The following is a 72,089-nucleotide window of genomic DNA, read 5'->3' as shown; positions in this document are numbered from 1 at the left end:
GAAAACAAAATGTACATACTGTTGGCACCATATCAACACATCAGTAAAAAACATAAAACAAATATATAATTAAAGAATTTTAATCAAAGTAAAGATATATGAAAAGTTCTTAAAATGTATTCTCCTCTGGTATAGTTTTAGCATTTAATTAATGTCTGCATAGACTGAATCAGGGGGTGCTGTGCTACAATATTGCTGCATTTGACTTAAAATTTCTTGTGCTTATTTGATCAAATTGAGCCATTGAATTATATCTGATAATATTTTGTGTAGTTGTGTGCTGTTTCCCAGCTGAGAAATAAGCAAATACAATTATTTATAATAAATAAATATAAATTCTAATACCAGATATGTTTATTCATCATAAAGTTGCTTTTTCATTCTCTATTTCAACTTAGTAGTATAATAATAATATAATTAATAAATATATATATATATATAGGTCTACTTCAAAACATCTAAAACCCATAACATCTAATTTTATAACAGAGACCAGATTATCTAAAACCCATAACATCAAAAGTGTGCATCAGAAAACTGAACACTACAAATCACATTAAAATAACATCCCCTGCACATATAACAGCAAACTACCAAACACACTTTTTATGTTTCTCTGCCCCCCCACGTAAATTAAATATACCAACTTTGAGATTGCACTACAGTGGGAAAACGTTAATTTCCTAACCCCACTGTGTCACAATCACCATAAAGAATGTACACATAAAGTCTATATCACTTTACCTTATGACCTAAAAAACACATACAGAATGGGCAAAATAAACACTATATAAAGAGTATTAATTCCTACACTATATAAATAATCACTATAGAAATGAAAACCACAACATCTCATAGTGATACCACAAGATTAACAGATTAAACTATAACATTTACATATGTGCTGATACACTATTACATATTATACATTTTAGATGTTATGAAATTAGATGTTATGGATTTTAGATGTTTTGAAAGGAGCCCGTGTATGTATATATATATATATATATATATATATATATATATATATATATATATATATATATAATAGCAGTGTATTGTGACATGTATTGTTTATGCTTAGTATAATAGCAATACAAAAGGTTGAACTGGAAAAGAATCTGGACTGTTTGACTTAGTCTGTTTATTATATTTATCATATTGGTTATTCAAATATTATTAGAATTTTAAGGTGGACTCTTAAGAACTTTATAGATTTGGAGATTATATATTTTTAAATGTTCATTAGCACTAATATTAATCTATTAAATCATTAACTGTATTAATGGTGTTTAATACTGAGTGTGCTTTTATTACTCATTTCTTTAATGTTAATATATTAAAATCAGAAAGTAATAACATCTCAATTAGTACATTAGTTGTGACATGGAATGTTAGAGAGCGGTTTGAATGATTTTTATCATCAAACCAGATTTTTTTTGTTCCATGATAGAGGGTTTGAATGACTTTAAAACTGAGTTTTTGTTTTTAATTTTATTCAGTTTGTCCATGACAACATTTTCTATTATTTGGTCTTCAATTTTTAAACTAAATCATCATATACTAACTTTAAAGATGATGTTCATATATGTCAGTTTATAAATGTCGCTCATTAAATATTAATAGACTTAATAGTCCATTAAAGAGGAGTAGGTTAAATAAATATTTGAGTTTACATAAAAGCCCACATAATTTTCTTACAAGAAACACATTTATTAAAGGAAGATGTAGCTAGATTGTTTTTGAATGATTATTCAATTCTGGTGGGCTCTCATTTTAAATAAAAAAGGGGCATTCTGATTCCTTGGAGAAACTCACTACCTTTACTTAAAGTAGTAAATTATTTTTCTGATCTAAGTGGTATGTTGAGTATAGTAGTGATAGAAATAAATAACACTGTACTTTTGTAAATACATATTTGAAAAGAATTGGAGCTAAAGCTGCTAAGAAACTTTTAGATAAGATATCTTTATATGCAAAAGGCAAATTGATACTTGCTAGAGATTTTGATTGCATTCTGTCTAGTAAAGTTACTAGTAATGGTAAAAAAAATCACAAATTGTCCTTAGTTGCTAAAAATCTAAAAAAATGTCACTGATCTAAATATGCATGATATATATGATTTAAAATTAGCAAAATCTTTTAACTTTACACATTACTAATATAGATTTGGCATTTAAACTAACATTGACAAAGTTTTCACTTCAAATTGCCTATATACCAAGATTGAAGAAGTGTTGATAATGTCATGTGCATTATCTGATCACAATGCTATTATTTTTACTATGACTTTGAAACCTAGTAATTTGATCCATTGTCAGAGAATTCTGGCTTATATAATAAAAATGAAAGATTTTTAAAGAGCGATTTTGATGGAAATAAATCAATGTATTGAGTTTCATAGTAATGGTGAAGTAATGCAGGTTATTTGATGGGATGCATTAAAAGTATATATGTATAGAAGAATCAAAACTGGTATCTATGTAAAAGAAGAAAGTGGGATAATGAATTAAAGAATTTGCATTCGAATATAGATAAATTAAAATTAAATTTAAAACCTGATAAAGATGTTAATAATGAATTAAAAATATTAAATCAAAAATATCTTGAAATACTTCATCATAAAACTTCAACACGTTTGGAAAAAATAAAATTGCAGTTATATACAGTAAGTCCAAAAAGTCTACATAAATTAGCTATTGGATCTAAGAAAAAAATTAAATTCAAATTATATTAAAGAAAAAAAATCTAAGAAGTGGAAATAAAACTAAGAAAGTAACTGATCTAAAATATATTTTAGAGTGTTTTAGAGATTATTATGAGAAACTTAATAAAAAACTTTGGATAATATAACTGATAGCTTTTTGAAAAATAATATGCAATACAAATTAACTAATGAACAAACAATTAGAATTGATAAATAATTTTTTTAAAAAAAAAAACAAACATCAAATAAGTAAGTTTAAAGTAAACAAAGCTTCAGGTCTAGATTGTATAATCCCAGAATTATATAAATTAATCCTGGACAATATAGTACATATTTTACTTAGTGTTTGAACAAGTAAAATCTGGTCTATGTATCCCACCATCTTTGCATTATTCTCATGTATCTCCCACCCTAAAACAAGATAAAGATTCTAAATTTTGCTCCTTGTATAGGCCCATATCATTACTAAATATAGACTATAAAATGTTTATATTTATCCTTGCAAAAAGATTAAATTCCATTATACCAAGATTAATTAATGATGACCAGACTGGTTATATCTTAGATAGAAAGGATCAAGATAATATAATTATACTTAATACCTTAATTGATTTAGCTAATAAAAATAAAACAAGAATTATCAATTTTAAGTTTAGATTTAGACAAGGCTTTTGATTCAATCACTTGGCCATACTTGTTTAAAATACTTAAAGAATATAATTTTTCTATAGAATTTATAAATCTAATAATGAGCCTTTATAGTAACTCATTTTCTTATGTTAAAACTGGCCCATTTCTTTCTAGCTCCTTCAAAACTTTAAAGGGGACTAAATTGGGATGTCCTTTGTCTCATTTATTATTTGCTCTGGCTATAGAACCACTTGCTAATTACGTTAGGTCTAATATAGAAATTAAGGGATTCATAATAGATAGCAATTATAGTTGTAAAATGCAACTGTTTGCAGATGATGTATTAATAACTAGTGGAAACATTGAATCCTCACTAGAACATATACTTATCTCTATAGATTATTTTGAAAAATTCTAAAACTAAAACTTTGCATATAAATAAAAAATGACTAAATATTTAACAAGCTTTAAAACTTTTTAAGTAGAATATTTCACAAATTGACTCCCTAGGGGTAATTAAGTCTTCTGTAAAAAAATCTATTCTAACAAACTATAACAATTTAATTAATACAATTGCTAAGTTAATTGAAATGGAATAAATCATTTTTCACAATGGAGGATATGCTTACTTTGATTAAAAAAATGGTCATTCTTCCAAAAATGTTATTTGTTACACAATCCTTGATAACTCTTCCTTCTAAAAAAACTTTTAAAAAATCAAACTCTGTTATTAAATTCCTATGGTTCCCTCAAAAAAACAAGAATATCTTTTGAATGGCAAGAAGGGGCATAGGTTTCCCAAATATTGAATTATATACCAAATCCACTGTTCTAAATATAATCTCATTATTGTTAAGCTCTTCATATATATCTAATTGGAAATCTATTCATGAAAGATTATTTACTAGTAATAGTAATGTTATGGATTTTTATACACAATTTGGAATAAATCGATTTTATTGGAGTCTAAAAGATGTACGTTTGAATGATAGGAAAAATCCCAGTTCTTATCCATTTACAGATCATATTATTCACACCTTTAAAACTGTTATGAATTCTAACTATTTGATTAAAGATTTATTATTTTTTATGTCCTATATCTAATACTAATGGTTGTTTAAAAAAATTTAATACAAGTAAAATGCTAGAGCTTAAAGATTCAGATTTAATTTTCTGGCACCAATTACTAAATGGAAAGAAAATATATACATCAAAACATTTACTTGCTAAATATTGCTTAGAGAAAACTAATTGGTTAACTATACAAAGTTTATAGGAGGTTACTAGGCTATCGGCCCCAGGGCCCTTACAAGCCTAGCCAAGTTCAACCCATGTTACCAAGGGTGTCTGGTTCAAGCAGACACTAAAATCAGCACCTACTGCCCCTGTCCAAGAGGGACACAGGTGGAACCCCCAGGGTGAGTTTCCAGTTACCCATCCAATCATCCAAATAGCACTTAAATAGGGCCAACAAGGGGCTTTGTTTAAGATGAATAGGAAGCTTGTTCAAAAGGTGGGGCAACCTCTGTGAGACAGATCTGTCTCTCCAACAAGTTCTGTTGATGTCACATACCAGGCTAAGGTCCTTTAAGTGAGTGACCTGTGTGCCATTTGACTTGCAAATGTGTAGCATTTCCATCAAAGCATGGTCAGAGATTGCTATATATGCAAGACACAGGTTGCTTCTGAGCAGTCTGCATGACACAAAGTAAAGTGACAATGATTTCAGTCTGCCTGCATAAGACAGATCTTAAGACCCTGACTTTACTTTGTAAGGAATCTTTGTGGTCTCTTGATTTGGAGCAGGTGTTTGGAAAAAAATGTACCAAAGAGAGTGTTGTACTCTGTTATTGGCCTGATAAGGGAAGAGTACAGGGGGGTTATAACCTCTTTTTTTCTAGAGGCAATGCCCTTATGAGATGAGTAATATAAAAATGCCCTTCTTACCACTGTGGAGACATGGTGATCGAAGTTACGGTTGCTTTCAACCTGTGTGCCCAGATCTCTCACCACTGACTGTGTGCTTAGGGTATTGATATTGATGTTGTAGTTTGCAGGAACATTACCCTTGCCGAAGGGGATGATAATGCATTTTTTTGCATTAAGTTTAAGAGTATGACTTTGACACCAGACATTAGTCTGCATACGACCTTTTTGCAGGATGTTGACATCACTAGGAAGTTGTAAAAAAGGGTCGATGATATGTGATCAAAGAGTTTATTCTTTTAACACATAATAATTGACACATATACAGTGAACGCTGTAATCCACGAACATCCATGTCTGCAAATTTTCCTCGGGGAAAAAATTCAGTTGGCCATTATCAGGAATTTCCCTTTTCTTCAATGTAGAGCAATCTCGGAGTTGGTATATTTAGTTAGGGGGGTGCGGGGGCAAAGCCCCCTACTTGATTAGTGTTTTAAAGTATGTTTTTTTATTTTACGGCCTCATGAATTTTTTCCCAAGGAAAAAATTCACGGATGTGGCCATTCGCAGTTTACAGCGTTCACTGTATATGTGTTGATTATTATGTGTTCGAAAAATTGACTCTTCGATCAGATAATATAGACCAGTAAAAAATATGTATTGAATACAATTAAAATCACTACAGATTTTCAAGCAAAATATATCCCTAAGATCTTAGAGTTTTCTTTAAAATTAACAATACTCTAAATAATGATAAATCTTATTTATCTATACTATATTGGATATTAAGTGTGGAGTTTACTTCCTTAGACTCATGCTTTTGGAATTACTCTTCTAAAATCAGTAGGTCTGAGTTTTTACTGATATAGATAAAAGTTTAATTTTGAAGTCTAGAGGGAAATCTACATATTCTCTTTATTGAAGAATTTACGCTTGGAAATTTCTTCACAGAGATTTTTTAACTCATAAAATTGAATTAATTTATAAAAGTGGGCAAACAAATTGCTGGAGATGTAACAAAGATACTAATGCTGATTGGCTGCTTATGATACTGAAATGTGAAATGGTTACACAATTCTGGAATGAATTTAGAAATTTTACACAAGTAGCACTGAGGACAGATAAAGGTAATATAACAAATTCATTGATATTATTTAATGCTCCAATTCCAGAATACATCCCAAGGATTCAGATACCAGTTCTTTGGTCCATTCTATCAATCACAAGAAAAATAGTTACTAAGAATTGGAAGTGTAAAACTAACACATCTCTCAATGAGTTTATATGTTTTATGAAAAATGTAAAAAGAACTGTTAACCATAAAAATGAAAACAACAAATATCACACATCAGTATAGATATTGGTTGAAATTAAGTGACTTACTAGATAAATATTAATGGTTTGTTCTACTTTATTGCATTTTGTTTTGGATTTTTGTAAGTAGCTATGACTATGTTAATTTTGTTATTTAGCTTTACGTTTGTTTAAAAAAATAAGTGACCTCTGCCTGGATGTGAAACTTGTGACAAACTGGATTGGGTAGAACAAAACTAAAACAAATGACACTATACACCTTCTAATTTGATGTTATTAGCTTCTCCCTACAATTAAAAAAATCAGTCATTAACTTCCTTCAGCATTGATTTTGCTATTTATAATTATTTTTTGATTCCTAGCCCCACTATACCAGTAATTCAAGGTCTACGAAGGTACATAAAAGTTTAATAGACCCCCATGAAACCCCATAGTGGCTGGCAGAAATTGGTGCACCAAATCCATTTCTATCTTTTTAGAAAAAACATTAAGGATTCTTATTAATCAAACCAGTCATATATTAAAGGATACTGAACAGTTTGTCAAAGATCTGTATACATTTAGTTGCGATAGATCACAAGCTAATAGTACACAATTGCTGTTAGTAACACTGGATGTAACATCTTTATTCACTGTTATACTGAATGATTATGGCATCAATAGCGTTACTGAACTGATGGTTGAAAGTGGTAAATATGATAGTAATTTTGTAGATTCTATTTGCTTGTTATTAAGACTGGTATTAGAAAATAATGTTTTTACTTTTAAAGATAAATTTTATTGGCAATGTCATGGTGTTGCCATGGGAACATCCTGCGCCAACAGCTATGCTAATGCTGTAATGTTAGGATGGGAGAAAGCTGTACTAGAAAGAAATGAATTTAAAGACAACATAAAATTCTTCCGCAGATTTGTGGATGACCTTTTTTTGGTTTGGGGTGGGGCACAGTAGATGAACTCAAAACCTTTGTGGAGTATATTAATGCTACCACTGTTTTTTTGAAGTTCACTGTGAATTATTCTTATAGGGAAATTAATTTTTTTAGATGTCATTGTGTTACAAGACTTAAATGGTTGTTTGAATGTTAAGCTGTTCAGGAAGGAATGTCATGTTAACAATCTACTTAGAAGAGATAGTATGCACCCCCAGTTTATCTTTAAGGATGTAGCACAAAATCAATTTTTTAGGGCATCTAGATTAAATGCTACAGTAGAAGATTTCACTACACAGCTTAATAGAACACAAGATGAGCTAAAGGAAAGAGGTTATGAACCATATTTGATTAACCAAGGTTTACAGACTGTCACTAAATTGAGACAAAGTAAAGCTAGGCCCTATTTTTCTAAAGAAATGGCAGGCAATAAGAGAATGGAACATGCTCAGAGTTTACAACCTTTGAGAATTTGTTTTAGTTACTCTAGGAATATAAAGTATTATACTGACATTATTAATAAAAACTGGAGTATTTTAACCTTTGATACACAGATCAATAAGTATATAGGGGGATGTCCGCAGTTTACTTTTAAGAATCAAAAGTCATTACGAAGACAGTTATGTTACCCTAAGGAACAGGCTACAGTAAGCATTACTAAAGGCACTAGACCTTGTGGTAAATGTAATTTTTGTAATTCTATCGATACTTGTTTACATTTTCGACATCCTGATACTGGTGAGACATATGCCTTTAATGTTAATGCCAGATGTGATTCCCGACATATAGTCTATCTTGCCACATGTCAGATATGCAGAAAGTTCTATGTAGGCAAAACTGATATATTATTTAGAGATAGAATAAGGGAACACTTATACCATATAAGAAAAGGTAGTTCATTTAATGCCCTTGCCAGACATATTAAAGATACCAGTATGCAACATAAATTTTCTTTTAAGGCTATAGGCAGGATTTTTGAAAGCATAAGAGGTGGAGATATTACTGAAGGCTTAGAAGCAAGATGGATAATTAGATTAAGGGCAACAGAAGGGCATGGTTTAAATGAATATATTCCATTAAGACCTACTTCAAAAAATAAACCCTTACGTAGATGAAACAAAAATTGTTTTTGTTAAACCTTTGCTAATGTATCCTATTGTTTTTATATGTGTTTTTTTACTTATGTCCTTTGTACATATTATACTATTTTAATCAAATACACCTTTAACTTTTTATGGAAGATCACATGGTAACTAGTATAAATAGAGATGTTAATACCTTATGTCAGTACACCTGAAGAAACCTAATTGGTGAAAGCTCTTGTGCTTTTTGGTCAATAAACGTCTTTGAAGCCTGGAGCCTTGCCTCTGTTTTACTTCTGCTGCTATTACATGTGCATACAATGTTTTGTTAAAAGAATAAAAAATAATCTCCCATCTGCTGTTTGCACCAGTCTGCTGCCTGTTTTACAAATAGATAAATAAATGAATAAAAGTCCTCTGCCATTCACACTGCAGACCTCAATGCTCCTGTGGTTGTGACGCTTGCCTGAGCATCTCTCTTGTGCTTTATATATGTCTCGAGTAGACATGCTGACATCCAGGATAATGGGGACAAATCTTGAGCTGACTGCTGACACTGCAAGGGCTGACATACAGGCATCTGGGAACAAATCTAGGGCTGATGCTGCAAGGACTGATGTCTTGTTTGCTAGGAACAAATTTAGGGCTAATACCACTAGGAACTCCGGAAGGGAGCAGAGCATTTTTTTTAAATTAAGACTGGGCAGAGACCCCAGGCAGCTGCCTAGAATGCCTAATGCTAGATCTGGCTTTGATTACCTTTTGTCATTCCTATCACAACAAAACTACTTCAGGCAGGGTCAAGGCACATTCTACTAGGGCCTTGGCTTCATCTACATCTTTTATGAAAGGTTTGACAGAAGTATTCTGTAAGCAGCAGCTTGGCCCTCTGTACATACTTTTACAAAGCACTACAAGCTAGATTCCTTCTCCAAGTCTAGGCTGTGCTTTGCTAGGACCATTCTCCAGGGGTTCCTGCACTCTTCTTCCTTCACCCAGTTCTTCTAAGTTATTGTTATCTAACCATATAGCTTAGGTTACTGCAACAGTGATCAATATGAAGAACATAGTACAGCTATGTAAATAAACTCAAAAGTCAATGTTTGAATGTTCACTGTTTCAGTAATAGTGCCCTCCATGTATGCCCCTTGTTTTTTATACCAGAGCGTGGACATTTATTTTTTGTTCATAGGTGTATACCAGGCTGATGACCACTAGGGCCCTTATTAGCCTAGCCATGCAACCCACGTGACCCATAAATTAGATCTATATAGGGGATGATTACTGACTGACTCTGTCCATCAGAGACATAGGCACCAGACCAGGGATGAATTTCTGATTACCCAGTCATTTGTCCAAGTTGCACTTAAATAAGGTTAGGGAGGAACTCTGATTCACATAAATGGGGACCCTCTTCCAGAGAATGAGAATTCTCTGAGAAACATATTTATCTCTCCAACATGTTCTATTTGTGTCAGTAGCAAAATTTAGGTCTTTTGATCTAGTGGTTCTGATGTTTGTTTTGTGGATGTGCAAAAGGTTCATCAAAACAGGGTCCAGGGATGCCTTGTATGCCAGACAAAAACTGAGGCAACCAGAGTAGGACATTCCGTTTACTACCTGCATTCTTTTTATAAGGAAAGTTTGTGGATGTTCCAGTTGCTGCATGTTTCTGGTCAGGTACATACCAAAGGGAACATTATACTTTATGATAGATCTCACTAGGGCTGAGTACAGAGGTATGATGACCTATATCCATTACTTTACTTATAAGTTTAGCAACAAGAAGGAATTTCTTACTACCTTGGGCACATGTGGTTGAACGCTAGGTTACTATCTACATGAGTTCCCAGATCCTTGACTAGTGAATCAGTTTTTATGGGTGTTTTATTGATGATGTAATTACCTGGGATGACTAACTTCCCAAAAGGTACTGTAATGCATTTCTTGGAACTGAGCTTTAAGCCATGGCTTTGGCACCAAGCCTTTCTCATGTTAGATCTTCCTGAAGGATGTTCTCATCTTGGGGGGATTCATTGACTGCTCTCAGTTTGCAATCATCTGCAAACTTGGTCAGCCAGAGGACTTTGGCATTTGCTTTGACCTCAAAGACGTAGATACCAAAGGGGTGGGGGTCCAGCACAGAGCCCTGGGGAACTCTTCTGGTAACAGGTCTCTTTGTGGAGGTGGCCTCACTTATCCTAACATCTTGGGTCCTACCCATGAGCCAGCTAGCTATCCAACATGTTATAAAGGAGTTTATGCCTAGTTCCATAAGTTTTTTTGATAATTCCCATGTTGGGTATTGTATCAAATGTTTTAGCCAGCTGTAAGTAGGCAGTATGCACCTCTTTCTCCTCATCCATTGCCTTAATGACCTTTTCGAAGAAGTCCACCAGGTTCACTAAGCATGACCTTCCTTTGACAAAGCCAAAGTAGTATGACTGTAGTGTCTGGAGGTCACCTATGTCCTTCCCTGTAATTTCAATGATAATTTTTATCCATGGATTTACAGATAAGACTTGTCACACTAATTGGTGTCTAGTTTCAAGGATCTGTTGAAGGCCCTCGTTTATGAATAATTCCCAATAGCAAGACAAACGCCAAGAATTATGTAGCTGTGGAACCACCAATAAGTGCCTCGCCACTCGTAGTGTAAAAACGGGTTTATTGTGGTAAAAAATGAACTAGATGCAGTTAAAAACAACAAATGTAAAAATCAGTCAAGTGCTTTCACCCAATGGAATTGGGCTTTATCAGAACTGAACTCCATATCCAAATACTGGCTTAAATGCCTTCTTTGGCGCCAAAAATTCAAAATCATTTAAAGAAACAGTTCTGCATTTATATTAACAGTGCTGTGCTGTTATAACTACTGATCTATAAATAACATAAACTGTACCTGTGCATTAATATACAATTCTCTATACTGTGTCTTTCGGCTTTTCCCAGTTAGGGGTCGCCACAGCGGAACTCCGGTCCGCCAATGATTGGCAGTAGATTTTTACATACTGGCTTGCCGGGCCTAAAGCACAACCTTAACGAAGGAAGGCCCATTCACGCATGTCGCTACACAGAAGACACTCTAACTGAGAATCGAACGGGCAACGTCTAACTGTGAGGCGACAATGCTATAGCAGCACCACGACCACCGTAGTGTAATATACAATTCTCTATAATTAATATAATCCATACAAATATTTAAATACATCAACTTCCCATAATTGTACTATGTACTTCTCTGATGTCATCTCATAAAAACCTCCATATGACAACCTTAATGTCAAAAAAAGTATATACATACTACCTATCATTTCCCTAAATATTAAAATTAATGATATTATTAATTTAAAAATATAAGTTGTGTAGAATAGAATAGAATACTTGATCAGTTAAAGATATCGTAGACATTTTTAAATTAAGTTAATTTTTTACCACAATAAACCCATTTTTACACTACGAGTGGCAAGGCACTTATTGGTGGTTCCACAGCTCCTTTATGAAGGGGAATCATTGTCGCAGTCCTCCATTCTTGTGGCACAAAGCCTGTTTTAAGACTATTGTTAAAAGTGACACCACGGGTCCTGATAAGTCATATTTTACACTGTTCATGAGGGATCTCAGGATGTTATTGAGGCCCACCAAGGCTGTGGTCTTGGCTTTAGTGAGCACAGCCGGTACATGCTCCACAGATATTAGTTGTAGGGTATTTCTTGGACATGGTTGGAGGTGGGGGGTAAAGTTGGAACAGAATTTCTCTGCTAACAGGTTCACTATATCACTAGGCTGAGTGAATATGGAACCATTATAACCATCAGCTCAGCACATTGCTGTGTGCTGCCATTGAAGTTTCTGATATAGCTCAAGAAGGTCTTATGGTTATCTTTCACCTGGAAGACTATCTTAACCTCAAAGTTGGCTTTGTTTGACCTAATTAGCCCTTTTAGTTGCCTATTTAGTTTAATGAGGGAGTTTTTATCCTTATGGGAATTACCCTTTGCAATTTTTGTCATATTTTGTTTCATTTTGTTATATATCCTGTTTAATTTGGGATGTCACCATAGTGGTTTGTTTCTGATGCTAGTTTTGAGCTTACTTCTGGTAGATACAGCAGCTGATATGCAGCCATTGACATGGTTGTATGGAGTTTTTGTGAACAATTCAGTGTAGGTTGCTGTGTTTTCAGGGTTTGGAAGGTGAACTGAATTTTGACAAACCATCAGTTAATAAAAGGTAATTTGCATTAGAATAATTCCTAATGGTTACTGGCTTTACAGAGCTGATTTCGAAGGAGGCAGCTTCATGGTCGAGCCTTACCGGAGAGGATGAGACATGGGGGGGGGGGAGTGTGCAGTGTTCTTCCATATTTATGAATGCGAGGTCCACTATGTTGGAGATGCTAGTTGTTTTTTTCACTTTGATCAACAGCGTTTGTACTTACACAGTCCAGGAATTTCTGTACCTGTTGATTTGCGACCATGTAGGATTCCCATTCTGTAAAGGGGTAATTAAAAGACTCCCTTAAGAAGGGTGTTAGGATGGATAGTAAGTGTCTCCAGTAGGTCCAAGTATGCATTGTGAGCTTCTTGGGAGATGGAGGGTGACCTATAGCTGGCTAGGATGTAGTAGCTGATTTTGTCTGTGGTGGTCTGCACTTGGAAGAACTCCAGCATATCACCCCCACTGACCAACCTAGAGGTATGCTTGTTACTGATGTATATTGAGACACCTCCACCTTTAGCCCTTGTCTGTGCAGCTACTGATCTAAAAGTGGGGAAAGCACTGAAACCTTGCACTTCCAGGGTACTCCCTGGCATTTAAACCATGTCTCAGTAACTGCATAGATGTCCATATTCTCAATTGTTGTTAGAGCTTGGAAGAAGTGTAGTTTTTTATTTATGCTCCTAAAACTGAGCAGTAACACCTTGAGATTCAGTTGAGCTGATTTTTCTATGTCGGTAGGTTTGTCAATTTAGAATTGCCTAAAAATGCACTATGGAGGTAGATAAAGTTTTAGACAGTATATGAAAGCCTAGAAGTGACAGGTACAATCCACCCTTGACAAACCAATGTGGTCTTTTAACCATGCTCTGCCAAGCTGTCATATATTGGATGCCCTTCAAATAACAACAGAAAGACAGACAATTGTTAAAATCAATATTTTTTTTTGCTCATATTGTGGCATTATAGGTTCATAGATAAATACTAGGATAATGCTCTTTAGGGCCATTTTAAGCCTAGCAAATAACTAAAGTTCAGAATCAAACTCTTGTTCATGTGTCTATGAGTTGCAAACCTTAACCATTACGCTAAACCCACCCCTAAATGCTCAATGATGGTAACATACTGCTCAATGCTAAGCTCACACCAGCCTAAGAAATATAGTCTGAGACCTCTATAATGCCTTTCTTCATATAGTCCAGGGAGGTATGTCTTGGGTCATTTACACCTTAATGGACTATGATGGAATCTGGTAGCTGTGGTGTAATTACTTCAGTGTGTGTGATTTGGTGCATGCTGGCTCCAGGTAAGCACTAACAGTTATTTTCTCCTTATTCAGCCTGGTTAGGGGAGCATCAGTCTGTCTTAATATGGAGTACGCTATGATGAGAGTCCTGGATAGTGAATTTACTTACCTTAGAGACTTAGTGTTTGGGGCTCCATTGAGAGTGACTGTACGTGTGATGTTAGGTGTTCTTTTTTCTGAGTGCCTTTGGACTTACTAAGGCATAGCTTTGACAACAGGTGGTCTAGACCATATTTATTGTTTAGAAAGATTGCTTTTAAATGCCTCACATACAATAGTCAATGTGTGCTGTGCTCTATATGAGGTAGGTGTTGTGTGCATGGTTTTGACAACCTAGTGATGCCCTCTCAGGCTCAGCCTCCCTCTGTCAGTTGGCATGAAAGCTCTGAAGGGCTTTGTGCCCAGTCATGTCTTTGTAGTCAGCTCAGCTTGGGCTGAATAACAGTTTGGGTGTGAGGAAGATTCCCTGATGTTTTCGAAGCTGGCTTCCTGTTGTATCCTATGCAGGATATAACCCATACAGATCAGGCTACTACAGCAATGATCATTCGAACATCTACTGTTAGGGTAAGTTTACTTACACAATTATACTATCCTGTGGTACATGGAAAGAAAGAAAAATAACAATGGCACTTGCGCTGACAGAAAATATCTTATAGAAAAATCAGATATAGTGATCTGGTAAATACAAGACATGCAAAGCTGGAGGAAGCATGGCAACTTCATAGAGCTAGGGGTCAAAGGAAATGAGAATATTCTCACCATTTCGAATCTTGTTACAAAAGTAGTATCTTGTGTGCATGTCATGCAGTAGTAGTGCATTATAGCAGGACAGTAACAAAATAAAATCATTTATAGTGCTGTAGCTAGTAAACCACAAGCCTCCAGCAATCTGAAAGTCAGAGTTTTGAAATATTTTCTATGCTAGATTCTTTCTTGACAGCTGCAAATAAATGATTCTTAAATGTGGTTGATAACAATGATCCTTGAACTAGTGAAGACGGGACAGGGATTTGATATTCAGTGGGTTTGAACTCTCTAGTTTGGGTCCTCAGTTGGAAAATGGTTTTGTGAAGCAATCTAATGAGTATTTTGGCATGAGATGTCAGAGACTTGCATATGATGATCAAAGGTATCGAGTGAAATTTAAATTTTTAAGGCAGGATCCTACTGGAGACAGTGTTCAGAGTTAAGGATTTTTGCCTGTCAGTAAGACGTAAGATACTATGGATCATTATGTGATAGGAGAAACTTTCCTTTTGAAGAAGAAGTTACTTTGGTGCTCAGAATGAAATCAGTTGTTCATAAGTCTACACATTATGTAGCAGAGTTTGGAGGCTTTGCAGTTAATGGAGGATTCTGCATTTATGAACAAGAGACTATATTCTAGTACTTGCAGAAATGTATCTTGTGTGTTGGTACTTGCCTTGATTATTAACATGGGAAATGTATTACTGGCAGCTAGAATCCTTTTTAGTAAAACAATTTAGATCTGAGGAAAAAAAAAGAGCTGCTGACTGACATAAAAACAGGTATTAAAAATGTCAACATGTTAGGTACCTCCTAATGGTAAGGTAACAGACCAGTTTGGGGGAAATGGGATAGGCATTTAGTGGTACTAAGCAACAAGGTTTCAGTTTTCTTGACAATGTGTGGAACTGAGTGAATTGAACCAAGAGTGAACTGCTTTGGGGTAATTTTCAATTATGGAACTAATGCAGGATTGGAATAAATTCTAAAACGAGATGACCATGTATGTCATCAGCATAGAATAATTCTAGACTGTAAAGGAGGATGAGAATAATTCTGGAATGTTAAGCAGTATGATTCTGACAGTGAAAATGGAAACAGTAAACATAAAGCAAGTACACCACTTTAGGAGTGTTCATCTAAATTAACCTGTTGATTGGATGGGGAGTTCCTTACTTCAGCATTGAAGGAACATTTATTGAGACAGTTGTATACGTTAAAGATGTGGGTAGTATTTGATAATGAGTTAATTGTTGTAGGAGAAAAGGACATTGCACTAAAAGGGTTTGGTCAAATAGACTACATGCATGCATTTCCCTTGATATTTGCCTCTTCCAAAAGTGATGGAAGGTGCTTATGGTTAATGATCGACTGATATGTCGATAGTAAGGGTGTTGTCATATATACTCTTTTTACTCTACTGAGTACATTTTTTCTGAGCATCACATCAACACAGCTTTTTTCAAGTCATATTATGTCTACAACTGTCTAAATGAATGCCTTTAACAACAGATGCAATATTGCTAATCTAAAAATATTTTAAAAGTTTCACAAGCTTTTTTTTTTTATTTTATGAAATCTTGGAATGGCATTTAGTCTGTATATCCACAATTGGATAGCTTTAATTAGCAGTTTATTTGTAAAAGAAGTTGAGTGAAGTCTTAAGTAATAAAGATAGAGTATGGTATTCGTTTGTGGCAAGCCAGATGACAGAGTTGTGATTTTGAACTGTTAAGCAGTTTGCTTGTTGTCAATATACTTCACATTTTATGACCGTTGTCTTCTATTTTAAATTTGAATGGAACCTTAGTTCTTCCTAAAAACTTTAGCTGCTTGCCCAAATCCATTAAGCAGCTTGGCCCAACCCATTTCAGTGTCTGTAGTTTTCATATGCTTATTTATTTATTTTTTTCATCCATTTTAAAGATTGCAGAATTCTGTCCAGCAAGAACGTGATTTTAGATCTTTAAAACTTTCTTGCTGTGTTATTTATTGTGAATTTTTTTTTTCAAATTAGGGCCTAGCCATGAGGCATGTTTTTAATGTGTAGTAATAAGTTAAAGAATTTGTCCTGCATATGCAGAAGGATGTTCAGAAAATGGTTTAGGGCTGTGTTACAGTTGGTTTGTTTAGTAACACAAGTCCGGTTAGTAAGCTAGTAAAGTGATTGTTTAAATGATCTGGAAGTGGAAATTATTCCAGACTTGGATTAATTTAAAGAGAAATAGAATGTGACTGTACCTTTGTCATAAAGAATGGGGTTTATTATTAGAGAGAAAGACCTGTTGTTGTTTATTGGTCAGAAACCATTCTGTTAGTGAGTTTCTGTAGCTAAGATGGTGAAGTTGTTATGGTTGTTGTAGCTAATCATGGTAGGGATAGAATGTCTACATCATTCAGCAGGCCTTTGATACTGGTAGCTGGATGAAGGTTAAATATCTGCCTATTATAATTATTAGCAGTAGTAGTAGTTCTGTGTTGTTTACTGATTAATTATACAAGCCCATTAAAGATGGCTCTACAGGCAAATGGATGGTTATATTACTTATATAAAACTCTATTGTGAAGGTTTTTGGTGACCTCTGACAAAACAGAACCAGACATTTAGGCTGGATTCAAATTCAGCATTCATTTTGCAAATAAACTCAGCAGTTATGTGCCTGGATAATGAATAAAAGCATAGTGCCATGCAATGTTCATTATTTGATTACTGCTGAGGTAGGTTTAGCTATATAGGTCATATCCTGCACAGGATATAACAGCCAGTCAGCTTCCAGAACTTAGGGCACTTTCCACGCTTCCAAACTGTTTGCAGCTCAAGCAGAGTTGAAGAAAATCAGTGATGTGGGTACGAAGCCCTTCAGAGCGTGCTGAATTGCTGTCGTCTTCTTGTGGGCTGTTAGCTAGTGTTTCTCCATTACTGGGCAGATAAATTCCCTTTGTGGAAAAACTTCCACATTACTAATTTTTAACCAAAGCTTAACTTTTTTTTCTATAAATCTAATTATTTTAAGCTAAGAAAAATGTTTTACTGGACTGTCACATGACTTTCAGTCACTTTTTTTTACAGTGAAGTGTGACTTATTTTCACTTTTGTGAAAAAAAAACTGTTGTTAAACCTAAGTTTTTTTATTATTGTTTTGTTGCTTAAAACTATTCTTAAATTACTTTGGGGGCCTTTTCACATTTTTTGGGGGAAAAATACTTTAAACTTATTTTACAGACTGTTGCTGTCAATCTTACTTGGGCTTCAGGCTTCATTTTCAGCTTCAGCATGGAATAAATTACTGGTTTCTTGGTGATTCTTTTTTCCAACCACAAAAAGCACAAAAAAGAAAGTTTCTCGACAGCTTTTTCCCCTTCAGCAGGCTACAGATTTGCCTCAGCTGCAGATAGGTGACTCCGCTGTCGCCATTTCTCTTTCCTCTGACCATTCATCTTCTACCTTGTCTCCGTCTGGTGTAGTCTCTTCAGCCACCATTGAACAGAGGTTTGATATGTTCTCTGCAGTTCTTGGAGTGTCTGTATGGGCAAGGAAGAACCACTCTTGTCAGCCTCTGAGGATGGAACAGGGAATGCCTGTCCACAGAGGTGATAGACTCCACTGGCTTCTATGGAAATTCCTGTGAAAAATAAGCAGAAAGTTAAACATTTATATTCCTCTGTCTCACTTACTTTATACTGGAATGGTTTATTGAGCTTAATTCAGGCTCTTGATCTTTCTAATTCCAGTGTTACTGTTAAGAGAAAACGGAATTCTTAATTTTCTGAAGATTCACAGTATATCGAACAGGAAAATTAGTCTGAAGGGATGACAACTGCTTTTTCTTCTCAGGTTCATCAGTATATAGTAGGCTAACAACCACCAGGGCCTTTATAAGCCTAGCTGTACAAAACAGCCCAGTTGTGTCCCTCAGTATCATAGAAGTTTATTAGGAGGGGATATGTTAGTTTGGGGATTACTGTCTGCCTCTGTCAGTCAGAGACATGGGGGCCAGACCTGGAGTGAATTTCTGATTTCACATCCACTGGACAAGTTTATGCTTAAATAGGGTTAGTGATGGACTCTGTTTCACATGGACTGATCCTGACTCTGATGAGTGTTTCTTCTGATGTTTCCTTAGAAGAATTTTCTTTCTGATTTTCTCAAATCATATCCAGAATGAACCAACTGTTTCAGTGGGAACATATTGATATTCCACAGTACTTGAAAAAATAATATGACTTATTACAACTTGAATTTCCTTACCCCACCTTGCTTCTGTTGCCCCTCTGGTATTGGAGAAAGTTTTTATTATATCCTGTAACTTGCCTGATGGCTAGTCTACTGTCCCTAAAAAACAAATATTGCTGTTGTCTTTCGGCTTTACCCGGTTAGGGGTCACCACAGCAGAACTCCAGTCTGCTAATGATTGGCAGTAGATTTTTCACGAACACCGAGGTGCCAGCTTGACGTTCAACCTTCAACGAAGGCACACCCATTTATGCATGTCTTTCGAATGCCCACCCAACCGCGGGAGGACATGCAGACTCCACACAGAAGGCACTCCCTGCACTCCAGCTGAGAATCAAAGGGAGAACCTCTTGCTGTGAGGCAACAACGCTACCGCTGCACCACCGTGGAAGTCTATATTTTATAAAATTCCAACATCCTACATATTATTATTTTGTAATCCCAGTTCTGACCCTGCATTGATTTTTTTGGTAAATTATGTTGCTGTTAAACATCTGGTAAATGCTTATCCCTCCCTCTCTGATAAGGATGGGAAAGCCATTGATAGAACTGGAAAAAAGTGCATACTTCTGCCAGATATATTTTTATAATTCTTAATTGTCAAATTTGCATGTTAAAGTCTATGCTTGCATCATTTGAGACTATGGGAAACATTATGGCCACCTTCCCTCTTATGATGGAAAATCTTCTATGAATAATGCTGTTATTGCTTCTTTGTCTCGAGTGATTAATCACTCTGATGTGTGCTTATGACTCAACTGATACCTCCTCGAAAGCAGTTGCTACTGAAACTGTTGTAAGAAGATTTTCTTGTTTACATGTGTAAAATCTTCTTAAAGATCTTAAAACTTAATTTTTTAATTCTCTAGATCAGGAAGTTGTTGTTGGGCCATATGCTGCTGAAGTCCCAAAAAGTGTTGTGAGAGAGGAAAAGCTGATTCAGGGGTTATTCAGATTTTTCAGCCTTCCTTTCCCAAGTTTGTTAAAGATTTTATACCTGCCTGCCATTGCACCCTTTTATAAAAAAACAAAATAAACAGATGCATCAAGCTTCTGGTAAGCAGACATGCAAAAAACAATGACAAGGGGGCTTCAAAAAAAAAAAAAAGAAGAAGGAACCCTGGAACCCCATAGAAACAAGGATAGTCCAACAAGTCTGAATGACTATCTACTCCTTTCTGACACAGGAAATGGCAACAGGCATTTACTATAAGCTCCTTCACAGACTGGACCTAGTCACACAAGACCACGATTATTTGATACATTCCATCTTGAAACAACTTCAGGTAACTCCCTTGGTGATTTAGTTTCAATATCTTTTGGGCACTGGTTTTCTGAGGTGAGCAGCAGGTAATGGATACAAAGAAGCTACATTATTAAATGGATAAGAAATTCTATTTGGTGGTAAGACAGGAACCAGGACCATTTTAAGGCTAGTATTTTTCTACAATATTTGTGAGAGTTTTTTTATTATATGACCTTTCTTACTCCTCTATCAAGGTTCATTTGGTGGCCATTTTGGCATGTCTGCCCATGGATCCTACACTTTCAATGCATTCCCATGTTAATTTTTTGGAAGGGGTGCTGCATATCCAGTCTACTTGAAAAGAGGTGGCTGCTCCTCCTACTTGGGATTGTAAAGTTGTTTTGGAAAAATTAACTCTTGCTCCATTTGAGCAGCCCATCAATCTGATTTGAGGTTCATAACATGGAAAACAGTTTTACTGATTGTTCTGACATCTGTAAAAAGAGTGTCTGAGTTGCTAGCTGTTATGGTGAGTCAACCTTATATCATGTTCCACAAAGATCATGTTTCCTTGAGAACCAAATCTTTTATACCATTAAGTGGTATTCAAGTTTTCTTTGAAGCAGGCTATCTATCTCCCTGTCTTCTTTCCAGAACCTAAAAGTGTGGGAGAAATGATTCTCATAATCTGGATGTCCACAGACAACTCGTATTATCTTGACAGAACTAAAAGCTTCAGATATTTGATGAGTTATTCATTTCTTATGAAGGTAAGAAAAAAAGAAACTGTTTCAAAGTAGACACTCCCCAAATTGTTATGTTATTTCCATTTGTTATATCCATCACAAGTCAATTCCAGACAGAGTCAAGGCACACACTACCAGGGTTTTGGCTTCATTAGCGGCTTTTTGGAAAAAGGTGGATTGTAAAATTATTCTAGAAGAAGCAACTTGATCCTTTGTGCATATTTTTACAAAGTACATCAAACTCTATTTATTTTCCAGGTCTAGATCAGGCTTTACTAGGACCATTCTCAAGGGGCTCCCAGACAGTCATCCTTCTTCCCTCCAGTCAGCATATGCAATGGTAATTTACTCTATAGCTTAGGCTACAGCAGCAGTGATCAAATGTCAATGTAGTACAACCATGTAAGTAAACGTACCATAACAGTAGATGTTCGAATGATTGCTGCTGCAGTAGCTGCTGCCTACCTCCATTTCCCTTATTTTTGTATAATTTTTATTGCTAGGGTGAGGACTTTGATTTTTGCTTACCTAACATTGACCTCTATCAGGGCGCTTGTCTCTCTCATTTGGCAAGAAAGCTTTGAAGGTCTAGAAGCCTAAGCCTCTAGATTTTTTTAAGCTCTGCTTAAGCTGCCAATGATTTAGGTGCATAAAAGGTGCTCTTAAGCTCTAGAATCTGGCCCGCTATTGAATCCTATGCGGGATATAACCCATACAGCTAAGACTACTGCAACACAGATCATTCAAACATCTAGGATTATGTTAAATTTACTTACACAACTGTGTTTTCTGTTTCCTGTCTTTAAGGCTATAAAGCATTGGTAAAGTGAGGTGATGGTGGATGTCTTTAGATTTAAGCCATGACTCTGAGATGGTTGTGGTATTGGGGAGATGCCCTTGTGTCTAATACTCCAGCTGTGGGTTTTTATGGGGGATGCTGACAGCATTAAAGTAATATATGGATAGGCCTTTTTATCTTCATGATACCTCTTAGGGACAAGGTATAAGTTCCTTGTCTCTTGTTAACTGCAAGACTTAAGAGTCCCTCAAGTAGCCTTGTTATTGGAATGAGTAACTGTTCTATTAGATTTTGATTAAGTTTAGATTGGTGCAGGTTGGGCAAAGAATAAGCTATATGTTTAAATCCATAAGGAAAAAGGTGTGATGATAAATAAAACCCTGTGCAAGTTATTTCTTTTTGAGGGAATTCTGCATATGCTACTAAATTATTACTGTATTTGGAAAATGTTGATCTATTTGAGCAGCTAAGAGAAGGAGGGTGTGAATATGAAAAAACACTCTCTAACTGAAAAACAGCATATTCTTATTTGTTGTGAATATAAGTATGTATGTATGTATACTGTATATATATATATATATATATATATATATATATATATATATATATATATATATATATATATATATATATATATATGATCCATACTAATGCACGACCGGCAGTTTCACCGACAGTGAAACTGTCAATCATACATTCACAAAAGTGCTTTTCACCAAAAAAGCCTGAGTTCTTCGGGGTGGAGAATAATTAATATATTACACTTATGCACTCGCCCAGTAATCAAGGAGCCTCAGTCCTTACCACTAGCACCAGTGATGGGTGTCCACATTGGGAGGATAACAAATACACACACAGAAAAGTACAATTTCCCCTTAAAAGCACACAGAGATCACAGTCAGTCTGGGGCTGGTTTCTCCCTTTCTCTCCAGATCCCCAATAAGACTCCCCACTGCCACAGCTATTGGCTTCAGATCTCTGCCAAGTGGTCAAGCCAAAACCTCTAGCACCCTCTCTGTCCAACCAGTGCTTCATGTTCCTGCCCAAGTGGCTGACACACACACAATCTGAAATATGATTTATATACAAACACACAGACACTCCTGGAGAAGGCTGGCACAAGGTTCACTAGCTGTACCCCCTTCTGCCCAGACTATAAGTTAGAAACCACCACTACTATCAGCTAATATAAAGGCCCTTACCAAAGGGTGTCCAATTCTACTGTGCAATGTTATTATTATCCAAATGGTAAGTGTGACTGAGACTTGAAGACTACTTAGGAGTGGCTTATACAGTATTACCAAATGCATACAATTACTCTAAGAGATTAAATTATCTCTACATAAAATTGCCACAGTTAAAAGATTTAAAATATTTAATAATAAATAAAAACACAAGACAATACTCATTGATTCAATACAGTGAGAGAGTTCAGAAATCACAGGAAATACTTTAAAACAACATTGTAGGACAGTCTGACATAAATATAGAAATGAGTAACTATGTTTTAAATAACTTTAATTACAGAGGAAGGCACAGTGCTAGTGAGTTAACAGGTCTGAAGACAAATAGAAAATTATATTCTTACTTTCTGAGATAGCCCTTAAATTGATAATACACATTACAACTGAGTTATTTCAGTTTACATCATTCTTGTCACTTCTGCTTAAGTTTCCCTGGCTCACAGAACTTAATTTAAAATTTCTTTTTGATCTGCACCTGCTAGGGTGTCACAGCAATAAAATACTATTTACATGTGAAACCTAGTAATTATCTCTGTCTTAGGACAATAGAAAGAATTTCTAGCTACAGACATCATGTCTCCTAGCTTGGGATCACAGTTATAAAATCCTTTACACTTTCTTCCAGCAGGGTGCACTGTTGTTGCATTTTTGCAGTTCAGCACATAACACAGTTATCTTACATTTGTCAAACAAGCCTGTGGATCATATTAATATTTACAAGGGCATATAATTGTTTACAAAATTCTATCTAGCTAGGCTGGCAGCCTTCACAGCTCTCATATTTACATGTTTATACAATAAACTTGCTTTTTAAAACCTTTGTGAAATTATCATTTGTGACATAGGCAAACTTGCATTTATATAAAATTAATGAAATCATATTAACAAGTTCACATTTGCAAACACTATACTTCACATATATTGTTATATATCATGGTATCCATTAAATAATAATAAATAAATTCCTGTCTAATCTTAAACCTTATTCATCCTGTAAAACATTTTTTCTGCATGTATTGTTCCCACAATTTCCATTTATTTTTATGAAATTTACTCCTACCCTTTTCTAAAGGTCCCACTTCCTGTTTTAATCTATTTTACAAACATTCAGTACTTCAAATATAACTAATTTAGATTTTTATTTCCATTTTCTACTATTTTGTTTGGCAGCCACCAAAATTAAACTTAATTCCTTATTATGTCTAGGCAATTCAGATCCTCTATCCTAACTCAAAAAATAATTGCCTTAGTTACTCTTATTTACTTACTCAGTACTCCTGACAGAGTACTCTGTAGGGTGTGTTTAAAGTGTTGCAACTCATTACAGTCCCAAAATATATGTTTTCAGGTACCTCTCTTCCCCATCACACCTCCAACATTTGCCATCTACTTGAGAAAAAATTCTCTGAAGTCTGCTTGTGCTATAAAAGTATGTACGGAAACACTTCCAAGTAAAAATCATAAATCTTCTAGATTTTTCACATATTTTGGAGCCATACATATCCCCACCCGTTATTTCTTTGTGAATTGTGTATCTAATCTCTCTTCCCAATCTTTTCTGGCCTCCTCTGATTGATTTCTATAGTTATTGTGCAATATTTTATATGTCCTACTAATTAATTATCCCTTTTGTAACAGCAGCTTCTGCTCTAGATTTATCTACAATCTCAACCAATGTAGGTCTTTCATTTAGGATCCCCCATCCCTTTCTCTTTTTCTATACTCTAATATCAATCCCTCATGGGGAAGGCAATCACTAGCCTGCAATCCAAATGGCTTCTTGGCCTCTTCCCATTGTATTACCTTTCCTTCTCTAAATATTTGGTCCCAGTACCTTGATTGGTTTTCCATCTTCCTCCAATAAATTCCAAGCCTTCCTGTCTATTCTCTGTACTCCTAGTTGCAGTCATCCCTATTGGAAGAATCACATTTCTCCATTCATATGTTGGCTTAGTTCTTAGTATACTTTGTTACTGTATGAATATAATATTCTGTATGACTGCCATTATTCTCCTTAAGGAACTGCTTCCAAAATCCCATTTTTTCCTTATTTCTTGACTTACCCCCTGCTTCATCATCATCTCTTTCCACTTTCAATAGTAGCTTTCTGTTTGTGTTATGTATAAGATCTTTAACTGTGTAGTTTTAAAATATCTTTTCAAATCAAGTAATCTATTGGAAGGATGAACTTATCCCACTTGACTCTTGCCCTCTTTCACTCCCAAATAAAATCCTTCAACTCTTTATAAATTACTATCCACAACTTGTACGCCGGTTGATAAAAGTATGCATGACTTTTGTATAAAATTGAAGGTACTAAAAACATTTAACTTCTTATATCTTGTATCTTTTATCCATATCCATAGGAAAGAGCTTCCAGTTTCTCAGGTTTTTGTATTATCTTTTGTTTAGTCTCAACCCACATATCCTTAGCTGCCATAACTGAATCCTTTTTAGTCCATACTCCTAAGTACTTCATTTTTTCATGTCCCCATAAATGTGGGTACAGCTGGACTGATTCTTGTGTGAGTATATAGTTTATGGCTATACCCATTGTTTTATCTTCATTGATTTTATATCCAGAAAAAAGCCGGAATTGTCTCAGAATATTTTGCAACACTGAGTTTTTCTTTTCTGGATTCATCAGGTGGAAAATAATATCATCTGCAAATAAAGCCAACTTTTCTTGAACACTATACCAGTTATATCCTTGAATTTCTGAGCCCCTTATTTTCTTTGTCAGTGGTTCTAAATATAATGCAAATGATAAAGGGGAAAGAGGACACCCTTGCCTGGCTCCTCTGTTCAGTCACAATTTATCAGACTGGAACCCTCTCATTTAATTTTTGCCTCTGATCCTTAAGATAGACATCCTTTGATCCCAAAGAATCATGGGTTTGCACCTCTATTTGACTGATTTAAGCAGTGTCTTCTGCAGCTATGTAATCCAATTCAGGAGTGGCAGCCCTTTTCACACTCTGAGCAGCAGTAGGCAGATGTTGGTCTGGTATCACAGGCATGGATCTTCCTGATGGCTCTCTTATCCTCTGCTCTCCTTGCCAGGGTGTTTTCATACATAGTGAGAGCTTCCTTCACTTCCCATTTCCAGGCAGTCTTGTCTAAGGCGAGAGAATACCACGTGTTCATGCTTTTGGAGACAGCACTGAGATCATGCTTGCATATGCCCTTGTAGTGCAATTTTAGTTTGCCCTTTCAGCCTTTTTCCAGACTCCAACTCTCCAAAAAGGAGGCCTTTTGGTATTTGGCCATCCATTATATGTGAGACATGACCCAACCAATGCATACATCTCTGTTTGAGGAGGGTGAACATGGAGGTGGTGTCCATCCTCTCAAGCACTGTGCTGGTGGGGATATTGTCCTGCCATGAGATACCAATTATGCTCCTAAGGCAGTCCACATTGAATACATGGAGCCACTGCTCCTGTTTTGAGCATAGAGTCCATGTTTTGTTGGCATACAGTAATGTACTCAAAACACAGGCTGTGTAAACCTGCACCTTGGTTTGCACAGTGAGCTTATTATTAGTCCATACTCTCTTTGTCAGCCTGGAAAATGTTGTGGCAGCTTTTCTAATGCACTTGTTGATCTTGCTATCAAGTGATAAGTTGTCAGAGGTTTTAGAGCCTAGGTACACGAATTTATAGACAACCTCCAGCTCAGTCACCCTGATTGATGACTCATAGGTTCATACTAGGCTATCTGCCCTAGGGCATTTATAAGCCTAGCCAGAGTGTGTTTGGCTTTCGCCACCCATTTTAAATTAATTTTGCTATGCCCTTTTTCGAGGTTAGTATACTGTGCCTCTGTCTAACAGTGACACAGAAGTGATACCCAGGGTAAACCTATGATCTCTCATCCACTCATCAAGATTCCTCTTGAAGAGAGTCAATGAGGGACTCTGCCTAACCTGGACTGGGATTTTATTCCTGAGTGAAGGGAGCCTCTGGGTTATGAATCTGTCCCTCCAGCATGTCCTATTTATTTCAGTGTTGAGGTTCAAGTCTCTCGAGCGTGTAGCTCGATGGGATTTGGATTTTCTGAGGTGCAGCATGTCCATTAATTCTGGGTTGGACATGGCTTTATACGTCAGGCACAGATTGCCTCTGAGCAGGCGGTATGCCACTGAGTAGAGTTGGAGTTTCTTTAACCGGGCAGCATATGGCATCTGTTTGAGCCCTTTGATCCTCTTGGTGAGGTACTTTTGGGGGGTCCTTCCAGTTGCTGCAGGTGTCTGTTAAGGTACATCCCAAAAGGGGCATTGTACTCAGTTATGGGCCTGATGAGGGATGAGTAAAGAGGCACGATGACCTCCCCTGATCTAGATGTGAATCCCTTCATGATTAGGTGGGCTATATAAAATGTTTTTCTAACCACTTTGGCCACGTGGTTGTCAAATGAGAGATTGCTATCAACTTGGGTCCCCAGGTCCCTAATTACTTCTTCCAGATTAATGGATTACCACCTATGTGGTAATTTGTGGGAACTTTGTTTTTGCCAAAGGGGATGACTATATACTTTTTGGTGTTTAGCTTGAGGCCATGGCTCTGGCACCAGTTGTCTGTTTGTATGAGGCCCTTTTGTAGGATGCTTGTGTCGGCTGAAGAGTCGATTATGGTGCCCAGTTTGCAGTCATCTGCGAACTTGGTCAGCCACAGTCCTTCCGTGTTAGCCTGAACCTCTGAGACATATATACCAAACAAGAGATGTCCCAGGACTGAGCCTTGTGGGACATCACTTGCAACTGGTTTGGAGACTGACATGGCTCCAGCAATTCTAACAATGTGGGTTCTGTCCTTGAGCCAGTTTGCAACCCATATAGTGACATAGGGGTTTATATTTAAGCTGGTGAGCTTATCTATAATGCCCGAGTGGGGTATTGTATCAAAGGCTTTTGCAAGGTCCATGTAGGCTGTGTGGACCACCTTCCTCTCGTCAATGGCCTTGGTGACTGTTTCAAAGAAATTGACCAGGTTTAAGAGGCAGGATCTGCCCTTAACAAAGCTGAACTGGGTAGGATCCAGTGTCTGTAGGTCCCCAATATCTTTATTTATGAGGTCCATGATGATCCTTTCCATAGCTTTGCAGACCAAGCTAGTCAAGCTTATGGGGCAATAGTTTCCAGGATCCGTTGAGGCACCACCTTTGTGGAGAGGGACCACAGTTGCTGTACACCACTCTTTGGGTACATATCCTGTAGTAAGGTTGAGATTGAGCAGTAGTTTTATGTTTTGGTTTAGTTCTTCTTGGAGTTCATGTTGGACGCAGCCCGGGACACCGTCTGGTCCCATTGATGCTGTGTTTTTTGCTTTGGAGAGGGCGGCTCTTACCTGAGCATCTGAGATGTCAGGGGGGGGGCAGTACTCTGCTGGGATAGATATTTGCCCTTTTGGTGGGGAAGTGGGGGAGAAGTTTGCACTGAACCTGTCAGCTAGGATGTTGGCAATGTCTGTGGGTTCGGTGTATTTTTTGTCATTTTGGACTCATTCTGAGCATATCTGGGAATTCCCACCCAGGTTCCTAACATAACTAAAGAAAGCCTTGTGATTATTCTTAGTGTCCTGTGCAATTTTTCTCTCGAAGCTGGCCTTAGATGATTTTATGAGTGCCCGTAGTTTTTTGCTAATACTGATCAGAGATGCCTTCCCTTTTTGGGATTTTGCTCTATCATGTAGTAGCTTCCTCCTTCTATTGTATAGTTTGTTTATGGCTGGGGTCCACCAGACAGGACGCCTAACTTTGGAGGATTGGGTCTTGGTTATATTTGGGATTGCATGATCCATGCATTCCTGAAGGTGTTCACAGAATGCTTTTATAAAGGATTCTGCAGTCTGGACCGTATTTTCCACAGGCCTGGTGGCTTTGAAGGATTCCACCTTGGTTTTGAGGAGTGTGAAATTTGCTTTAGAGACGTTTTTCACTGTGGTTTTCTGGGCAGGGGCTGGGGTCAGGATGTGAATATCTAGTGAAATTAGTTTATGGTCTGATCTTACCAGTGAGGGATACACTTCTGGTCTGGAGCATAGAGTCCCCATGTTGGTGATGATCAGGTCCAGTATGTTTTCCCCTCTTGTGGGAGTGGCAACAAGTTGTTCCATAGCATTTGAGTTTATAAAGTCTAGGAACCTTTGGGCTAGGGTGTTGGAGCTAGAGTAATGCTCTCAGTCTATGTTAGGGTAGTTGAAGTCACCCAATATAATGGTGTTTGGAGAGACCTTCATATTTTCCAGTGTTCTCAGGAAGGCCGAGTGGGGTTCCTGGGTTTGGGAGGGTGGTCTGTAACAGGCTATAAACTGGAAGGCAGTTTTACCCACTGTTAGTTGCACATGGATAGTCTCTGATGCTTCGTGCTGTGCCACCAACCTGGAGGTGTGGGTATCTTTGACGAATATTGATACTCCCCCTCCTTTTGTGGTTTGGTCCAAGTTTTGGGGCCGAAAAACATGGTATGAGGTATAACCTGGTAGTGCTGGGGTGCTCTCAGGAGCCTTGAGCCAGGTTTCTGTTACTGCACAGGTATCTATGTTCTCCATGCTAAGGAGAGTTTCGAGTGCGTGCATCTTGAGGTTTAGACTTCTGGCATTGAGTAGCATTACTCTTAGTTTCTTATCCCTTGTGATACCTATGGAGGTGGGTTTGTCTTTTGAGCCTTGCCTAAAAAGGCACTATGGGGATGGCAAGAGCCTTTGCCAATATCCGAAAGCCCAGGGGTGACAGGTGCAAGCCATCCCTAGCGAAGCATCGTGGCTTGTCGAGCATGTCATCCCAGGCAGACAGGCATTGGATCCCCTTTGAATGACACCAATACTTAAGCCAGTTGTTGAAATTGATCATCTTGTCTTCATATTGTGGCATCATTCTTGGTGAGGGTAAGATGCTACTCAAGGTCAGGGTCATACCAGCCTGGGCTACATGCTCAGAGAGCTCCTGTATGTCTCTTTTCATGTAGTCCAGGGAGGTACATCTCAGGTCATTCACACCAGCATGGACAATGACTGAGTCATATTTGTACTTGCCTTGGAGTGACCTGAGTGCTTGTGTTATGTGGCGGATCCTAGCACCCGACAGGCAGCACACCGTGACCTTCTCCTTGTTCAGCCTGGTGAGCGGGACGTCAGTGTGCCTGACGATAGAGTCACCTATTACAAGTGTATCAGGTGTGTTGTTTCGCGTTAAGGGCTGTGACTGTTCAGCACACTGGCTTTTTGAGCTATGTGTTGCACATGTTTTGTTTTGGGGTAGCAGTTGCTTGGGTGTCTGCTTTGGAGGTCTCTGCTGCTTAGGCAGATTTTTATTTAGAGCCTCCGAGTATGTTTTTGTGTGTTTATGTGTTTGGTTTGCTGTCGTGGTAGGTCTATGTGAGACGAATTATAGTGAGTGTGGTTTCCTTCTCCTCCTGACTGGTTATGCCAGTACTGAGTTGAGAGAGCTTAGCCTCCAGTTTGGCTATATGGTTGCATCTCTCACATGTGTTGGAATTTGTTGGGAGGAGGAGAGGGTTGTCTCTGTACATGAGGCAGTTGTAACATTGCCTCAAGATTCCCAGGTTCACCAGCTGGACCGGAGAGGAGATTGACAACTGACCTTTGGACATGCTAGAATAGTATTGGGAATTCCTTTATAATTGAAAAAAAGGGCCAATGTGGAACAAAGTACTCAAGGGGAGTTTGTGAGGGTGTAGTGCTTTTAATTTTTTAGTGTTGACTTATATAATTGCTTTAGTGAGCAAGTGCCAGGCTTTAGAGTGGGAATAGGGTGTTTATTATGAGAACTAGATCAGTTGTGGCCCATCACCTGGGTCTTCACTTTCCCATATGGTCTAGCGGTTAGGATTCCTGGTTTTCACCCAGGTGGCCCGGGTTCGACTCCTGGTATGGGAATGGGTTACATTTTTATGAACCTATAGGAAATACACCCCGGGGATCACTTCTGTGTCTCTGCTCATCAGTGGCACAGGAAAATAACTTTCTTGGGTGGCATAAGCCAGGGAACCTTGTTGGCTAGGCTTGTGTAGGCCCTTGGGCCGATAGCCTAGTACCTACCTATGAAGCCAAATTCCATACATGCATCCACAAAGCAAATCACGAGTGACTGAAGTTCTTGCTGAGTGTGAGCCACAATAGCTGCAGTGAACAGGAACTCCCTTAGACAATTCCTAAGCACCCTGGTCTTTGATCTAAGCCTCAGTAGTTTGAAGAGGTTGCTGTCCATTCTGGTTCAGAGAAAGATACTCCCCAGGATTCAATAATGCCTACACTAAGTGAACACTAAATGTTCACTGTTCTGAGTGAACAAACAACACAGACATAACTCAGACCTTCTTCCTCCAAATTTTAGTTTTCACACTGATATCCTTGCAGCTTTAAATACTGACAGGGATTCATAAAGGTTACCACAAAGTGTACATAACATGTACACTTATTGTAATCTTTCTGAGTGACTAGAAAACAAAAAGAAAACTGTGGCAGGAATATTCTTGAATACATATTGTGTACACTTAGTGTAGTCTTTATTGAATCTGGCCCACCATCTGTAACAGTTCCAAAAGCAAATTTCAACAGGACTGAAAAGAAGATACCAAACAATTTTGGAGCCAGTAAATACCCCTGCTTTACTCCACTGAGAATCTTGAAAGGTTCAGATGTGGATCCGTCATACATGATGGTCCCATTTATGCCTTCATGGAAGGCACTGATAATGCTAAGCACTATTGTAGGACAGCCAATCTTTGTCAGAATCACAGACAGGCCTTTCCTACTGATGAAGTTGAATGCCTTGGTCAGACCAATGAAGGCAATATACAGAGATTTGTTCTGGTCCCTGCACTTTTCTTGTAGTTGCCTAGCAGAGAAAATCATGTCTATAGTAGACTGCTCAGCTCTGAACCTAGACTGGGACTCCGGGTAAACTCTGTCTGCAAGAACGTGGAGCCTCTTCAAGACAGCATGTTGCAGATAAGGGAGATGCCACGATAGATGTTACAATCACTTTTGTCACCCTTATTCTTATAGATAGTAACTATGTTAGCATCCCTAACATTCTTTTAGTCCAAGAACAGAAGAGGCTCAACACGACCAATAAAAAATAAAATACTTTAATACTGCAGCAAGTAAGCACTTTCACGTTTCAAGAATGCTTCATTACACTTGAATAACTGCCATAAAATCAAACTGTTTAAATACTGTTCAAAAATGCAATCAGCCACTCACAAACATAGATCAATTAATATTGTGTAGTCATTCATTACAAGGCACTTCATAAGACATCCCTGTAAAATTAATACAGCATATACAAATACATCATATAGATATATCAATTAAAATATATTAAAAAATATATATTTCAGATCACACATACATCTTCTATATTAGATTAAAATTTAATGTGCATATGGATGGGCTGCCAAGAAGGGCTTAAGTGTCACACGTTCATTCAAACCATGCCCTTTGTGTCCTTGTAACCTTAAAATCCATTTGTTTTCCTTTTCTTCAGTATAATTTCTAATATTACCTAGTCTATTGGATTTTCTTATTAATTCTAACACTGTAAAACTAAATTTATATGATGTGCCTTGTTGTAAGATATGATTGGCTAGGGCATTAGATTTGTTTTCTTTATGTATTGCGTATACATGCTCTCTAATACGTTCTCTCAGACTTCTGTTTGTCATGCCCACATAAAAGCATGAACAAGTCCGACACACAGCAATGTATATAATGTCCCTAGACTTACAATCAGCATAAAAATGCATATGATAAATCTTGCCAGTGTCTGGATGTGTAAAATTATTACTACCAGATATAAAAGTGCATTGGTTGCAACTCCTGCAAGGAGAAGTTCCTATTCTTGTTGAATTAACAGGTCTGGGGCCCTCACTCTCATAGCATAATAATCTTTTAAGCGACTTCATGTTTCTATATGCAAAATTGGGTCTGTCACCTACTATCTCTGTTATCTTGTCATCTATTGTTAAGATATTCCAATTTCTCCTAAATACATCTTTTATTTTCATGTCCAGATTACAGTAGGGGATTGTCAGTCTCTTAAAACTTTGTGTATGGTTATTGTTATTTCTCAAACCTTGTTCTCTTTTCTGTCTATACAAATATGGTTTCCCTCTACTATTCCTATTTGATTCAACAGATATTAGAGCTTCATTCACTTCAAGTGTATCATAACCTCTTGTTTTAAAATTTTCCATTAATACTTGTGTCTTATTAAATCTTTCCTCATCTGTGGTAAGTCGGGAGACTCTCATACCCTGTCCTGTGACTATATTAGAAAAAACATGCTTAGGATGCATACTGGTGCGGTGTAAGATGTTATTCTTCCAGCATGATTTCCTATACATCTCTGAATGTACATCACCTTCACTTTTCCATATTTGTACATCCAAAAACTCTATATTGGATATGGAGCTTTTACATTCAAAACTCAAAAATGTCGTTGTTCCATTTATATAATGGACAAATTCATTAAGTTCTCTCTCAGTACCTGCCCAAATCAAAAAGACATCATCTACAAAACGTTTTCAGTATCTTATATTCCTATAACAATGTTCATTTCTTAATATATATGTGTTCTCCCAATAAGCTAACACCAAGTTAGCATAGGAATTTGCGCACGGGGTGCCCATGGCAACCCCTTTCGTTTGTAGATAATAACTTTCCTTGTACACAAATGCATTGTTATTTAATATTAAATCCAAAAGTGCTAGAATCCTAAAAATCAAGTTCCTAGGTACTTCTTTCTCTATCAAAAACAACCTTAAATATTCCATTCTGATGTCATTGGGAATAGATGTGAATAGGGAGACCACATCTAAGGTTACAAGTAACTCTTTCCCCATGTCACTTCTAGTCTCTATGTTAGCTAAATAATCACCATAACTTTCAAGAAAATCTTTTGTATCTCTTAATATTGTATTCGTATCATTTACTATGGGTCTCAGTTGTTGTTCAACATAGATAGAGGCTGGTTCTAATATCCAACCCCTACCTGAGACTATGGGTCTCATGGGGGGGTTTACCAAAGCTTTGTGTATTTTTGGTAACCCCCTGAATATGGGTATGGTAGGTTGTTCTACTAGTAAAAACTTATATAAGTCCCCATCAATAGTACCACAAAGCAGCATATCATACAATTCAGCATGTACATTCCTTATTAATTCATTCAAAGTACCATAAGTTTCATCATCACTTAACATCAAATTCATACTATTATCATACAATAGTGCATCTAGTATAACAATTGCACCCCCTTTATCTGCTTGTCTGATAACTATTTATGAATTATTCTGTAATTCCTTTATACTAAGAAACTCCTCATAACTTAAATTATAAAACTGTGGTTTATTACCACTTTTATATAGTTCAAACAAATCTTTTTCACATGCCTTCTCAAAGGTTTCTAAAATAGGATGGCTTATGGGCATGAAGGTGGAAAGTTTCACAAAAACATTCCTCTTCCCTTCTGCAGTATTACCAAACATTAAACTTAAACCAATTCGTCTTATGAACATTTTTAAATCTACTACAACGTCAGTCACATCAGCAGTCTTAGATGGAATAAAAGAAAGGCCACGATTTAACAGTGACCTTTCTTGTTTAGTTAATGCATAATTAGAAATGTTTATTATTAAGTCTTCATTGTGGATTTCAGTACCTTTTTCTGAAACTCGTATTTCTCTTCGGTCATCTTCCGTTTCCTTATCGCACCTTGTGGAGACCAATTCATTTGCAAAGGTATCCATATAGGTAGCGGAAAAGAAAAAGAACCATTCCCAGCAGCTAAGTTGACTTCAGAACCCGTCAACTTACTCCTAGCTCCTAGATCCTTTGATGTATGGCCACTCATGGTTTGCGCCTCTGCTGTGGCAGATATTGTAGCGTGCATATGAATTGGGACGCCATTACTAGCCTCCACATGTGTACCAGCATCCTCCTGCTCCACTCTACGTTCCGACGTCATGGTTGTGGGTGTGTCTTCCATTTCCAGATTTATAGAATTCATATTTAAAGCTGCAGTAGCTAATATCTTGCAGTACATTACCTTTTCTCCAGCATTGGCAAAGTATTACATGCAGCTCTGAGATTAAGGTACCATTGGCACATTTAAGGATTTCTGAGGGAATACCATCTTTCCCAGGGGCTTTTCCAGAAGAGACTGTTTTTAGTGCATCATTGAGTTCCTCAAGGTGGGCTCAGCATTGAGTTCAGGTACAGATCACCTCTGAGCAGACGGTATGCGACTGAATAGAGCTGGGTTTTCTTCAGCCAGGCAGCGTATGACATGTTTGAGCCCCTTTATCCTTTTTTGGGGGAGAACCTGATTTGCCAGTCGTTTTCTAATTGTGGAGTTCAGTGATTTTTTCGCTATCTTTGTTTGGACCACTCTGATTCTATCTGTTTCCCAGCCCAGGTTTTTAGCATTTCTAGCATCTCAAATATGATTATCATTTTCAATTGTGTCATTTTATGATTTCAATTTTGGCCATGTGATTAGTGATATAGTGTGTGATTTTAGTTTTTAGTGATCAGGAGCCTCGCTTTGCTTTAGGGATTTTGCTCTGTCATGTGGTAGCTGGGCTCTTTTTTTGTTTATTGCTGGGCCTTGGAAGAAGGCAGGTCTGTAGGGTACCTTTGATTTTGTGGAAATTTTGGATATTTTCTGATCCATACATTCCTAGAGGTGCTAAGGGAAGGCATTTGTGCTGCGTGGGTTGTGGTTTTGGGGTGGGCTGGGGGCCTGGAAGGACTCACTGCCAGGGAAGACCAGCTGAAGTTGTGAAGTGAGAAGTTTGCTAGTCTTTTGCTTTTGAGAAGTTCCTTTGGAGTTGGGTTGGGGGGTTGGAGCAGGATGTGGATCTGATGATTCCTATCATTTTATGCATGGGGTTATGAGATTTTGTTTGTCCTTTTTTTTTGAATGGGTTGTGATGATCAGGTCTAGTATAAGTTCCTCTTCTACCTTTGGGTCACTAGTTGGTCATTGTCATTTTGTTTTTTTTATGTGGGTTGTTTTAGGTTAGTTAGGGCTGGGGTCCTTGAGTAATGGTTCCCAGTCTATGTTTGGGTAATGTTTGGGTGTTTGTCATGATGGTCATTTCCATTCATTAGGAGAGGTGTCATGTGGGAAGGCTGTGTGGGTGAGTTGGTTGCATTTGGTTGGGTGGTCTGGCAGTTGCTTTTTGGCCAGGGGCGTTTTACCTATGGTACTGATGGTTAGGGATGTCTTCCCACGTTTGTTTGCTGGAAGGGTGAGGGATTGAATAGGTGCTGATACCCTCCTTTTGACCCTCCTTTCCTGTTCTGATTTGGGGATGGAATGATGATAGGTAGTATAACCTGATAGTGCTGAAGTGCTGTCAGGAGCCTTGAGCCTTTTGTTTCATTTCGTCATTGGTGGCAGAGGCTTGATAGCATTCAGGGCACTGTCCATAACTATGGTCTCTCTGGCATACAGCTGTGAGTAGTGTTCCGCCTACTTGGTTCTGTCCTTCAAGACCTCAACTGTGGTTAACTTAAGTGGGCCAATCTTCCTTTGTGATGGACGGATGGCTTGCTTGATCCCATCATACATTCCTTGCATGTTACAAATGTCCACAGCCTGCTGAATCTTGAAGCAAAGTTGGAGCCAATATTCATTTGCACACCACTGAACTACCTGCTGGACTTGACTCTGAGCACACCAGAGTGCCTGCAAGTTCTCTTCACTGGGTGAGGACCTGTATGCAGCCAGTGTCTGTCTCTCCTTCTCAATCAGGGATGTAAGCACTTCAATGTGGGATTCAAACCAGTCACCACACTTGACTGTTTTCTTCCCAAAGATAAATGTTTCAGTGTTATAGATAGCATCCTGTAGTTTTTCCCCCCTCTTGCTGGTGTCAGTGTTATCCAGGCAGAGCAAGGCCTCTTCAAGTGCTTGAAAAAACTTGTGTACCTTTGAAGGGCCATGAGTCTTGCCCATGTCAATGTGTGGCCTCCCTTTCTTTTTGGCATGAAATAACCTTCGATTCTGGATGTTTACCTTACTGCACATGAGCATATGGTCAGTATCACAGTCTGCATTGTGGTAACTGTGTATTATCCTGACACTACCTAAACTACTGGGTTTGGTGAGGATAAGGTCAAGTTGGTACCAGTGTTTTGATATTGGATGTTGCCATGATACTTTGTGCTGGGGCTTGACATTGAAGAAGGTGTTGGTTATGCAGAGGTCATATTGAGAACAAAATCCAGTGAAATGCTGTCCATTTTCATTCATATTTCCTGTTCTGAACTGTCCCAGACAGAAAGGCCAGTTGTGATGGTCATTGCCAACTCTGGCATTAAAATTGCCAAGAATGAATAATGGTTCATGGGAAGGGAGCTCACTGATGGCTGCACTATGTTCATCATAGAACTTGTCCTTGACTTCCTGGGTAGAAGTTACAGTAGGAGCACAGAAACTGAAGATGTTAACCATGGCCACTGGTATTTGTAGCTGAATTTTCAGCAGTCTCTCAGTTCCCAAATTTGGTGGTATGACTGAGCCAACGAGGTTGTTTCTGATTGCGAAACCAACACCATGTTCCTCTGTCTCTTCTTAAAGCATCCCATGCCCAAAAAAAGTAAAGTCTTTCTCCTTAAGACATCCAATGGACAGCAGCTTTGTTTCCTGGAGAGAGGCAATTTTCATCTGCAATCTGCTCAGGTTGTTGTTAATGACTGCTGTCTTCTGAGCATCAGTGATGTTTTGTAGATCTTCCATAAGACCTGCAGCTGTCTTCTTTATGTTCCATGTGCCTAGCTTAAAGGCTGACTTATTTTGTTGCCTTTTTTGTTTTTCCAGCTGTTTGGTTAATGATCCACCTGTTGGGGGTTCCCCAAACCCCACATAACCAGTGGAGCAAGTGGACTGTGGTGAGGCAGCACTTATTTTGTTGGGGGCTGCCCAGCTTAAGGCAGGTGGTAGCTGCCCAATGAGATTAATGGATCTCTCCCACCATCAGAAGCAGCCCCTGTTGCCTCAGTCTATGCCAGCTGAGTGCATGGGCTTATTGCCGTAACTGCTGCTTCCCATTTTGTGTCACCACTCAAAAAGCAAAGTGGGAGTATCTCCTCCAGGGTGCAGGCCTGAGCAAGTGAATTTGTGGAAAGAGCTGATACCCAGTGGTATGGTTCCCCCTCTCCATGCCACTGATGTAATCCAAAGGGAAAGGTAAGGCCAGTACAACTTGGCATCAGTGTCATTACAGGAGCTGCCAGAGTGAGGTTGAGTATAACCTCAAACTGCCTTAGGGGCTCCATCCCCAGATTTTTCCTCAGGGTTTACCCCCAAAGCCTTCATAATTACTAGGTATTGCTGCAAGGCAATGGAAGTTTTAAATCAAAGTTTACCTTCTACTAGATGGACTGCCTTCCCAGGCTGATGAGCCTCACCTACCCAAAGCAACTGGTTTTAAGACACCAGTCACCTACCTTTGTCCCTTCTCCTGTCAGTACAAATGGTTTTGCTGGACTTAGAAAGCCACACATGAAGGTCAGGAGATGGACTTGGGTTGTCGGAGGCTATTAGAGACTCGTACCATGAGAGCATTTTATAGATAGTCAAAGCTTATCCTTACTAGCACCCCCAGCTATGACAACCTTTGAAACCTGATTCCTGATATATCCTTCTAATTATCCTGTTTGTTGTATCAGGAAATCCAAATGCTTCCATTGCCCTACCCATGAAATAACTTACTCTATCAAATGCTTTCTCTGCATCAAGAACCCCCAACAACAAGGTATTTTCTTACATTCTGTTTCCCTCTAGATCATCATTGTTCTATTAATGTTGTCAAATGTTTGCCTCCCTTACACAAAACCCCATTGATCCATATATATCAATTTTGGCATCATCTTTGCCATATTTTTTGCCACTATAGACATAAACATTTTATAATCATGGTTTAAAATTGAAATGGGCCTGTATAAAGCTGGATCAGATGGGTCTTTACTGTCTTTAGGTATTACAGCCATCACAGCTTTTGTTCAGGATATTGGTGCCCCCCTTTTTAAAATACTGTTAAACAAAACCTTCCAGATCTTTCACTTCCTTTCCTCCTACCTTCCAATGTTCCACTGGAGTACCATATATTCCCAGAGAGTTTCCTGTACATTGATTATACATCACTATTTTTTTATCTCATCTCTTTCCTTCTTAACTTTTAGTTGTTGAGCCTCATCTACCTCAAACAATGGCATATTTAATTCTTCCATAAATATTTCCATTTGTGCTTTTCTTGATTTCCCCATGTCTCTGCTTTATGCAAATTTTCATAAAATTTCTGAAATATGTCAAATATGTCTGCAGGATCTCTGGTTATTTCTCTTGTTACAAGCTCCCTAAGCTTTTAATAGCCCTTTTTACTTTCTGTTGCTGAAGATATCCTATGAAAAGTTTTTCTGCTCTGGAGCTATAAAAATAAACAGTTGCTTAATAGCAATCTTTCTAAACTCATGCATATTACCCAGGTACTCCCTTATTTTTTCCTTAGCACTCTGCAGTTGCATCTCTCTTCTTGTTATGTCAAATTCACCTAATTTTGTAATAGTTTAGCCATTGCCAGTCCATCTAAACAATTCTTAATACTTCTTAACCAGATATCTTTTTCTTTTATTTCTACCCTATTTGTAAATTCCACTTTCATGTTATCCTGCTCCCTAGCTATAATGTCAGGAGAACTTTATATCTTCCCTAATACCTCCCAGATAATTTCTACTACCCATTCCTTAAATTCCTCTCTTTTTAACAGGTAGGTAGGGAAGTGCCAGTGTCTCATCTTTACTTCATTACCCTGCATTTTTATCTTAGTAATTGTTGGCTCATGATCCGACATAGCTATTGGATGTGTATAAAAGATCTCAACTAAATGGATATATTTGTTTATACTGGCAGACAGGTTCAGTGCAAGTGCAACCCCTCTCCCCCTCTAAGAGAGATAGATATCCCAGCCAGTGTAGCCTCGGCTGTCTGCTTATGCGAGCTAAATGAGGAGAAGGAATTAAAAAGGCAGTTGTTTAACATAAAGGCACCACCACAATCTCAGCCAAGGAGGCGGCGCGGGACCCGCCCTCCACTCTGTGCCCGGTGCCTGCCTCACATGGACCCTGGTAATTACTGCCCCCTAAGCTTTAACAAGTCTAGTCTGCAGTCTGGAGGATCAAGATGGAGATGGAGCTCAAAAACAAAGATATAGGGGGGGACTAGAGATTGGACCCGACCCAGTTTGTCGTCTCACAAAGGGAAGATCATGCCTTTAACTTGGTCTTTCTCTCAAAAAAGTCACACCAATTGATGATGAGGAAAGGCAGTTCATACAGCCTACCTTGACCTTGCAAAAAGACTTACACACACCCCACCCTCGGGTATTGTAAAAACTACCCAGCTTAAATGTAAACCCTGTAGTCATACCTTGGGAAAAACAAAAAAGGTAACCCCAGCTACCCATATAGGTGAAATCCACTAAGCACAGAAGAGGTTATCAGGGCCTGTACATAAAATTTCTGTCTAGACTAGTCCAGTTATTGTACCATGGGGAATAATATGTAAATCTTCTTCTAGTTCCTACAACTGAATTGATGTCTTTCAAATAAAATATTTTCATAAATGTAATCAAAACTCTACCCTCCTTTGTTATATTTTCCCTTCTAGGCCCCCAGATACATCTCCATTGTTGCAAATCAAATTCTAGTTCCCATCTATCAGTAATATTCCCTGCTGAAAGCTGATTACTTCTCCCAATTTTTTAAGCACTAAAACAGCAGTTTTACATGGAATATAAGTGCATGCCAAGGTAATCCTCATCCATTGCCTGTAGCCCCTTACGCCTACAAATCTGCAATTAGTACCTTTATTTTCATCTTCTATCACTGCTGGTGCTTCCTCTAATAAATTAATATAAGTACTCTTCTTTTCCTTTTTCCCTGATATTCTACAGAATATCCATCCTGAAATCCTTTCTTTTTCAAATTCACATGCTCAGTTCTTTGCAAATGTGTCTCCTCTAGCATTGCTATTTGCACTCTGTATTTCTAAATATATATTTTTTCATTTTGTCAATATGCATGAGGCCATTCACATTCCAAGATAATATGGAAAATGTCACTATTGTAGTAAGTAGTCAGTATTCCCACCTATAATATATGACAGCTTTCTTAAATGACTATTTCTATTTTTTGTGATACATACACTCTGTGATGATGGGCGAGTGCCAGCACAGCCAACTGTAGTTTTGTAAAGAATGATATGTCCTTTGAATATCAAACTGATTTATACAAGATGCTTGTGTTACAAATGTATTAGAACTGTATGTAATTTGTGTATCAAACTGATTTGTACAGATGCTTGTGCTGAAAATGTATTTGTGAGGTTTGCTTGTGTTAAAATGCATTAACAGTGCACCCTGCTGAAATGAAAATAAATGTACATGTATTGTTACTGAATTAAATGTATATGTTTTAATACAGGATACTGGAACAGCAAAGATTAATCAGCTTGCTTGTTTTAAGAAAAATAAGGGAAATGTAAATGAGCTGTTAAACCATTAAAATGGTGCCCCACAGTGCTGAATAGGACTGGAGATGCTAGGTCTTGGAAAAAGCCTTTGTTTATTAGCTCAGTAAAAAGAAGGAAAGTCCCAAACTCTACCACAAACATTTAGATGTGCATTGTAGTCATCTATGCTAAATTCCTGTCTCAGCTTCAAAGGGGAATACTGTGAGCACCTAGAGTCAGGTGACCAGATGAGGTCATTCTGCCAGCCCTCTTAGAAATTATATTTGTGATATTACAAAGAGAAATCTCGATGTATTGAGTATTCTATTTTGGGGAACCTGACTAGAAAACCCCTTACCCACACCCCTTACTTGCGATAGTAAGTAACTTAATTAGGGAACAATAAATTCTCTTAGATTAGTCAGCAATATAGTGAAGCTTAGTTTTGATATTGTTTTTCTTTATTTGTCTGAGTCTGTCCATCAATGTTCTTTTCAATATTTCCTATGATCTCAACTGGTTTACTGTGAATATATATTCAGTATCTTCATCCTTTTTTATTACTTATTATTAAATATATTTAAACTTTTATTATGGCTGGTTCTTTTAGAAAGTATCTAACCTTTGAGAGTACTTATATTTATTTGGTGACACTGTGTGGGCCACTCCAGAAGGGCTAGCCATGTTGATCAACTACTACCATTTGTATTAGAACAGATATTATGCAGTATAATTGGACACCTTTTGTTAAGGGTCTTAGAGTAGCTGATTGTAGAGTGTCTGGTGGTGGTGATAATTACCTTATACTGTGGGCAGAAGGGGATACAGCAGGTAAGTCTATACTGGCCTTTCCCAGGTGTGTGTGTGTGTGTGTGTGTGTGCGTGCGTGTGTGTGTGTGTGTGTGTGTGTGTGTGTGTGTGTGTGTGTGTCAGCTAGTTGGGGCAGAGCACGAAGCACTGAGTTCACAAAGAGGATGCTGGAAGACTTGGCTTGCACACTTGGCTGAAGACCTAACCCTACAGCTGTACCAGTGGGGAGTCTTATTGCGGACGCAGAGGGGGACAGATATAGAGAAATCCAGATCCTGGGCTGTGTGTGTTCCCTGTGTGCTCTTACGGGAAACTGTACTTGATGCATAGAGGTCTGCATCTGGAAATACTGAGTGTATCCATTTGTATTCCAAGTGCATGTCACTCCAGTGTCAGTACTGATGATTCAGCCTCCTTGACTACTGGCCCAGTGTGGGGATGTCACATATCGGTGGCAGTGGTAGCTATCACATCTTGGTAGCAGTGGTGGGCATCACATATTGGTTGGCAGTGGTGGGATTATCACATGCTCACATATTGTTGAGCAGTGATGTGAATATTAATTGAACTCCTGCAGCCTGTAAGCAGTTGTCAGTAACAAAGGTGTACTTTCAGCAGTCACGCAGTAGACATTCAGAGTTTCATATCATAATAGTTTTATTTATTTACTTTTTGTTAGCTTAGTTAGTCAGGGAGAGCAGGCAAGGATGTCATCAGAGGATTATGGCAAGCTGACAAGAAACCAATTGTCTGAGATGTGCCAAGCCAGAGGACTGGTGCATGCCAACCTGACTAACGGGAAAAATATTGCAACCTTAATCAGAGCTACAGCACAGACCAGCAACCAGGAAAATAACCAATCTGTTGATGGGGATTTGCAGCCCTCAGGAACAGGACAGTTCACCTTTTCCTCAGAGAACTTAAAAACCTGTCTTGAGTTAAACAGACTTGAAATGGAGGCCAGACAGTTGGAATTAGACTCAGCAGAATGAATGTAGCATTTGGAGACAGATGAAAAAGAAAGACTGAGATGACTGGAAGCCAAAGAAATTGAGAGGCAAAGGCAACATGAAAAGGAAATGCTGAGTCTTCACCAGGGTCATAGATGTAATAGGGAAGGGAGTAACCACACCCCAGAAGCAATAAAGGTCAGTAAACTTCTACCTCGGTACCAAGAAGGTGATCATTTTGATAGGTTTGCTCATATATTTGAAAGACTATAATATAAAGTTGACCAAGGGCTCTGGGTATGGTTCTTGACTCCCTTACTCCATGGAAAAGCTGTAACTTCTGTTTCTAAATTGTCTGATACTGATTGCTTAAATTATAATACAGTTAAAAATGTTTGTTGGAATGCTTTAAGTTAACATCTGAAGCTTACAGAAAAAAGTTTTGTGAGCATAGACACAATGCAGATGAAAGTGTATGTGATTATATTGCTAGGTGGGTGAGTGGGTGTCAGGTCACCACTTTTCATGGGATGGCAGACCTTTTGGTGAGGGGAACAAGCCCTTAACACTTTGCCTGAAGACATGAGAATCTGGTTGGCAGACAGGGAATGCATCTCTGCAGATGAACTGGGGAAAAAGGAGGTCTATACCTAGCAAGCAGAACATCACTGCACAGGAAAGGGACACCCAGTGCTGCACATGGATATATGGGAACCCATAGTAGGCAGCCTGAACTGCTCCAACAGAGTCCACCAATAACAGCCACTAGTTCAGGTACACTGCCAGGATGAAGGGTTGAATGTTTTAGATGTAACCAGTGAGGCCATGTAGCATATTCCATGGAGGCAAGGTGGGGAACAAAAGGTGGGGGAGCCAGCAAGTGGGAATAACAGAATGCCAGTAGTAAATTGTCTAGAGACAACAGAAGTACCAAACTACCAGTAGAGTTTATATCCAGTCTTGGTGGATGGAAAACAGGCCACTGCCAAGAGAGACGCAGCCTTTGATATAACCATTGTGAACCCTGCAGTGGTTAAAGAGTAGCAGTACTTGCTTGGGCAGTCCACTCCAATCAGATCTTTAGGATGGATCCCATTCCAAATGCCTTTGGCCAGAGTGCACCTTGACTGGGAGGGTGGACAAGGATGCAAACAAGTAGGTGTGTTTGAGGATATCCCTGCAGATGCCTTGATAGGGAAATATTTTGATGATGCAATTCCTTATGTACATGCAGTGACATGCAGTCAGGCTTTGAGATAGGCATGTGAGTCTTGTAGCTTGGGGGAGACCCCAATAGACAGCACACCTGATGTGCTACACGCCACTTCCATTGACACGCCATCTTGCCACAGTTAAACTTAATCATTATCCTTAATGTGCTGCATTCATGGTTCAAGTATTGACATTTATTTTTAACTGCAGATGCAAAAGCAAACTGCCTTGATAGGAAAAGACTGGTTATGTGGCTACTTCAGGAAGGGGAGCTACCCTGTAACAGTGAGACTGAAGGTGAGCCACAGCTGCTGGTGGGTACTGATGTTCCCTTGGACAGAGTGACTTTAAGGGAAGAGGTAAGTAGTAGTATCCAGGCTGAGAGTGAGGCACAGCTGTCAGAAGATACCAGACTTCCTGTGGAAGGGGAGCTGGATAGAGTTACAAAGAGAGAGTTGAGACAGGCTCAGCTCTTGCACCTTACACTAAGAGGCTTGAGGGAGGTAGCTAGGGAGGTGCCTGATTCTCAAGGAAAAATGGTAATCTGTGTACTGAAACAAAAGGTTACTGTATAGAAAGTAGACCCCTAAGTGACATCTAGTAGGTGAGGTAATACAGCAGTTGGTAGTGTCCAGATCCTACTGACTGGCACTTCTAGCCATAGCCCATGACATTCTTTTGCAGATCATATTGGCATAAAGCATAGCAAGAGACATATGCAGAACTTTTATTAGCCTGGGATTGCCAGGGATATAACAGGATACTGCAGGACTTGTGAGCAGTGCCAAAAAGTAGGCAAGGCAGGAGATGAGGTCAAAGGTCCTTTGATGCTTTTGCCTGTGATTGAGAAGCCATTTCAGAGGGTAGCAATGGATATTGTGGGACCTCTGACTACCCCAAGTTCCAAAGGGAAGTAGTATGTCCTAGTGGTAGTAGATTATGCTACTAGATACCCTGAGGCAGTGGCTCTGTCCTCCATTGAGGCAGAGAAGGTGGCAAATGCTTTGCTAGAGATTTTCAGCAGGGTAGGTTTCCAAGAGAAATACTGACTGATAGAGGTACCAATTTCATGTCAGACCTGCTGCCTTGTCTGTGGGAGCACCATGGGATGAAGCACCTAAAGACAACCCCCTACCATCCCCAGACTAATGGTCTTGTGGAGAGGTTAAACTCTACACTAAAGACCATGCTATGGGCATTTGCAGACCAGTTTAAGAAAGAGTGGGACAAATATTTGCCCCGTCTAATATTTGCTTATGGAGAGGTACCCCAAGAATCCACAGGTTTTTCACACTTTGAGTTGTATGAGCATAGGGTGAGAGGACCTTTAGATTTGATTCATGATGAGTGGGAGGGTGAGTGTAAGTCCCACAAGGAGACTGTTGGGGCATATATCCTAAACCTCAGGACAAGGCTTAGGGAGCTCATGGGCTTGGCCCAGGAGAACCTGGCAAGGACCCAACAGCAGAAAAAGGTCTGGTATGACATGAATGCTCAAGCCAGAGAGTATGCTGTGGGACAGCAGGTGATGGTGCTCATTCCTGTCAGACACAATAAACTCAGGCAGCTTGGGAAGGACCCTTCAAAGTGGTAAGGAAGGTCAGTGATGTTAGATACCTGGTAGGCAGGGAGACACATTGTACCATGTTAACATGATGAAGCCTTACCATGAGAGGGAGCCCCTTGTGCTGATTATTTGCAGTGGGTGGCAGGAGGATTCTGAGGGGGATCTGGTAACTGATCTCAATGAGGCTCTGAATGACACCTCAGTGGAAGGGGTAGCAATGTCCCAGTGGCTACCCCCTACCCTGATTCGAGAAATCTGAGCAGTGATACAAGAGTTTAGGGACATGTTCACTGGGAAACCAGGGTGCAGCACCATGGGGATACAGGGTCCCAAAGTCCTATAAAGCAGGCCCCTTTCAGGGTACCTGAGTGAGTTACACAGACTCTGAGGAAGGAGATACAAAATATGCTGGAACTGGGAGTAATCCAGGAGTTCTGCAGTCCATGGGCCTACTCAGTGGTGCTGGCACCAAAGAAGGATGGCAGCACCAGGTTCTGTGTGGACTATAGGAACCAAATAGTCACACAGAGTCAGATGCTTATCCCATGCCTAAGACAGATGAAGCCTTAGAGCAGCTGGGACGGGCAACGTATCTGACTACTACTGATGTTACCAAGGGCTACTAGCAGGTCCTATTGACTCCCAATGCTAGTTAGCAGTCAGCCTTTGTGACTCCTTTTGGCTTGTATGAATTCACAGAGATGCCCTTTGGGATGAAAAATGCCACCAGTGACTTTCCAGAGGCTGGTAGATCATATCCTATCTGGAGCAAGCAATTATGCCCTCACTTACTTGGAAGATATTGCCATCTACAGCCATTCATGGCAAGAGCAGCACCTTCAGCATGTCGTGGAGGTGCTGGGCAGACTGCAGAGTGCAGGGTTGACCATTAAGCCCAATAAGTGTCAGGTGGGTATGACAGAGGTCTCCTATTTAGAACATAGAATGGGTAGTGGTAAGATCAGGCTAGAACCTGCCAAAGTGAAAGCCATTCAAGCATGGCCTGCTCCTGTTAAAAAAAGCAGGTGAGGGCATTCTTAGGGACAGAGGGGTACTATAGAAGGTTTGTCCCCAATTATAGTACCATAGCTGCTCCCCTCACAGACCTGACAAGGAAATACAGACCAAATAAGGTAGTGTGGACCCCAGCATGTGAACAGGCATTCCAGAAGCTTAAATGAGCTTTGGGAGGACCACCTTTGTTAGGCAGTCCAGATTACAGCAAAGAATTTGTTGTACAGGTGGATGCTTCAAACCATGGGGTGGGGGCTGTACTTAGCCAAGTTTCTTTAGAGGGAGAAAAGCACCCAATGGTATATCTCAGCTGTAGACTCCAACCCAGGGAGGAATGTTATGCAGCTGTAGTAAAGGAATGTCTAGCCATAGTATGAGGACTTCAGCAACTTCAGGCTTATCCACATGGAAGGAAATTCACTGTAGTTACAGACCACAATCCCTTAATATGACTACATACAGCCACCAGCAAAATGCAAAGTTATTAAGGTGGAGCTTAGGATTGCAGGCATATGACATGGCAGTACAACACTGTAGTGGAGTCAGCAGTGCCAACGCAGATAGGCTCTCAAGACAGAATGGTTAATATATTCCCAGATATGCTTTTTTCTCTCAAACTACGTTTCTCAAGGGTTACTTAAAAACTAGCTTGAGTCTTTTGGGGGGGGGGGATGTGATGATATGGGCAAGTGCCAGCATAGCCAGCTGTAGTTTTGTAAAGAATGATATGTACTTTGAATATTGAACTGATTTATGCAATATGCTTGTGTTACAAATGTATTAGAACTGTATGTCATTTGTTTATCAAACTGATTTGTACAAATGCTTGTGCTGAAAATGTATGTGCGAGGTTTGCTTGTGTTAAAATGTATAAACAGTGCACCCTGCTGAAATGAAAAGAAATGAACATGTATTATTGTAACTGAATTAAATGTATATGCTTTAATAGGGGATATTGGGACAGCAACAGTTAACCAGCTAGCCTGTTTTAAGAAAAATAAGGGAAATATAAATGAGCTGTTAAACCATTAAAATGGTACCCCACAGTGCTGAATAGAACTGCAGATGCTAGGTCTGGGAAAAGGACTTTGTTTATTAGCTCAGTAAAAAGAGGGGGGCCCCCAGGCACTGCCATACAAATTTAGATGTGTATTGTAGCCATGTATGCTAAATTCCTGTGTCAGCTTCAAAGGGAAATACTGCGATAACCTAGAGTCAGGTGACCAGATGTCATTCTGCCAGCCCTCTTGGAAATTATATTTGAGATATTACAAAGAGAAATCTCAGAGTACTGAGTATTCTGTTTTGGGAAACCTGACTAGAAAGATCCTCACCCACAACATCTTGTCTTGCATTAGTAAGTAACTTAATGAGGGAACAGTAAATTCTCTTAGATTTTTCAGGAATATAGTGTAGCTTAGTTTTGATATTGTTTTTCTTTATTTGTCTGATTTTGTCCATCAATGTTCTTTTCAATATTTCCTGTGATCTGAATTCTGTTGTTTACTGTGAATATATATTCAGTATTTTCATGCTTTTTTATTATTTATTAGTAAATATATTTAAAATGGTATAGTGGCTGGTCCTTGCAGAAAGTAGCTAACCTCTGAGAGTACTTACATTTATTTGGTGACACTGTGGGGCCACTCCAGAAAGCCTAGCCGTCTTGGTCAACTACTACCATTTGTATTAGTATTGATATTACGCAGTATAATTGAAAACCCTTTGTTAAGGGCTTTAGCATAGTTGATTGTGGAGTGTCTGGTGGTGGTGATAACTACCTTATACTCTGGGCAGAAGGGGACACAGCAGGTAAATCTGTGCCAGCTTTTCCCAGGTGTGTGTTTGTGTGCATGTGTGCATAAAATCAAATCTCTCAGAGTGTGTATGTCATCTACTTGGGGCAGGGATATGAAGCACTAGATTCACTGGAGGGCTTCGCTTGGACACTTGGCTGACAACCTGACCCTACAGCTATACCAGTGGGAGTCTTGTTGGAAATCTGGAGGGAGACAGATATAGGGAAATCCAGACCCTGGGATGAGTGTGTTCCCTGTGTGCTCTTAAGGGAAATTGTACTTGATGCAGAGAGGTCTGTGTCTGGAAATACTGAGTGTATCCATTTGTATTCCAAGTGCACATCTCTCTCCAGTGTCAGTGGTGAGGATTCAGGCTCCTTGATTACTGGACCAGCATGGGGACATCACATATTGGTGGCAGTGGTGGCCATCACACCTTGGTAGCAGTGGTGGGCATTACACACTCATTAATATTTGGCGGGATAATCCCTTATACAGTTTTTTCTTATCATCAACATTGGAACCTATGTCACATTTTATAAGACTTTCTTTTTCAATAAAACCCCAAAACAACATCTAAACACACCCACAGAATACCCCCACAATATGTTAACCAAATACACACATAACTATGTACATCTTCAAACAATGAAGCCCAGCCCCCCAATGGGAACATCTGTGCCAAATAGACAGCTGCTAACACTGGCCCAAATTAACCTGAAATTGAGGTTCTCCATGCCAGGAAGCATGCCATTGTCTGTGCTTCTACTTACATTAATTGGTGTCCTTTTTTTTTTATCTTCACCCCCCCCAGATGTGAAAACTACTTGCATACCTTCAGAAATCATTAACTTTTAGCCTTGATGAAACCAGTGTTCTTTCTTTTATTGTACGATTAGCTTGTCTCCATGGAAAAGTAGTAGAAAAAAGAAAAATGTACTCCTCTGTTGCACCTTGAAAAACAAGCTGAAACATTTATTGCTAAAGAAAAACTTTTCATTATATTTGATGTTCTCATATTTACTTGTTTGTACTTAAAAATATTAGATTAAGCCAAGGGTCGTAATCCAGATATTCACATATGCAAAATATAGAAAACATATCAGCTTTACATATATTATGATCTGTGTACTTTTACACCCCATCCCACACCTCAGCAACCCAAGATTACAGCCCATTAACTTAAGCATGCTTTTGTTTTGCTTTTCTTCTCTTTTTTGTATTGTAATGTCTACATTTCTTTATATCAAAAAAGAAGAAAATGAAGAAAAAAGTAATCTATTTACTTTAATAACATATCACATAGAACCACATTAATTCATTACTATAAAATATGCAATTTATATCGTGAAAAGTTTCATAGAAATACTGTTAAGAAAATAAATTGTTTTACTTGCAGTTACCTTTTTTCATCTTCTTCCCCTCCCTTTAGAGTCCTTCCAAACATTAATGATATGAAGTGTGAGGCAAATACTTTTCAGTTCCTCACACATTTAATGACCAATGAAAGTCCCCTATTTCCCCTTACATTTATACAGCTGTATTTCACAAATGTGATTGATACTTTGCAGTCTCACATTTATTCATTAATTTCCGTTTTGCTCGCCTTCTTCCTTTTCATCTCCATCTCCCAAATCCAGATTCCAGTTCAATTCCATGGTACTCTGGATTTTTCTGGTCAGCCCCTGTGATTTCTCTCAAACATCTTCCTTTGGAACAGTGTAAAAGGTTTCACTGGCAATGTCTCTGCATGTGCTTTATTATCAGAAGAATGAGAAGCACAGTCCCCTTCTTCTATTTGACTATTTTTTTGTTGGACAGACTTTTTATTTCTTCCATATCCTGTTCTGCATCAAAAAGGGACTTTGATCCCCCCAGGAAAAAATATTCTGAAGATAAGTGGAGACAGCAGCTTGAATCTCAGACCTGCTTCTCGACATTCCCTGATTTCCGGAATACATTTTGTTTTTCTTCTACCAGGTGTGCAGTGAATTATTATTTTCCGCAAACATTCTACTGTCTCTAACTTTTAATACTTTGCCCTTTTGCCACAGTTTATTTATTATTTTTATTTATTTGACATTTGCTAACCGGGTTAGTCCAAATGGACAAGAGACCCATTTTCAGTGGAGACCCGAGGAGAAAAGCTCTGATACAGACAATTTAAGGTACATAAAATTCACAGTTGAATATAAAGAAATTTACAATACATAAGCTATAGTTAAAGAGAAATCTAATACATAATGATAATGCTACAGTGAAGTATAATAGTCAATATTTTTTTTTGTCAGAAGCAACTCCTTCTGCTAGCAGTTTTGTATCTATACTAATAAAGGACTTGGCTAGTTTCTCATGGCCAGGAGCATACACATGGTGTGCCCTTTCAATTAATAGTTCCTGTTGGGAATATCAGTCCAGTTGCTTATTTGTGCCTTCATAAAATTAATGCAGTTTGTTCCTTCTAGTATCTCTGGTACAGCAGAAAATCTCTGTATAACTCTACATTTTTTGAAACAGATCTTATTGAGCAATCTGATACTCAGTCAGACATTTCTTCATTTTGACCTCTGATTTCTGTAGTTTTAGCAGTTCATTTGAATAACCATTTAGAGCTTCTATCATTTTCCAGTCTTTTGTTATTTGAGTTGGTATACTCTTTCAATGTTTCATTTATTTGTATCAACTCTGAGCACATTTGATTTATTTTTTTCCTGTAGATTACTGAAAGCCTTGTCTTATAACAAAGTTGGGGGTTGAACTGCTTTTTGTTATATATATGTTTTTGAATAGCTGGATGATTCTTCCCAGTCAATGTTTTCTTTTCCCCTTTTCTAGTTGATTTTCTTTCAGTCTCTCTAAATTTCCACTTTGCTAGCATCCAGACACTGTATTTACTAACCAGTAATTTAATTTACTAAAACTGGCAGAATTACTGGTCCTTATTTCTTAGTTTCTTTTTTCACACTGGGAGAGCTGACACTGAAATTAAGCTGTTGATCATTGTGCAGCCATCTTGGAAGTCCATCTGTCAGGACTTCTTGGTAGAACTGAATCATATGACAGGAGAGTAAGTTAAACACTCCGGGGATAAAACCACCTGTTCTTGGGGATTTGTTACTTTTGATTCTTTTATTTTCTGTATAATTTATTTAAGAGAAATGTACTTAAGGAGTCTGTTTTTAATTTAAAAGAAAGCTTGTTTATTTTCTTTATCTATTAGTACATTTACGTCACTATTGGTAAAATATTTTTGTGAAGTGTTCTCGTTTGGGAAAATGTAATATTGTCTAAAGGCTTCTATAATATCTCCTATTTCAGTAGATTTTTTTATTAATCTTTGGCTTAATAATTTTTATATCATTCAATCTATAAGGCAACTTTACTCTTTTTGATAAATTATGTGAATGTTTAGGGGACATTGCAAATGAGGTTAGCTTTAGGTTTTCAAGAGTTAAAGTCATCTTGTGTTTTAACAGTTCAGAGTATTTTCCTTCTGAAGATTCTATTTCTTGTTTTTATAGATTTATCTTAATTATTAAAGTTTGATTTCAGCGTTTTTAATTTATTTTGAATATCGTGTAATTTGTAGTTCCATTCTTTTATTTTTCTTTTGTATCAAACCCAAGTCTTGCCACAAATATAGGTTTTAAAGGAATCCCAAATCATAGCTTCACATATTTCTTGAGAATTGTCTATATTCATGAAAAAAAAATATTTCTGATAAAAACAAGACATAAAATGTTTTACGTTAACAGTATAAGAAGGAATTCTATTAATTAGAGGTTGTTTGTTCTTCTTTTGGCTTTTCCTGGTTAGGGGTTGCCACAGCAGAACTCCGGTCCGCTAATGATTGGCAGTAGATTTTTTATGGGTGCCGAGGTGCCAGCTTGACGCCCAACCTTCAACGAAGGCACACCCATTCTACGCATGTCTTTTGAATGCCACTTGACCGCGGGGAGGACATGCAGACTCCATACAGAAGGCTTCCACCAAGAATCAAATAGGAGAGCCTCTTGCTGTGAGGCTACAGTGCTACCGCTGCACCACTGCTGCTTGAATTCTATTAATCAGAGGTAATTTATTAAAATTTTGTGAAATTTTTAAAATGTGGAATTATATTGAAGTTGGTTATCTTTGAGGTTAAATCTTGCAAGATCATGGTTTTATCAGTTCTAACTTGAGTGCCATATGTATAAGGAAAATAGGTATAATTCTTGGATTTGTCATCTTAGTATGAAAGTGTTATTTAGATTAAGAAATTCAATTTATTTATCAAGAACTTTAGCTGAAGGAAGAAGTCTTACAATTCTGGAAGAGCTGGTTTCTTGATTTAAAATACAATTAATGTCACCCCCATTATTAAACTACCTTATTAGAATAATATCTAAATGTTTATTAGCTATTTTGACTCCCATTCCTGTAAACCAATATAGATTTACTAATGTCAAATCCTATTATTACACTTAATTACTGCTAGTGAGAGTAGACTCTCTTTATCTTTGAATTTATACTCATTTGAATGACTCCTTGTAGCCACAAGAAGGTTGATGATCATAGCAAAGAACAGCTTTCTCCATCTGTTCACAGCCAGGGGGATTTCAGTGAAAACCACAAAATTACAGTTGGAGCAGTCACAAGCATGCATCTTAAAAGTCCTCTTGGATGCCAGGGTCTGTTTTGATATCTATAACACCTTGTAATATTGCGAGCATTCCATCAGCTATTTTCAGTCTTGTGTGTTTGCAGTCTTTTGACATCCATAAGACATCAGCTTCCCTTTTGTCACAATATGCTGAGTCTAATTGTGGTGCTAATCCTTTTAGATCCCTTTGCTGGTACAAAATGAGGGTACTTAAGTGGATGCTCTGGGTGAAGTGAAATCAGCATTTGGATCCTGTGACGATTGGGGAGAGATGGGCGAAGGCTGCCAGCCTAGTCAAATAGAATTTAATGTATAATTCTATCAACTGTATAAATAAATGTAAAATACAGGCTTGTGATTTTAAATGTAAGAAAACACTGTGAAATGTGTAACTGCAAAATACGTGACAACATTGCACTCTACTGGCCCAGTAAAGCATGTTGTATCCTTTCATGTTAGAATTCGGCCCGAGGGCGGCTGGATGAAGATTTCATGCCCATTGTTTTAGGCTAAAGTTTATGACTAGAATTTAGATATGGAAGGTGCTTTATTGCTTTAGTTTCTGTTAGTATATACATGTGAAATGTCTTCTATTGTTGTAAGTTTCTGTGCAGGTGTTAGATTGCTAAATAATGCAGTTTGTGGCCTGAGAACTCAGACCAGGTGTTAAGATGATGCAATATGAATAAGTGTCAAAAATGATGTAATTTTGGGAGGGCCTTAGAGACATGTTTGTTAGTAAAGTTTAAATACTATTTCTCACAAGAGACCTGAAGCATTTTGATCTGGACATCTAACTTATCAGCACTCTGCTTATGCTCACATGTAAGTTTTTAGCACTGTGATATCTTGAAGGAAAAGTTAAAGCTAGTAAAGATTAATTAGGTATTTTTCTTTGAAGCTAGACCTGTCCTACTGTATTATTTTAAGTTTCTGTGTGATCTGTGAACTCTTAGATATCTCTGTGGTGTAGTAATTTCGTCTTGTGTTTTAATTATTTATTATTAAATATTTTAAAACCTTCTACCTGTGGCTGCTTTGTGTAGAGATAAGCTTTAGAGTACATTGCATATTTATATAGAGTTTATTGTAATAGGCCACTCTGATAAGCCTTAGACTGTATAGTCACATTACCATTGGATATTAATATTGCACAGTGATAATTAGACACCCTTTTCATGGTAGAAGGTTTTAAAAATATTTAATAATAAACAATTAAAACATAAGACAAAACTACTACACCACAGAGATATCTAAGAGTTCACAGATCACACAGAAGCTTAAAATAATACAATAGGACAGGTCTGGTTTCAAAGAAAAATACCTAATTAATCTTTACTAGCTTTAACTATTCCTACAAGATATCACAGTGCTAAAAACTTACATGTGAGCATAAGCAGAGTGCTGATAAGTTAGATGTCCAGATCAAAATGCTTCAGGTCTCTTGTGAGAAATAGTATTTAAACATTACTAACAAACATGTCTCTAAGGCCCTCCCTAAATTACATAATTTTTGACACTTAGGTTTTCCCAGTATTCATATTGCATCATCTTAACACCTGGTCTGAGTTCTCAGGCCACAAACTGCATTATTTAGCAATCTAACACCTGCACAGAAACTTACAACAATAGAAGACATTTCACATGTATATACTAACAGAAACTAAAGCAATAAAGCACTTTCCATATCTGAATTCTAGTCATAAACTTTAGCCTAAAACAATGGACATGAAATCTTCATCCAGCCGCCCTCAGGCCGAATTTTAACATGAAAGGATACAACATGCTTCAGTGCAATGTTGTCACATATTTTGCAGTTCCACATTTCACAGTGTTTTCTTACATTTAAAATCACAAGCCTGTGTTTTACATTTATTTATAGAGTTGATAGAATTATATATTAAATTCTATTTGACTAGACCCATGTCCCTTTCCATTTTATTTTCAAATATTTGTTATCAGAAGCTTCCTTGGTGACTTCAGCAGAGTATCCTTTCACATGGCTTTCCATTTGTACTACCCTTCTAGAGTTTCACTGTCACTTTAGATGCACCTGCCCTAGGTTGGGGGCATTTTTCAGAGGAAATCATCTAGGGGATATGATAACAAATGGCCTCCTTTGCACATTAGTGTCCTAGAAATTATATTTCACAGGAACATGTACATTTAATTGAAAGCTTTGACACATATCAATATCTATTTCAGATCATGCACCAATAAGAATTAAGGTAAAAATGAGACACTGGTGCTTTCCTTCTTACTTTTCAAAAAGATAATAATTTAAGGAATGGGTATCAGAAATTATTTGAGAGTCATTAGGGAAGACAGAAATTTCTTCAGAAGGGATAGCTAGTGAGTAGGATAAAATGAAAACAGAGTTTAAAAATAGAGTAGAAATAAAAGAGGAAGAAATATGGTTAAGAAGTAATAGGAATTATTTAAAGGGAATCTCAGTGGACAAGAAAAAGAGCAACTGCAAAGTGCTAAAGGGAACTAAGGGTGTATCTGAATGATATGCATGAATTTAGAAAGATTGCTTTTAAGCAACTATTTTTTGATAACTCCAGAGCAAAAAAACTTTAGCACAATGGCTTAGGCAACAGAAAGTAAAGAAGATTGTCACCAGACTTAGGGAACATAAAACAGAGGTAAACCGGAGGGCTTTAGTGAAGTCTGGTATTTCACCTGTGACCAAGGGCATGACAGAACTATCAAGAACTAGAGTACAAAGGATTAGTCCAGGTAAAATCACTAGCTAGCAGATCTAGCTGACTCTCTTTGTGATACTCTCGCTACGGAAGGAATAAAGATGCCTTGTTGAAGTTTCAAGTAGTTTATTCAGTTAAGTAGGTAGATGGATGAGTGTTCTTGTTCTACTACATTACATTCAATGGGTAAGTTATTTAAAGGAAATTAATAGTCTAGGGCAGCTGACTGAAGGAAATATAGGAGATGGAAAAACAAGGAGCCAATCCCAAGTTTAGAAGTTAGTCTCTTGACTGAATATTCCTGAAAGACTCGTGAGGGTTTACCAGCTCAGCAGCCTATGGAACCTCATTCTTAGTGGAAAGATTTTTATTTTAACAAACAAAATATAGCAATATACCATGAGCTATCACCATAAAACTATATTTACAGAATTTTTTTCCAGTCTGACTTGTCCTTATCAATGCTTTTAGCACATGTAATATGAGAGGCTGTGTCCATATTTATGTGGCTCATATCTCCTGAAATACGTTATGAAAGGCTAATCTTTTGTACAGCAAAATGTTTATAATGACTGCTTATAAGAGGCTGATATGCATGATTAATGTGACCAGTCCCCATTTTTCTTCCTCCTCCTGATGAAGACAGACCTTTTTATATGCAGGGGGGGTAGCCACTCAAAGCTATACTAGGTGACTCCCATTTTTAAACAATACATCCAGAGAAATGGCTTACAGTAGAAACAAGTCACAGTGCTCAGTTTTACAGAGCTTGTGAATGCTCACTATTAGGAGGAAACATGCAACATATAAGTAAAGTTTTTGAGATCTCAGAACCTTTTGTATTGACTTTCTGTGCCCATGAAATAAAACTCCACCAAATGGCAAACTGCAGAGTATATAAAACCTTTAATAAAAATAAGAATCTCAGCTCTTCTTTGAGCACAGGCAAATTGTGACCGTGGTGTAAAGAATATATCATTGTGGAGTGGCTCTTCTGTTCAGATTCTTCCTCTGTCCAGGTTCTAGGTGATGAAATTAGCACAAAAGAGGGCTATATATCTATGTACCTGGCTAGATAAAGGGCTAGAAACTGGGAGGGATCAGATGGAAGGGCAGTTAACTCATTTTCTGAAATCAAACTAGGAGGCTAGTGTTTGGTCCCCTTTTCTCACTCTTAACAAAAGGAAAGACCAAGACTTTGCAGTGCATGGAACTTTATCTGCTCCATGTACTGCTAGTTACAGGGGAAAAAAGTGCTCAGTCATGCCAGAAAGACATCATAACACAGTTTGTTGTGTTTACATCCACCTTGCCATGCCTCTCAATTATCCAGATTCTCACATACATTTGGTCTCTTCCTCATAACATCTTTGGTTTTCAGACAAATCTCTGAGGATTGGAGTTACTAAATAATGATATGCATTGAGTTTCATGCTTTGCATTCTTCATACAATGCAGGTGAACACACATTCTGTTGTTCTATTGCTAAGTTTATAACAAGACGTCAGGGTCATGTTACCGGTACAGACAGCAAGCAGAGACAAATCCGTTTATTTATTTTGCTGTTACCTTTGCTGATCAGTACTGGCAGACATGACTGCCTAGCATGAGACTCAACCTTAACAAGTTAAGCAGGGGTAGCTTATCATTCGGTAAGATTGGATCTCCTGCTATAATGGTATTTAACTGATTTTTCTTTTTCTGAATATCAATGTGTAATCACCGCATTCCATGCACTACAACATTATTAGAAAAATATTTAGTACCATACTTATACTCAGGTTAGACCCCATGCAATATAATTTACCTTCCTTTGTTGGTAAAACTATCCATTAAACATAAAGCTAGCATTAAGTCAATATCAAACTATTTAATGGACAACGCAAGTAACAGGACTGGATTCAATCCAAGGTGTCAATGCCATTGGTATATTGTATATTGTTATGAAATGTTTTAGTACCTGATGTAATCAAAATAGTCAAAGAAGAGCATTTCTATTTTTGCATATTTGATTTCTTAATTGAAGTAATTAATTAATTTGAGGGCCCTTTGTAGCCTTGTCCAAGGCTTGAAGGAGGGAAACAGTGTAATACAAATGATGAAATATGCAATATAATACAGATAGTTGTTATAAGATAAAAAAAAAACAATCAGCTTAGAAAGTTAAGGTGGGACCAAACAAACTAGATCTGAATATGTTCAATCTTTGCAGAAATAAGTTTGCAGACTATATTCAACTTAAAATTCATTAGTGAATTAAGTGTAATCTTGGCAAAGCTAATGTATATAACATTAAATTTTAATAGAAGGAAATTCAGGCAAGATATCCGAAGCTGTGTACAAGTAATGGAGGGTAAGGTTAGCTACTAAAGCAGAGGCATTGAATTGAGGCAGTAAGATGGTCTAAGAAAGATTTTTAAAGGATTGAACTGGTATAATAGCTCTTATGCTAGAATATACTGAATTCAAGAAGGCAGAGGCTATTTTGGACATGGTCTTTCAGAGACAGTAGAACAGAATGATGACTGATAAAAAGAAAGGGAACCTAAACTATGTGATCTCAGTATGAAGTATCTTACAGTTGCAGTTTGCTAGCTAGAGGATATTAAAATAACTATAAAGAAGCTTATAAATCATATGTCATATAAGTTAAGTAATCCTTCAGTAATAGGTAACATTAACTGGGCTTAGAAGAATGCAGTGGTGGGTGAGGAGGTTAGCTAGTAAGGAAAAACATATCCTGTAAAGGGTTTTCTCTAGAGGCGGACTTTTGTGAGAGTTCACTAATGGAATTAATTACAGAGTGTGCGCTCTTACATTGGGTTAGGATGTACTTGATTATTGAAGTACAACAGTGAGAGGTAAGGATTCTTGTGAACTTGTAAGTTTGCTTTTGCTTGACTGAAAGTTTGGTAATTGCTAGTGAGATTTGCTGATGGTAGTTTATAGTAGAATCTAAGATGAGACCCTGGTATTTATAGTTAAATAAATAATTTGTAAGATCTTATTTCTCCAGAGGTTAGGCATTTGAAGAGGATTTGTGTTAATTAACTTAGAAGGAGTGTCAAATAACACTGAGTTAGTCTGGGCTATATTAACATGTAGATAATTAACTGTGAACCAGATAAACAAATTATTGAGATCTGCTTAACATAAGCTTTGTATAGCATCTTAAATGTTATCAGCATATGGTAACAGAAGCCTGTCTGTGTAATGGGCAAAATTTAATCTTACAGAGGCAGGAAAGGGCAGGATCAAGGATAGAGCCCTGTGGAACATCTATGTAGGGGTTACTAGGTGCTGAAGCAGCATCCCTCAACTTAATTTGCATGGTGCAATTGATGTAGATTGTTATGGAAACAGCAGACTCTGTCTTCTGAGAAGGAGGTTTATAGAACTTATTCATGAGAAGGGCACAGCTTAATCAAAGACACACTCATTTCAGTGAATAATTCTTATGTAAGATGGCCTTTGTTTATATTCATGAATATGGGACAATTGCTTGGAACAAGGCAGTGGCAATGTTACAAGAATGGAGCAAGTCATGCTGTGAGTTGTTGATCAGATAGCAGCCATAAATGAAATTAAGTAACTGTTTATACAGTTTTTGTCCTCAGGATTTTTGAAAATAGTTGTAAGTTAAGTTGGCTTGCAAGTCAGTGTTGAAGCATTTTTAGCTTTTGAAAGTAGAATGATTGAGGTTAATTTCTAGTCAGCAGAAATATGTCTAGAGCAAAGAGACAAATCAAAGAAAATGGCAGGTGGTTTAGCATTGCAGGAGTGAGTTTTTTTTTAGAAATTCAGGTATAGTGTGGTTTATTTATTTATTTGACTTTGTTGACCAGGAAATTCTGACTGAGCAAAGCCCCTTTTCAGTGGAGTCTCAGGGTGAAAAAGCTCTGCATTACACACACACACACACACACACACACACACACACACATATATATATATATATATATATATATATATATATATATATATATATATATATATATATGACAGAGCTAACAGTAAAAAATATATAATAACACTTAGGATTGCATAACATAGCAGGTGATACCATGTTACATATGCAATATAGTATTTAGACCGTATTAAGTTCAGACACATCTACAGAACATATCACATATAGCTTACACATCAATAGAACATTCAGCATTATTTTATTGTGCATGTGCATACTCCCGCTGTAATGTTATTACACAACAGATATGACATACTCATATTTTATCCAATCATCTAGATTCACTAGAGAACTGTAACCAACAGACTGCTATGTATAAAGTTTGAATATTTTGTGATATTTGTTTGATTCGACTGCAGGATACAGAAGATTAGTTCTGGGATAGTACAAGGGCAGTACTACTGTATTGGTAGGTATGATTTCATTGGGATTGCAATTTACAGAAAGGATAAGATTTATAATAAGAATGGGTCTTTTTAGACGGTTCTTACAAGAGCAGGTCCATTTCCTTGAGAGGTGCATATTCAAAGAAGTTTAAAACTGTAGAGAAGGTGAGATATTTCTTATGACTGCTGGGATTGAGTTCTACAGTTCTGCAACATACACAGAGTATAGACAGTCACCACTATGATTTTTAGTAAATGGAGTTCTCTAGAGTGTATGTACCAGTGTAATAACTTGTTGGTAACAGGGCAGCTGTCTGAGATGTAGACGGTGCTGCGGGCAGTCTTAATATGAGAAAAGGCCAGTAAATTAGACAGCTCCAGACAGTTAAGGGAGTGAAATGCCACACAGGGATGTATTAATGTGATTACTTGCAAACTTCACAATTTTATTATAAGATTGCCCCAGTTTAGCTAACTGAGAGGACTGTGGATGAGTAAAAACTGATGAGGCACTTAGGAGACTAGGAGGTAGACAGGTATGAGTTATATTCTTGTGTGTATATTCCTTTAGGAATAGTTTCACTTTATAGAGAATTGCTAGTTTATGGCTAGTTTTTTGAAATGTACATTGGATAAACTCATCCAATCTTAATCTGTGATCTATTTATTTATTTATTGACATTTGATTACCAGGAAAGTCCAACTAGGTAGGTGCCCATTTTCAGTGAGGGCTGGGGAGAAAAGCACCAAAGTATTAAAAAAAATGTAAGAACAATAATTTTACAGTCTTCAAGAACAATACAAAAACATGCACAGTTTAAATACTTATACCAAATTAGATATAATATGAAAACATTGCTTAAGAATAGATACGTGTGATAATGATTTAATATTTAGAGAAATGTTAGCCAGTTTATAGAGAAATTAAAGGTAAGTTAGTATAATACAAGCATGAACTGCAATATGAAGTGAGAGAAAAACATATTTATGGCATATTTAGAAAGAGAGTCAGGGGACAGAAATTGACTGAAATAAGGGGGTGAGTGAAGAAGGGGGAGTAAGGAGGTGTATGGTATGAATAGGTACTTGTTCATATTTAGGGATATATATGTTATTCTGGGGAAGCGAAAGAACAGAGCCAGATTTTGGCTAGAAAGTCTTTCAGACTGGTTTTAAACAACTGGAGGAGGGTTATTGACCTGATGTACCCAGAAAAGGAGTTCCAGGCCTTAGCAACATGGTATGAGTACAGACCATGCCCAGCAGATCTGATAGTTGTGTTTTGTGTTACTACTGGTAGTTTCATATTTTCTACTGTCTCATTTCTAGTGTTATTGCTTGATAATATGGTTAAATTGCTGATTGTATGGTTGGTTGTGAAAATACCATTAGTTTAGTTTTATCTGGATTTAGACGTAGATTAGTTTGAAAAGGCAGCATATATTACAATTGAGTCATCTATATACTGGATTAGTTTTACTAGGTGAGAGACTGTATGCACTGTATTTATAAATATATTAAAGAGTAAAGGTCTTAACACTGAATTTGTGTCGAACCTAATATTATTTATTGTAGAACTGTCAGCTCATAAGCACAATATGCACACTATGTTTGGCGGCTCAGGTAATGTTTTAACCAATTCATCATACTTTTCGAGAGGCTCAGTCCCCTGAATTTAAGTAATAGTATGGGATGTGGAACTGTATCATATGCTTTTGACAGGTATAAAATAGGGATGCAACCATTTTGCCTTGATTTCGTCTTTGTGATTATAGTCTATGAAAGTAAGTAACACTGCTTCTGTGCTATAACCTGGTCTAAATCCATGCTACGTTGTGGAAAGTAACTTGTTCTCTGTTACATAGTTAATAAACTGTATGTAAAAACATTTTAAAGCACTTTAGATAGAGGAGACAGGATGGCTATATGTCTATAGTTTGCTAGTTCAAGTGCTTTGCCACTTTTATGTAAAGAGATAACACAGGATAATTTCCATAGTGTGAGACCATTCCTTCTTGGAGAGAGTGATTTACAAGTAAACATAATGGGTATGAAATGGCTTCTGCAGGTGTCTTGAAATAGTCTATTGGTAGACCATCAGCTGCAACAGAGGTGGGTTTAAGTTTGTTTTTTTGTATTGCGGTGGTAGGAGTTGTGGTGAGTGAGAAGGTAGTAGGAGCAGAGTCCATGTTATTTACTAAAGTGTGTGCACCGCATTTATTATAGCAATAACCCATGCCTGGGTGTGGGTAATGCTGGATTTACCCACGGTTGGTGTGGTTTGGTCACGAGGGCAAAGCCCGAGTGGCCAAACAAAGACAACCGTGGGTAAATCCAGCATTACCCACACACAGAAGTGGGTTATTGCTATTATACAATGATATTATTTAATAAAAAAAATAATTACTTTTCTTAAATAATGGCATTGTATAATGCCTCCTTGCTGCTCTTCCACAGCTGTCTGGTATTCTGCGGCAGTTCTAATGTTCTGCACGTGTGTATGCTTACGCAGTACATCAGAGCTGTGGGCAAAAGCAATGGAGAAAGGGAGATATCCATTGCTTTTTACAAACTGTTTCGCTATGTTAAAGGAGTTTAACATAGCGAGACAGCTTTAAAAAAAGCAACGGAGAATCTCCGTTGCTTTTTTAAGCTATCTCGCTATGTTAAACCCATTTAACATAGCGAGACAGTTTTGAAAAAAGCAACAGAGAAAGCAAGATCTCCGTTGCTTTTTACAAAGTGTCTCGCTATGTTGAAGGAGTTTAATATAGCGAGACAGCTTTAAAAAAAGCAACAGAGAATCTCTTTTGCTTTTTTTAAAGCTGACTCGCTATGTTAAACCCATTTAACATAGTGAGACACCTTTAAAAAAAGCAATGGAGATAGGAAGATCTCCGTTACTTTTTTTAAGCTGTCTTGCTATGTTAAACTCATTTAACATAGCGAGACAGGTTGTAAAAAGCAACAGAGATCTTGCGTTCTCCGTTGCTGTAAAAAAAAAAAAAGAGTTATACTAATGGAAAAAGTCCGGGCGACTGGATCTTTTTCCATTACTATAACTCTGATTTACAACATGCACGCTGACCAATCAGCGTGCACGTTTTGGAATATTAATGGGGGGTCATTGTATAATAAGAGAGTTTGCAACAAGTACGTAGTATTAGTTAAATTTACATTCTATGTTACAGTTTCTTTCATCAATGAAAGGGCAGGGATGACATTTTTGACCAGGTTGTTTAAGTTTATTGATTGTTGATCCAAATTGCTTTGGGATTTTACAGTGTTTTTCCTATAGACTAGTATAGTATCTTTTGTTTCATTAAGTGCTGATATTGTTGCAGATTATTTATTGATTTTTCTTTGTCAGTTTTTACAAACTTTTTTCCCTCTGGTATAAGCCACGGTACAGGATCTGATTTAAATGTTCCTGCATTCAGCAGATAGAGAATTTTATATGGAAAGAAGGCTTTGTTGAAGTGAGTTACTGCACAATCTAAAGACACAGTTTTTAATGCTTCCCTAGTTACTATGATTAAGGACAGACAAGAAGGTTTCCTTATTGAACTTGGTTGCATTTCTGCCAATTTTATATTGGATGCTTCAATATAGTTTGGTAAGTTTCCATATAACAAAAAAATGTGTTATGATCACTAGTAGTGTGAGGCATAATTCCTACACTGGAATTTTTTTTGGGTCTGCTCATATTCAATCCAAAATGCTTTTTCTTTGATTAGCTTTATCTATCCTTATGGTCATATGCATTAACTGTGCCAATCCATACAGATTGATAGCAGGGGGAATTGTTTTGTGAGTATACTTGGGCCTATCAGTACTAAGGTCACCTAGGACTATTGTTTCAAGTAATGTGTTTGTGGTTATCCATGATAATATGTCTTCAGAAGCTAATTTGTCTGAACTAGGCTGTATATGCAACGTACTACACATATTTGATTTTTATTAAATAATTTTTAGCATAGCTACTAGGGCTTAACAGCTGATATTTGTATGGTATGCATGGCATTTTTTGAGTATAATGGCTACACCATCAGCATAGTCATTATGTATAATCTTAGGCAGGAGTCAGTATTTCTTTATCTTTTGTGAGTGATTTAAGCCAGGTTTCTGTTACTGTTATTTTTTCAGGAGTATTCAAAGATATCCAGCTATGCAGGTCTATTGTTTTATTCATAGTACTACAGACATTTATATGGCATATTTTTATTTCTGAAGGGTTACTCTAGAAAACTGTATTGGGATTTCTCAAGACAGTATTATGCATTGCATTTCCTAGATTAGGGAGAATGTCCCCACATTTTAGAAAAAAAAAACTGTACTTCAAATTCTGCTGGAATTTAGATTTTTGTATAGTATGGTTTGGATATACATGGCATAATTCCTACACATGTTTAATTTTAGATTTTTTTGTAGAAATTTTAGAGTTAAAAGGTCCACGGTGTTAGATTGGAATATCTGGCGATTTCTGCTGATTTGTTGTACTGTTAGCTGTTTTAAGATTGAATGCTTGTGGGAGGAGAGGATAACAGTGGTGTGATTTTTTTTAAGTGGGGTGTGGTAGCTGTTGATTCAGGCTAGGAGAAAAAGCAATAATAGATGTTGTATTTTCTCTAAATAACAGATTGTGTTTGTTTTTTTATCCTAGCAGGTGCTACACGCTTTTGGTAGATATAATGGGGAGGGATGATAGTGGTGAGTGATAGTTTCATTAAAAGTCATCTTATTTCTTTTTTATACCAGAAATCAAATTATTACACATAGGTGAATTGTGATTAATGTGTTTGGGTAATGTGCACACAAGGTAAAGGAGGGAATCAAAGATGAAATCAATTTAAAATATTGTAGATATGTACTTGGAGTGAATGAGAAATGTCTCTAAAGATTTGGTGCAGTACTACTGTGGTAAAAGAGAGGATGTGGCCCTGAATACTGGAGGGTGAGAAGTAAAGAGCAGTAACAGTGGATACCAAAGAAAATAGGTGAAAGACAATGTTGCTAAAAGGTGGAGGAGGGGGCAAGAGGTCACTCATATTAACAGAGATTGAGGTAGTGGGTAGCAGTAAATGAGGAAGTAATTTAGAAACGCATGCTATAGCAGCTTTTATAATTATCAATTTAGACTTTCATTGTCCAATCATGAGCAGACAGGTGATCTGCTGTGGCGACCCCTAACCGGGAAAAGCCGAAAGAAGAAGAAGAAGATTGGATGGTAGAGGGTAGAGGTGGAGCTTAAAAGAATAAAGAATCTTACACAGTGGCGGCTGGTGACTTCAAATCAAAGGGGGGCTGCAGGAGACAGCTGAATGGGTGGGGTCAATGGGAAGGGGTGTGACCAACTAGAAAGGGGAGGAGCGATGCTCAAAACCACAAAAACTAACTAAATACACTGCCCTGGGTGCCAAACCATCATTATGAGAGTCCAATCAAGACAAAATGAAGTGTAGAAGAGTAAAAATATTTCAATGCATTGGCTGCATGACAGCTTACTTAATATCTAGATGGAAACAAAAAGGTTGTGAGGCATGAAAAAATAAATTACTTTTTAAATACATTAATGGAATGCCAGTCAAAATCAAGTATAAGAAAAACAAGCAGCACTCAACTCAAACCACTTCTTGCACTGCAGTTCTAATTATAATTTATATTCAGCTTTATTAAAGTACCAAGTAACATGCTGAAAGTAGAAATCTCTGATGCCCCCACTTGTAAAAATGTTTCTTATCCAGAAAAAGACCTGCTGCCTGACAACTATCTACTTGTTTCATGGGATCAAAGTAAAAAATGAAAAGCAAATAAAAATAAGCTCAAGATACATTGCTTAAAAGGATTACTGTACAGGTTATGGACCACATGTTTGGCATTCTGTTTAGTTTATGGGTAAAGCCTGCAGAGATGACTGGAAGTCTCCAAGTGTAATGAGCTTCTTAAAATAATGTAATCCTGTCCTTTATTACAAATACTGTCATATGCATTTCAATACGCAAGGCTTATACATTAGCTAGTTAAGTATTCTCTACATGGCAACAACAGAAAGGCTTTCAATGTTGGCAATTCTTTAACAGTATGCTTATTAAAGCTTACTTGCATCTTACGATCTCAGCCAAGTTTACCTGATGGTCATTAAAGTATTGCTACTTAAACACAGAGCAACAGGCACTTTGAGTAATAAGCATAAATCAATAGTACAAAAAAAATGACAGAAACCAGACCATTCTGCAGAAATCAAGGACAGATGAAAAGCCACTCTAGTACTTGTGTCTACCTTGGATGGGGGGGATACTCTGCACATTTACACTGCATAACTACTCCTTGCCTTGCTTCGACACATCCAGAGTCACTACATGGGGGAGTGGGGTGCAACAAGTATGTCACAATTTGAAATGTCTCTGGCTGACTGTGATGGCCCTGACACATTTGTCATACCTCTCAACCTCAGAGCAAGAAATCTGGACAAAGCCATACAAAGAAGTGGGACAAAGGCCCAAAATAAGGACAATTTTTAAATATTGCTCTTATAAACTTAGAAATATAATAGAATAGGTCTTGCATTAGTATGAATTTTCTGAATGGTATGGAATCTGAAACTCAAATGTCTGTCATTATTTTCTAACTTCAGTCTTTAATGATTTGTCACTAATTTGCCAAAAAAACACAATTTTATGAAAAATGGACCAAAAATGTGATGTAAAAATATAAAATAGCCACACAATACAGCTGGGAACCTGTCAAAGAAGGGACACTTTAATATTAACTTGAGCAGCTGACAAAATAAAAGAATCTACATGCATTTCTGAAATAAAAGTAATCTATAACTCTGATTATTACAGTTATTTCTTAATTGTAAACCCTCCATGTTTTCTTCCAAAATTGCTATTTTGCGGAGGGATTATTAGGGGGAAGAGCAACATTTTGAGCCAAAATCAGGACAGTTGAGAGGTTTGGCTATGCCTAATTCTATAAAGCAACGTATTTGCATGTACCTCTCAACCTGTTAATGCAATAAATCTGGGCAAAGCCAAATATATTGGGGGACATATAAACAGTACTAAAAATTGCTCTTGTATAAACGGACACAAATAACAGGTCTTACTTTAGCATGCATTTTTCTGAAGGTTATGAAGTCTGAAACTCAGTGTGTCATTATTTAGTGACTTAATTCCTAAATGATTTGCCAGAAAACCACCACGAGGAACAAACCAAAAATAAGAAGCAAAAATCTATTCATTCTTTGAAAATATGGACAGTTGGGAGGTATAGTTCGGCTGGGGCTGTCTTTAAGTTTGCCGCCCTTCCCCCCTCACAAAATCATGGTCGAATGGAACCTCCCCCTGCAGCCATTCCAATGATCCATTGCTTGGCTATTTCACTCCATTTACCATAAACACTAATGTGCATACTGATTTACTTCTATGATGATTTGGACTTCATTTGAAAGTTTTATTTTGCATTTTACAACACAAACACTAAGACATCTGCTAAACAAACTTAGCATTAAAATTTCTCTGCCCTTGAAACTCACATTCATTGAAACAGCACTGAAACCCACATTCAAAGAAAATAGAGTTTACCAGTGGCAGATAAAGATTAATTCTGGGCTGTTTTCAAATCATAGGCCCCTTGCATATGAAACGTACATGTGCTCTTTGATACACCTTCCTATTGTTTTGAACATTTTTCCAGTAAACTATGAAACAAAACGCATGCAGCAATAATGACAAAACTGCCCAATTCAGAACATCTTTCCAGTAAACAATGAAACAAAATGCATGCACCCATAATGACAAAACTGCCCAGTTCAGAACATTTCCATCATAAAAGTCTACTCAAACTTCTACAGTCCACCATTATCAGTAAATATGCACAATTCTACAGTCCATTATCAGTAAATATGCACAATCTCTGAAGAAGTAAAAAAGTCATCTAAATAATTCCACATTAAATAAATCTGTAACTAATGAAGAGGTTGCTGCTAGCAAACACCTTTATATTTCATGGTTTCATCAAAAAATAAAGTGTCTGATTCCCCTGAGGAATAAATTGCCTATATTACATTAAAAATGATAAGCTAGTAATATTGCAATAGGAAATGGATGGCAAACTGATAACAGGCTCATAGTTAGTATCTTAACTTTTTCAGTACAGCAACATTCACCCCTTGTGGGAGTAGAACCAACAACCTTCTGCATCAAAAGCAAGTACACAGCCTGTTGTGCTATTAACAATGCAAGCTGACTTAGCATAAGCAGCACTAAACTTCTCTTCCCCTGCAGCTCTCAGCTCCTTGTAAAATCTACTCAATACTCAACTGCATCTCAACTTCGCAGCACAAGAAATCTGGAAAAAGCCAAATTTATTGGGGGGGGGGTCAAAAGCCCAAAAAACAGGGACACATTAAACATTGCTTGTATAATCTTGGAAAGTTGCTAGAATAAAATGCTGTGTTACCACCATACATTTTACTGCCAAGGTCCCTGTGCAAAAGAGTCAGAGCAACGTACCACAATGCCAAATCAGCTGCTTTGTGATAGAAAAATGCTGTGTTACCACCATACATTTTACTACCAAGGTCCCTGTGCAAAACAATCAGAGCAACATACCACTACTGAAAATCAGCTGCTTTGTGAAAGAGCAGAAGACTGAAACTTAAATGGCTATCATTTAATGAATTCAGTTCTCACCATAGCTGTCAACCTCTTAGCACAAAACACCTGGACAAACCCAGTAATGAGGGAATACAGCCCTCAAACATATTCAGTGAATTCAGTTCTTGCCATAGCTGTCAACCTTAGCACAAAAAACCTGGACAAAGCCAATAACGGAGTAATACAGTCCCAAAAATAAGGACAAATTTCAAATATTCATCTTATAAACTTAGAAAATTGCTAGAATAAAAGGTTGTGTTACTATGTATTTTCTGAAGAATATGAAGTCTGAAATTCAAATGCCTGTCAGTTTTACTTCTGATGGAACAAAAACAATTTTCAGCAGAGGCTCAAGGAGAAATACTGCAGACACATGTCTTTGTAAAATGGCAAGACACCAGAGCAAATCCACACAAACACAGGGATGAGATGCAGACTCCACAAAGAAGGCACCCCAGCCAAGAATCAAACCAGAAAACCTATAGCTGTGAGGCAACAATGCTACCACTGCACCATCAAATATGTAAGGAATTAAACATTCAGAAACCTGAAGTCTGAAATTCAAATGCCTGTCAATTTTATTTAACATTTGTTAATCAGGACAGTCTGACTTGGAACAAAAAAACAATTTTCAGTAGAGGCCCAGGAAGAAATAATGCAGACATGTCTTTGTAACATGGGAGGACACAAAAGCAAACCCACACAAACACAGGGAGAAGATGCAGACCCCACACAGAAGGCAACCCAGCCAAGAATCAAAACAGAACCTGCAGCTGTGAGGCAACAATGCTACCAGTGCACCATCAAATATCAAGCATTGCAACATTTAGAAACCACAGATATTATGAGGAACAGATCACATCAAATATGAGGCAAAAATTTGCATTTTTTTTACAAATGGTAGTGGGTAGGGAATTCAGGTCCTTAACACATGCATACAAGGTGCAGGGTTCAAGCCTGAGGTATTCCCTACCACACCACCATGAGTTTGTTCTAGCCACCAGTATATAGCAACTGGGGCATTTCACACATACACACCTTACCTGGAGCAATATAGATCCCATCCCTTCATGCCATTAAATAAATCCATAGCTGTCCCTCTTAGCTGGAGCGATCCCTTCATGCCATTAAATCCATAGCTGTTAGTGCACTACAAACCTGCCCGCGCATTACGTCTGTTGGAGCACATCCACCACGTGAGATGTTCTTCCCCCGACTAGACTCCAGCCTGCTGACGTTGCAGTCCAAGTCCGATCCATTTCTAGCGACAGTCTATGCAGTTACAACTGCATAGACTTCTGGGATCTCTGCTCTTACATGTTTCCCAGTCCGGACTGCTGCTGAAACAGTCTGCGCATGCTCCAGACTGTCTCAACAGCAGTCCGGACTAGTGCGCATGCGTGAAAGTCTGTGAATTTTAATTTTTTTTTATCTTTTATTTTCTTTAATTTCTTCTTTAATTTCTTTATTTTTACAGCTGGAGTGGCTGCAGTCTGGTAGTCCAATAGCATGGGCCGCCCCTGAGGGTGGGAGGGATGGAGGCAGGGCAGAGGAATGAGGTAAAGCAAAGCGGAAGGACCCCCAGGTAGGTCTGGAACTAGAAAATCAATCATTGACTACAATTTAATGATTTAGAAGGCCCTCCTGAGCTACATAACTTATGTTGCATCTGATTCCTACATGACATAAGAGGAACAGTTAACTGCTAAAGAAAGTGAGAGACAAACTATTTTAGTGTCACAGTACTGATGACATGCAATAAAATTAACTAATTCAAGTGTAGAAATATATGTTGAGGACCTACTGCTATGGGCATGGCTAATGTTTACAGAGACTCATTTCTAGCAGTTACCACAAGACCTAAGGCAGCAAAATTTCACAAAACACAAGGGCTACACATAAAACAGAGAAATATATATCTGAGGGCTGTAGAGATCATACAGGTCCAACATATCAAAGTGTATAGTGCAGTGGGTGCTTTCTTGTTGCAAGTCAGACAAATAGAAAAAAAGGTTCAATGCTTTTCTTGTAGAAGCTGTATTCAGGTGTGATTAGGTAAGAAATTCACATTTGCCTGAAGGAAGTTCAGACTGAGGTTTGTTGTGTGGGATAGCACTGGAAATTTTAACAAGAGGATTTTGACTACACTTGATGAATCTATTCTAATGTAAAACTGTGGGAGGCCACCAAGAGTGTTTGTATCATTAGGTAAGGAAGGGAAGCATGTCAGAAATGGAAGTGTGGGGAATGTAGCTATAAAATGGGTCTCTGAGGTGTTGGCAAATTTTAAAAGAGCGGTGACATTATTTCAATACTATCACTGAGAAACAGACAAAGGTAGAATGCAGGAAATCACCGCACGGCACAATCCACCTTCAATGTAGCAGCGTTGTATACACCAAAGACACTCCTTGGATAAAACAGTGTGAATTTATTGAAACAGACAAAATGACTAAGCGCTTTTGCCAGCAATCTGGCTTCTTCAGAGTCGTTTGTTACATCTTTAACCACACATATATACCTACACAAACTAATTTCATTGGTCAAACACTCATTGCTACTGCATAATTAAAAAGCTTGTCAAGTACTTCATTGTTTACAAAAAATTATTGTATTCACTTTATATAAATACATTCTAACTCATTTCAATATATTTGCCTACTAAATAAATATATTGCTAAATATCTAATAAAAAAC

At 37.6% G+C, this 72,089-nt stretch overlaps 1 non-coding gene across 1 annotated transcript; it reads left to right on the top strand.

Annotated features, from left to right (window-relative positions):
* The first annotated feature begins 30,963 nt into the window (after nt 1-30,963).
* TRNAE-UUC lies at nt 30,964-31,035 on the top strand. The gene has a single exon. It is a non-coding gene; the product is annotated as a tRNA-Glu (tRNA).
* The last annotated feature ends 41,054 nt before the right edge of the window (nt 31,036-72,089 follow it).

This window comes from Protopterus annectens, chromosome 8.part1 (genome assembly GCF_019279795.1).
Source record: "Protopterus annectens isolate FY-2018-M chromosome 8.part1, PAN1.0, whole genome shotgun sequence".
Lineage (NCBI taxonomy): Eukaryota > Metazoa > Chordata > Ceratodontiformes > Protopteridae > Protopterus > Protopterus annectens.
This window is presented reverse-complemented; position numbering and strand designations above follow the sequence as displayed.